Raw genomic sequence first — 66,176 nt, forward strand, 5'->3', positions numbered from 1 at the left:
AAAAAATTGGTAAATAAAATGTTGTACTTCATTCTTTTCCCTCTGCACGGCGGGTACCCGCACCAATTGCATCAGGAGTTGTCTGGAACATCGGTGCGTCGTGCTTGTTCCGCGGGGAATCGTCCTAAATTGTTGTCCCTGTTTGTTTGTGTTGTTGTTGTTTTTTATTCCAATTTCCAACTTTATGTCTCCAGAGGATTAATACAACCGGCACCTACACATTCATCCATCCAGCCAGTTTGGACGCGAGCTCCAAACACGAGCATACCGAAATAGTCCGACTCTCGCGAGGATACCGGCGCGGGACAGTGCATTCGTAAGAATATTTAGCAAGAATCTAGACGAAAAGAGAATTTATTAGAAGAACCAAAGGGAAAAGCTGGTCATGTCGGCTGGAAAAAGTAGGATAAAGCTAAAAAAAACATTCCCACATTTGTGACGTCACGGAAAATTCTCAGCTTTTCTTGGAAGCTGGTGTACTCCGATTCACCCATTGGTTGCTACCGTCGGTGATGATAACCACGCCCATCAGGTGGAATTGGTTCAGGATTTTCCCCTTTTGTGGAAGAAAATTTCTTTCGCAGTTTGAGGTTAGGGTGCAACGCATCCTTGCGCACCCGTACGGTGGCCTACTTTGTTTTCATTCACGGGCACGTGCGGGAGTACGCAGAATGGAAAGAGAAGGCTACGTGCGAGAGTGTGCTACGTTGGGACAGGTATCCGCAGGATGAAAAGAGACAGCCATTGGTATCGTCGTTCGCACACTGTAGCCCGTGTCCTTTCGGGTTGCGTACGTACTGCGTGTGACATGTGTTTCCAGGGAAATAGCGGGGAACTCGGATCACCACCGTTGGAACAATAGGAAAACACACCACCAGCATCAGATGGGCTATCGTGACGGGACAGGCTTTGAGTTCACATTTATTGAATTAAGCTTATCATTTGATTTCGGCAAATGCAAGCAACCGGTCGCACTAGCCGAGCATAGCAGCAGCGTCCTTTCGTTGTCCGAGAGTAAAGTTTGCACCGAGATTTCGTCGTGGTCGATACCAGGCATTCGCACTTGGGTTTAGGTAGGCAACGCTCTTACCAGTGAAGTGTCTAGGCTAGGTGAATTCACTAGCAGAGCGTTTCGTGAAGGATTATATGGTGAATTCCCATCTGTTCCGTTGAGTTGTTAAAAGTGTTAACTAAACAACGAATTAATAACGTTACTGACGTGAAAGATATTCTCGTTCAACTGATTCTAAAGCATCGCATCTTCCTGAAGCCGGAATTTCTAAAATATTTACTCTGTTTAATTTAAAGATTAAAATAAAAGAAAAACATCCAACCTATCGGCAGCGTGGCCACGAATTTATGGCCGAATGGGCAATAACCCATCAGCAGGTGCGGTAAAACATTGCGGTACAGAGTGACGACGTGTAAATCGGCACAATTCACGTTTTCCGTTCGGTGTTGAGGCGAAAATTCATGGATAATAAAAATAAATAACGCAAACAAAAAAAAATCCACAAGCAAATTGCACATCAACAATATTCATCCAAACGGAGGCAGTTTTGTGTATGTGTGTGTGTTTGTGGGTGGAAGGATCGGAAAAATCCCACACACCCCCCCCCTCCTGGCACAAAACCCAACTGACAGACATTTCGACGCGTGAGTCTGAGTGGTTCGCAGTGTACGCAGTGGAAGAAACACACAAAATTGGGTGTAAAACACTGGAAAAAAAAGGCACACAACAACAAAAAAGTACTCACCGGAATGCGAGAAACAACTACACGCGCCAACCAAGTGAAGCGAGGAATTAATATTTAATTTCAACCAAACGATCCCTGGGCAGTGTGTGTTTGTGCGAGTTTGGATACGTTTTTTTGTTGTTGCTATTTCCTACCCATCTGTTAACGGTAGCGAAAAGGTGCGAATTTGGTGGTTTTATTCCCGGTGATTTGGAACTTCGAATCGAAATGCCTGTTTCGCGGTAGAATTGAATCCTTCTTACTCCATGCCAAATTTATTCCGGTAGAGCTGGTTGGAGCCAGTTTAGTGATCAGTGAAAGTATTATTGCAATCAGCATTACCATCATCACCGTAACGGGAAGCAATCGTGTGCGATAAATCGAGTGCGCCCAGAAGGTATGCAATACGGATAATCGGTGAGTGGTTGGCAGCTGGTTTGTTTACATCGGCAATTGACAGTTAGTGAGCGCGTGGAAGGGCTAGTAAAGCTGCAGAACTAACCGCTCTCCACACGGGACGCGTACAGCCGTGTGTTTCTTTTTCTTCGTGGTGAACCGTCGCTATAAAAAGTCGTCAAAATTTATCCCCACGATATGGACTATTCGTACCTCAACCAGGCGGCAGCTAGCTTTGACTCTAGCTGCCTCCAGGGTGGTATGGACCCGACCGGGCTGGGCAATATGCCCTGCTCGTACGGGGATCTAACGTCGTGCAGCCAGATGTCGCAGGCAGCCTATCGCTATACGGCGGCCGCAGCGTCTATGGCACGGTCGTACAATCCCGTCGGCACTGGCGTCGGACCGGGTAATGTGACGATGAGTGCCCTCCACCATGCAGCCGCTGCAGCCGGACCGGGGTCGCAATGTTCGGTTATGGGTGGCCGAACACACCAGGACGTGCACCGGGCCTCCATGTTCCAGACTTCGATGAATTTGCAGTGTAAGTATAGGAGAGTGCAGAGCTAAGATCACTGACGCAACATTACATGCTTGTGCTGCTTTTGCATTAAGTACATGGAGGTGTTTTTATTTGCTGGTTTTGATTATCAAATGCTTACAAACTAGGATGTCTTTATGAGCGAACATTCGTGACGCTTTGCTCGATCATTCGTCGTATTAAATCACACATGTTGTCCTTGAACCCTTGCTGCAGCAAATGCGGCAGCCCAGGTACGACGTTCGACAGGAACAGTGTAGAACTCTCGCATTAACCTACAAAATTAGCACTAGGAACAAACGCCATCACGCGTTCGGGTCCGTTTACGGTTAGCTTAACGTTGTCTTTATCGCCTAAAATATACAGATCACTTGTGTCTTTTGCAGAGTCTCAATGTAATGTAATGTTGCTTGGGTAGAAAATGTTGAGGAACTGTTCTGGGTGCTTCACAGTGGTTTTGTTCATTGGCCTCCCCCTTAAGCTGGGATACTCTTCCGACGACACTCCTGGATCGCTTTGTCCAGCTGCTCAAAGTCGTAGAACACGCGGTACTCGAGATCGGCACCCTCGAACACATTGCCCACCGAGGGTTTCAGGTTCAGGAACAGCAACAGTTGGTTTCGGCTCTTAAAGTCTTTGATGAGCGTATCGATGACCTGGGCGGCGGTGAAGTCGGCACCGTAAATGTGCGTACAGTCGATCACGACCGGTATCTGGCTCTTGAGACCGTGCTTGTTGATCAGGTTGCGGACGTAGTCCACCGAGGGGAAGATTAGGCAGCGATCCGGTGTCAGCATCAGATACTTCACACCGCACGGTGTGACGGCTTGATCCATGTGAATCTTCGGCCGAGCGGCATGGTACAGAATGAACAGGATGTTCAGCCCGATTCCGACCAAAATACCGTACTCCAGCGGGAGAGCCAGACACGCGACGAAGGTTGCGATGCCAGGTATAAGATCAGTTTTCTTGCTTCTCCACATCGGTTTCACGACGCGCACCTCAATCATGAAGATGACGGCTGCAATGATGATTGCGGCCAGTGCAGCCCGAGGTATGTAGAAGAAGTACGGTGTGAAGAAGAGCAGCGCAAGGATGACTAGCAGCCCGGTGTAAAGCCCCCCGAATGGAGTGCGCACTCCACTAGCGTTGTTGACGGCACCACGCGAAAGTGCTCCCGTGCCGGGGTATCCCTGGACGAAGGAGTTCGCAATGTTGGACACACCGATAGCGATAAGCTCCTGCGTGGCATCTACAGGCTTTCCATCGGCTGCAATGAAATGGTGTCGATTAGTGGCAAGGAATTGCTGGAGTTTGACGGAAACTACCTACCGAAAGCCTTGCAGATGGCAATGTTTTCAAGCAGCGCAATCAACGGGATGACGATAAGCATCGATCCTAAGCCTTGCAGCAAATCTCCGAAACTCTCGTACTCTTGTACAATCGTTCCATTGGCATCCTTAATTTCCGGTACGGAAAATGGTGGTGCCTGCACACTCGGTAGTCCGCTAGGTACCTCGCCAATCATGCGGAACGGTTGGCTGCCGTTCTCGTAGAATATCGCCCCGATACCACCACAAACGACCACAATGATGGCGTTTCGTGCCGTGCCGATAAGCCACAGCGATTTGTTGATGATCCTCTGGACGACGGACTGATCACAAGCATCCGGCGGTCCGACCTTCAGGCGGGGTAGTAGCCGCATCAGGAGCAGCACCACGATACAGATGAACCCCATCAGTGCGTCACCAATCTGGGTGTTGTGTATGTCATCGATGATGGACGACCATTGCTCGATGAAGGTGTTTCCTTTGGCGACGATACCCAGCAGATCCTTCACCTGGGAGCTAAGGATGATCAGCGAGACGGCAGAAGTAAACCCGGAGCTTACCGGTCCGGACACAAAGTCAATCAGAAAGCCAAGCCCGAACAGTCCCATCAGCAGCTCGATCAGACCGGTCAGGAAGCACAGCAGTACGGCCCGCTGCCAGACACCATCGCAGGCTTGGAAGGTTAAGAGTGACGCAATTGCCGTTGGTCCCATAGGGACGTCCTTGCACGAACCGAGCAGGATATAGACGAAACAACCCACAAAAGAACCATAAAGACCGTACTGTAAATATACACACGGAGCGAGGGATAGGTAAAGGTTCTTATCTGTTTGCGTACGAAACACTCGTCGGCTCGCACTTACCGCTGCGGGTAAACCGGCAATGCTACTGTAGGCGAGAGCTTGCGGGATCACGGTGAGCCCCACGGTAATGCCAGCCACCAGATCACCGACCGCATCGTCCGTGCTGTACTTTGGCAGCCAGTTTAGCACCGGAACACGCTTGTAGAGGATCTTGCGGCGACAGACGTTCTTGCACTTGCGCCGGAACCAAGGTCCAATGGATTTGATCTGATCCATCGTTGACTGTTTGTCGTCCGTTACTGTGGAGAGGAGCGTTCATGAGGATCGCGTTGGATGAGATGGGTATCTTCTTTGCTTACGGATGAACTCGTTACTACCGCGATAACCAGGGACATCCTTGTGAATCGGTGGTACACTGAGGGAGTGTTGTGAGCCGCTCAAACCGTGTATGTTGTAGACCGAGGCCGACTTGATCTGGACCTTGTCCAGCTGAGTGTCACTGGACGTTCGGCTGTTGGTTTGGGAAGAGCGAAGAAAACACAAAACCTTCTACTGAGTACGATCGTAATAAACTGCTCGTCTTGCCGTTTTCCTGCTAACAGCATGCTTGTCGGTACAGAACGGTGGAAATGTGTGAATTGAGTGACGCATGAGTCATCGTTTGTTAAGCCCTTGCGAGCTTACCGTACTCAGGCCGTCCTCAAGGTCGCCCTTGAGACAAAAAAATAACACTGCGCAACTGATTTTCAAGTGTAGCTTCAGGTGTTGGCAGCATATACAGTTAGCGTAATTTCGATGCTCTAACCTAATAACTTTGATTCAAGTGATATACGGACCGGTTGAGGTTGAGGCACGTTAATATAGCACGATCCGGTTTCTCGAGTGTGGCAATGTACCGTGCTCGAGCTCATCAATGTTTGCCATAACGTGTAGCTTTAAAACAAGGTGCAGGTTAAGCAAAACAGGTAAAAGACGGTAGGAAACAATCATTTTTTCGTTATTGCTTCCCTAACCGGTCACTCGTAAAACGAATGCCTGCACAATCGCGTGTCGAGTACGGAACGCGTGGCGCGACAACGTTCAGCGGTGGTGGCCACCAGTGTGCTAAAATTAACATTTTTGCCAATGCCTTCATTCATCTCCACATTTCACATGTGGCACTGGTTTGATGATGGAGCGTAGCAGCAGTACGAGGTGAGGGTTCTAATCACTAGCATCAAGCTGATGTAACGTGTGGTGCTCGCTGCAGGTTGCCATAAAATCAGAACCTTCAGAAAATTGGAGAAAACAAAAAAAGAAAAACCTTCCCACATGAAGGTGGAGGAGTCATCTGTCGTATGACGATCGAACTCAAGCAAGTCATCAAACTGCGGGCAAATGCTCGTTAGAGTATCGATGGTTTTATATCCTAACACGGTTATGTGTCAACGGGGCGGACGAGTACTAGACCCGTCAAAACGTCACGCTATAATTTATTCACCTGCAACGTCGCATTCTCGCTTCCGTTCTGCCGGATAGGATAGCACGAGAGTGGTCACGTTTGCCGGTTGTACGTAGAATTTGTCAGAATTAGCGAAGCACAGGCGTACGCTTATCGGCCATAAATTCACTAGTGTCTCGCTCGTAAGGATAAACAGAGCGCGTCCGTATGCGCCAGGTGGTAAATCTGTTCTAGTCCACTCGATGGTGTCGCCCGTGGAGCGTGTACGCAGCTCCGGGAATATGGCACGGGGGCACTTGATTATTCGCTCGTCTATAAAACCGAACCGAAGAAGAGGCGCAATACTTCGCTGTCCGGATAATAAGGCACCTGGATGTGTACCAAGTTAGGAAAAAATGGGGGTTGTGCTGTAACATTCCTAACGTTTGATGATGATTAATTGCCGATAGTTGAAAGATTCCTGATGGTGCCAAATCGCACTACCTACTAAACCACGTGCAGTGCAATGAACGGCCATGATTTTGACCATCAAAAACCCCCCCGCTGCTAGACTAAGATTTGGGGTGTTTGCTTTTTTTTTTTGGTGTGTCGTAGTTTGAAAGAGTTTTTTGGCAGCCTGACACCCTTTCGACACCGAACTGTTAGATTGTTTGTCCACGGCGAAACGGGGGGGAAAAAAGAGCGTTCAGTTCCTGCATATGAATCCATCCCTGCCTGTCGGGTTGGGAATATGAACGGAACAGCAGATCTCACGTGACGCGTTGATGAGCTAAAAAAGAAAGAAAATCATCCATATCCTGCTCGATGCGGGGAACGGAAGTTCCCTCGACCAGGCGCAACCTAGCCGAAACACGGGGTAAGGGCATACACAGCGAAAAGCGAACCAGGTTGTCTTGGGTGACCGACATCAGCGCGAAACCGAACGATGCGGTACGTGAAGTTCATGAACGCGAGAACGTAATTTGGGCAAGTCTATTTCGGGAACTCGACATTCGGCTGGCTTGTGTCTTCTTTGCGCTGCTGCTGTACGACGGTGTCAACCGCATCACGGCAAAGCGCGGCTACCGTTGACCGTTTGGGTCTTTTGGGTAACAATGAAACTCAGCTGATAGTGTGAGGCATTGAGAATTCGGGACTTTAAGTCGTTGTAGGACCATTGCGATGTAGCCGCAAAGGTTGTCCAAAAAACGCCCGAAACGAACTCCTGGAATGGTGTCGTCAGACATTGGACATCTTCCTTTTGAAACATAGTTTGCGCTGTGGCTCGTGGCAACTCGATTGACATGTTGCAAGTGCATCGAAGCTTACGACGGGCCGTACAATTCGCGCATCCCTGGCAATGGCAGTGCCAAACGGCAAGGTGTCAATTGTCGCGATAAGGCGCGTTTGATGAGTGCCATAAAAAAAGAAACAGCGACCAAAACCTCGGTTATGATCGTTTATGATGTGCCTGATGCCGGGAGTTCAATCTGACGTGTGTGTATGTCATGTTGACAACGGTCCCGTCGCGTTGTCAGTGCGATATTACTACACGAGACCACCACGATAACAACAGCGGCTGATGCCGGGAGTTGAAGTGCGGTCGTCACCGAGGCAAGCGGTACGACATAACGACAAGCATCATGTGTGTGTGTGTGTTTTACGGAACTCCAACAGATTGTTTTCTGTCCGCACATGTTTGCCAATTGCACCTGTTTGGGGTATTTGCACAGTCTACAAAGTTATCAGTTAATATATGACATTAGACGACGCGAGCACCAGCACCGCGTGTAGATCAAACACACGCAAAAAAAAAACGCAGGAGTTTACAATCAAAACAAGCATAACAATTGGGCAGCATTGGTTTAAGATAAGCGTGATCAAATCTTTGCTTTTCGTCTACAAAACAACGGCTCCGGTTGTTTCGGGCGCTCAGGAATCGTCGTTGCTAATGCTTACGGTTTTATCGTCCGCTTAATTAGTTTACCTCCGTAGGCTTGGTACACTTTTTCGGGCATTATCAGTACACAAGCATTAGTCACACGGTTGTCTGAGCGCATTGCGTCTCGTGCGTTATGATGATCACGAGATTGTTTTTGCTTTCGGCTGCATGGCACGAGCCACGAGCGGGGTTCGTTGCCTTCATTCTTACCGAATACTTATCCGAGGGATGGTGAGACTGAACGTGCTGCTGGTGGCCGGTTCTGGCGAGTCGTTGTTGTTCGCCATATTGGCAGTACCGAGAACTTTCGATAAAACCTTGAAATGCTCGCTCGAATGTCCTGCCCGACCGGGGGCTAGCGATCAACTAAGTGATCTTGGACGTGTTCACGCGGCTCGGGCCCGTGAAAACCCTTTTCGGCGAACCCGAAACGAACATGCATCGGTTTTGCGCTCGGGATGTTTGGTGCATACCAACCCAAAAAGGGCACGTATTTTTACACCGAACGAGGATCGAGCGTTGGACCGCTGACAAGTGGGGCACAACGGCCACATGCCAGCTAGTGTCAATCGAGTACCGAACAATCGTACCGATTGGAAACGATCACTTGCTCGGGAAGGTTGTGCGTCAGATGCCGAAAGTCGTGTTGCGTGCCCGTCAGGCGTTGTTTACGACGCCACATGTTTTACAACGAACAGCGAAAAGGAAATTGATGGATGATGGGGATGATGGACGTCCAAAAATGCTGTTCCACTTTTCAGGATAAAAAATAACTGATATTCCGCTCTGATATACTTTCTTAACACGGCAAATCACGCGGAAAGGATGCAATAGGTGTAGATCAGCTATCGACTCTTGGTATTAAAAAGTACGGCCGGTTAAACGTTTGAACATCCGATAACTGCATTTCGCATGCACCGTCTTATCGTGACGAAGTGATAAAGTCTAGGCGATGCTAATCGTTCAAGTGGTCTCGGGGCACCTCGGTTTAGTGACGTCCAACGGAAGTGATTTATGTGTACGGTCCAGCAGGCAGTAAAACACATGCAATATTGCAAGCGTTATTACATGCATACACCTTCACGAGACGTAAAGACGTTGTTGCCATTATTCGCGTACACGTGCGTGCATCAAGATGGTTACAAGTCACACGATACGTATTGTGTGTGTGTGTACTAATCTACCCACGAAATCGCGTCCATATATCTCGTCGCGACGGAATCGTACAATGCGTTTCATAATTACCAGGATAAGAAGGATCGGGATTTGAATTGCCGCAAACGCAGTGCGACTCTTAAGATAGTAATTGATTTTTATGGCTCGTGCCATACTGTTGTTTGCATGTACCACGGATAATCTCCGTGACGGAATGGTGTGTGATAGTGGTCTAGTGTTTGCGCAGGGGTGACGTTAGACGTTATCACAGGTGATCTTTATCCGATCGTTGAACCAGCGCTCGTTATATTAGCACGTTGGTCTTTCAATATGGTTGTTTAACGATGCAATGAACCGAAAGCACATCTTGAAGGAATGGAAAATGACTAAAACATTTCCACTTGTAACCATTGTTGTAGATGTGCTGTGTGACAAATGAGCAAAGAAAAACAAACTGCAAAAGCCATGCTCAGAAATAGACACTTTTCTATTTTCTCTGACGCGGATGTGGGCCCAGACGTGCATGCGAAAGGTGTAGGCAGTTGTATGCTTTCGTGTTGCTTTTAATTGGTTCGCAGAACTCGAGTGCACATCAGCACAAACCGCCGTGTGTTGCTTCACTTTCATCAAATATCAATCGGTGGTGAATGAAGAAAGTCACTTTCGAGGGCCTTTCCTGTTTGAATATTGGAATTGGAAAGTGGTTCGATATCTCGATATTGCAGGACACTTGTAAGACGCCTCGTACATGGGTACAAGTGTGACAAAATGTGCTCGTTAGTGCTTAGAATGGGCACCTGCGATAAGATGCTGGTACTTTTATTGTTCATCCTGAAGTAGCCACCGTAGGGCACTTTGGACCATCAGCCACCGAGGTGGCGTCAAGTTTGCCTTGGTGTAAATAGTATCTATTAGTTTTTATCTCCCGGCGCAGGCGCATGTGTTTGACAAGTGATAGTGACGAAACAGATGTGCATGCGGAGTTGCTAAACAAATACTTCAGTAGCGCATTAGGTCAGGCATGTGAGGATGTCTGAAACTAGATCTAGGTCCTCGTGTAGTACATGCTGAACCAAGATAGGCTAATGTGTGTTGAAGTATTAAGTGAATAAAATAGTAGTACTTACGACATGGCGGGTTCTTCAACGGTAGCACTGTTACAAGATCGCTTCACTCACTTCACGCAGCACACTACCGAAACTGTTATAAAACCGCACAGAATGCTGAACAACGCCACTGACACCGGGACGGTGCTTGACTTATACAGCTCCTGAAGATGGCTTTATATCTTCTAGCCCCTTTCGACCAAACATGCAGGAATTGTCAGGATGCACCAAGAGGGATCTTCCCACACCGTGTGCTAACGGGTTACTGAGCTGACCCGACCGATGGTGGGGAAATTTTAATCAACTCCGTCCTGCGGCCACCTCCGATAGGTGCTCACCGAACGTCAAGAAGTGTGACCGCGCGTTCCGTCACCCGGGGGAAGCGTTACTATACGTCCGGAGGAAATGAAACAATGGCGAGTTGTTTGAATTGCATCTCTCTTGCTCATACGCTAGTAAGCCTTTGGCGCTCTCTTCTGTTCTAAGCTGTCACGCGAACCGAACAGAGCGGTGTGTACCGTGGACTTGCACAGAGTGCTCTCCGACCAATCTTAACTTACGTGTTTGCTGAGCTGTTCGCGCATCTGGCAAATTTCTCTCTTATCGTAAGCATATCAACAGGGTCATAATCAAGAGAGCCGGAGCACGAAAAACAAACGAGAATCTCTGAGGAAAAGCATTGGGTATTCCCAAAAGTTCTTCAGCAATGGTTGGAATTTTGAATGTCGTTAGAATACTTTCGGGGTAAAAGCTTTATCACTTAGAATCACAATAGCTAATGTCGAATACGTAAAGAACGAAATTTTACATCATTTCTCTCTAGATACAGTAGTAGATCGGTTCATTGAGTTGGTTTTAGAACTCAACTCCGTACCTGTCGGCGTGCATCGCTCTTCTTATCACATCGATCAGTTTGAGTTGTCGCGATCGTAACGCGTCCCCTTGCTTATCTAACCATTCACCCCAAAAAAAAAAAAAAACCGTGTGCGTTGGTGGGTAGCTGTGAAATCAAATTTGCTAATTGACAATTGAAGTTTACCGCTTAAGTGGGTTGTTTCGTGCATTTTCTGCCGCGGTCTCGTGCGCGGGTCGGTCGGGACGGTAAAACGGTTGATAATGACAATTCGCACGCGAGTAAACAACGTCCAATACCCGTGCGTAGATGGTAACGTGTTTCCGCATTGTGGAGAGTTTGTTGGCTCGCAAGTGCAAAAAAAAGCAAGTGACAACCGCCGCCCAAAACGGAGCGAAATATTCATAAAGACATAAATCTTGCACTTGTTTGTGTGGGGGCGGTACGCGGTTGCGGTTTGCGTCATGTTTTCACCTGTGCCGCGCCGTGTGGTGAGGGGGGGTAAATACAAGAGTGCCATCGCTGCCGAGAGGAACCTCACCAAAACATAGGTAAATCAAGGTTGCCATCTGCAAAAAGGTAAACAATATAGATAACTAGCTGGCGGTGTTCCTTCACGACACACAGTACAAACTGCATCCGCTCGGGTTGGGCGTAGAGTTGACCTTTTTTTTTTTGTCTGCGGCTAGTGGATCTGCGGCCACTGTCATCTGTCATCTGGCGCACTGGAGCGTTAGTAGCTGTCACTAGGGCTAGGATGAGTATTATGCACGATAAAAACATGATCATAAACTCATCTACATCCGATAAGACGGTAACGTTAGGTGTCATTACCTGTTTGCTCTTCCCAGACAGCCGTCCATTGTAATCCTCTAGATGTGCAAATCCTAGCGAAAGAACCTTGGAGTAAGACTGGCTAAAATCGAAGCCGTAAATTCGCACAATCGTACAATCGCCCGTGGTTATCGATTATAGATGATTCACTCATTGCAGGGTCGTAAAAAAAGTGACTAAAAATAGAACAACAACAGCGTTTATGAGCTATTCTTTCTGTGTGGCGTGGCTTCGGGTGCGCTAATCATGTCCCAGCAGGAAGCTCGATTGGCTTCAAAATCAAGTCCGTTTTATTGGGACGAATGATTGAGAAAAATCAAGGTGACAAGCCGCATTTTGGGGAGCTCTTTCCCGAGGCGCCCAGCGATAAACGTTGTGCTGAATCGTGCGAAACAATAGTGCCATCATGATAAGGTTACCGGCCGTCCGTAAAGCTTACGCCAATTGGAGGTGCAATATTGAGGTGTTTCGTAGCACGCCATGTTTATGATGTTTGCCGGTAGATGGGGGACGCTTGCCGAGTAGATTGCAAACGGGCGATTAAGTAGCTGTCGCTATCTGCGCTCGGTGTTTATTTTGGAACGTCACTGTATGATGGTGTGTGATGAACATTGCATAACTTTAGGCGCCAAGTGTGTGAATGCTGAACGAACCGTCAAACAAACCAAGAAGAAATATTTGTACAGTCAGATTTAAAGATTGATCTGCTAATATGTATTTTATAATAAAAAAAGGATTAAGTAACATAAAAGTCCTGAATTTGCTCCGTTTTCCCAAGTCCAAAATTAAAAGGAACGGGAAGGAATCGCACTTTGTGCCGTGCGTCGCACAGGCACGCTTCCCCATGGTCATTAAAACCAAAACCCCGAAAAACCCATTATCGTAACTAATTGACCACAAAGCAAAGCGTTACCGTGCCGTTGCCCAATTAAGTCACCATGGCGTATTGGTGTCGAACCGGAAACAGCACACGGTGGTGGGCAAGACAAACCTCACGTATATCGGAAACGGCCCAGTATAACCGGGAGACAAATAGCCTTTCGAATGCAAAGCACATGCCACACAGTGATTTAAAGTTGCATGAAGATGTTCCGAAGTAAATCGGATGCTCTCCCCCCTCAACCACCCCACCGGTATCCCGGGTGCTGGAATCGAAGACCGTAAGCAAGACGATAAATATCAGGCCACTAATTGGCAAATGCCGGACGTTTGCCGGGCTTGAGACATGCAGCTCGGGGCCAGGTATTGTCCAGGTAGGCAATAGAGCATTCTGTATCTTCCCCAGTCGTGCCACGTACGGTATCGCAGCATGGCCACAATTAAACCACATTAGCTCTGTAAAACGATGCTCTAATAGCGTTAATGTTATAGGCACTAAATTTACATTACACGCACGCACCAGCGTCTTTGGCGGTTTCGGTACGGTGCCATGAAAGTTTGGTGTCGGATGCGGGCTTTGGCGAGTTTTAGGTTATGCGTCTCACGACCTCCAGCGAGTTCCCGCGGCTGAGTGCTGTGTGTGTGTTGGGGAATAGTCGCTCATAAATAATTCCTCCATCTTCTGGTGAGCGGTTTTCCACCGGAGAAGGATCTTCTTGCACGAAGGTTTTCCAGTGTCTTAGTGTATGGTATTGTGTGAGTGCAAGCACACACAGAAAGCGGACGTTCGTTCGTTCGATGGTGAAAACTGTTCTAAAGTCAAGAATGGACGGTTTCAAAACCAAACCGGACGACAAAACCGTTTTGTCCTGTTCGGGCTCCCGGTACTAACTGGCACGCACACCAACCCATACGTATCTCAGCACGCAAGCACGAGCATGTGTGTCGTATGTGGTTGAATGTCGGTTTTATCTCCGGTATATCCCCTGAAAACCCACCTCGGGTGGGTCCCCGGTTGACGATGATTATCACTGATGCTGGCGTAATTGGTAGTGTAATAATAAATTAACATTCCCAGACCATAACTCCCCTCACCATAATATTTCGATCCCGCTCGTTCGTTCGTGTGTGTGTGTGTGTGCGAAGGGGGGCTGTTTTTGTTTTCCGGCTTTTTCCCGCTCAGAAGAGGCCCATTCCCGGTGGAAGTTTGCGTACGAATCTGACGTGGGAAATCTTTGGGGATTTACCGAATGAGCTCGAATTGAAAAGTCTAGTTTTAGCACTGTAAAGAAGCGGGAAAACTATCCGTCCGGTTTTGTGTTCCTTTTTTTTCGTATGCTTCCTTTTCTAATGCTTGCAACACACTGAGTGTGTGTGTGTGTGAGGGGGATGTGTTTGTGCCGATAGAGGCATTTATGTTGCGGTTTCGGATCATTCCAAACCGGCGGCACCGGAAAACCCGCGCGCATATAAGGGTCATAATAAATTCAGCAACACTTCAAGCCCCGGATTTTAAGATTCAAATCTCGGCATTTTAATTCGATTGCGAGACCAGCCCAGGATAATTGTTGATAATTGAGAATGATGTTTTGCAAATTGGATTACCGGTGGCAATTAGTAGCCATTTAATCGGATATCATATTTCACGGCATCGGGTGACCGGATGGCCGCGGGTGGCTGGGAAAGTTTTTCCTTCCGGCGTTTTGGTGCATTGTATGTTGTGGTTGTGCTTTTGTGCTGCATTTGTGCTGCGGTTTGCATACCTTTGGGCGCACCGTGCGAAAATCATATTTTCGGTACGTGAAGAGTTATAATCGATCGACAAAATGTAGCCAGTTTTTCTTCCCCCGGGCAGTTGGTTTCGGGCGGTTCATCGACAAATCGTCAGGATGCGGCGTATTAAATCATGCTAATTATGCGTCATTTTGTGGTTGTAGAGGGAAGAAGAGAGAAAAATGTGATTATCGAATCAACAAATTAATGGTTTGGCTGTTCCCATGAAGAAATAAAAAACAAACCTTGTGGTTGTAAGTTTTAAATTAGAAAATAATTAATGTTGATGGCGAGCTGTGCATTATGCTGTTGTTTAAACAATTTATAACATCAGCATTGAATTATTTGCGCTTTAAACTTTCATCGCAATCCATTCATTTGCTCTTAAAAATACATCTCAAGCCCTCAACGTGTCCCACGCTAGTCTATAACAAATTGCATTGGTTCATTTTCCCATCCGCACCGGCAAGGCTCCGGATGAGGGAATCTTCCAACTCGCTAACAACGCGGAACGCGTACGTTCAGCTACGGCAACATCTTGGATTGTGGACCAAATAAATGTTCCGAAACGGATGCCATTTGTGCCGAGATTTCATCACGTACTGTTGATGTGTTTTATGCATTTTGCATGACGGATGTGCCGTGATGGCGTGGTTAGTTCGTGGTTTCACTCGTCGTACAGTGCACATTCTTGAGCATGTTGCTGTCCTACGGTGGGTTGGAATTTTCCACACGTCAGTTGTTGTCTTCCGCTTGAGATCCACCATTTTCTGGCTTGAGAAATACTTCCCGCAACAAATGCATAGCTGGATCAACCATTTTTGCCCTTCATTTTTATCGCTTTCGGGCACATTTGTATTCGAAATGGAGCTTGAAGAAGGGTAAGCGAGAAGAAAGAGAAAGAAAGTAAATAAAAAACTATAAATGACCCAACGCGTTCGTAACTGCTGGACGGTACCGTTAACACTAGCCGATATGTTGCCTTGGCAGTGCTTAGGGTTTTGAAAGATTGCTCCAGTAATTGAACCGGATAGACATGGTACGTCTTCATCTTTCTTTGGCCTGGTAATTCCGATTTTTTTTTGTCTTCTTTTTGTCTTTCTCTCCCCCAAAACAGAATGGCAACAATCTTCCATCGTTCTCGGGCGACGTCCATCTTTTGCCCGATGGCGGATTAATACCGATTGACCATAATCCATAACCCAGCAACGCCCTGTCAGTTGTGTGTGTGTGTGTGCACCGTTGACGTTGGCAAAGAAATGGGGGCCTTTTTCTTGTGTTTTTGTGTTTTTTTGCTTCTCTCCGTTGTGTTCAGCCAGCTGAAAATGGAATGGAATCACTTTGGAAGTCAGAAAGGAGATGGCCTCAATGTAGTTCTGAAATCGTTGGCAATAATCCTTCGCTTTACGAGGTTCCAAAAATATGTTCTACAAAAGGGACATCTGATGATCTGTAGCGGTGTGTTTTATGTTAGTAGAGCCTAGTGAAGAAAACGTTTGTGTAAGAAAAGGGGAAAAACTGCTCATAATAATCGACTACAAGAATTTTCATCCTTGGTGATTCACACGTATTATGCACTGTAGAAAGCCTGGAAAATGGACAGTGTAGTAGGAAAAGCGTCCGTTTTATTTTGTTTAAACTTTCCCAGTACCATTTCTTGTAAACGAAGAAAGGAATTTTGATAGCAAATTGATGATTCTATTTGAATAAATTCCTTATATAATACAGGTAATATTATTCCTTTCATTCAACATTTAACAAATGGGCGTTTTTTTTATCCTTGCAAATGGAAGAAACCAGAAGCGACAGTTCCATATAAGAGAGGATGAATTTCAACTTTGAAACTGCTATAATTTCAAAGACTTCAATTTTGAATGGTACAATAAACGGTGGGGCAAATTTGATTAAGATTCATCTGAATCTGATTGAATCTTTGAATCGAATAAATGAATCTGAATCTTTATTCCAAAGATTCAACAAAGATGAAATTGAAGTCTTTAATCTTTAATAAATAGTCTTTAATAGGAACCACTGCTCTGAGGATTCATGAATCTTTTGAGAATTGATTACTGATATGATATGTCTTGATTTATTCAACTCTAATACAGATGAAAGAAACTTCAACATCTCGTAGCCAAAGTCTCTTAAATTTTTCTTACATTACTTACTTTTAACACTAGTACAATACGCCTAGGTTCAAACAACATTTAGAAAGCCACGGTCTGGTGGTGCGTTGAAACACGGAGAAGTCCCATTTCACTGTGCTGTATATTATAAAAATGTATTATATAATAATAATTTCGCCTAAAAGTAGGCAATTTGCTCGACAAATAGCGATTTTTGACTTTAGCTTCTGCAACCGATTGCAAACGGTACAAACAATGCCCCACAACGCACAAAAATTACATCCGTCAGAGAAGCTGGTACCTTGTGCACTAAACGAACACATCGTACAGAAAGAAAGGTGGTAGAGACAAATATTTACCGAGCGCTTCGTACGTCACCGAGCGACCAGGCTGTCTAAGCGTCTGCTGCCGACGCTCTGCACCACCACGCGACTCGGGTGATCGGACTCGGGTTGCCTCCGTCATAATCAAGCCCGGCTCGTTGCTCATCAAATATACATCGGGCCTTTGGGTTACGCTTGAAGGCAGACCGGCGAACCGGCGGCTTGGTCCGATGGTTCTTCTCTGCTGTGCCGTTCCGCTAGGCCGTGGTCGAAAATTAGCTTGTTTGCATTGAAATTTCCGCCTGCCCGAGCATTGCCAATTGTCAGCTGCCCGTGGTACGGGCCTTGATGAAGAGGGTCGGTACCGTTCGTTCGTTCGTATCGGCTGTTCCGAACGGTCGGGCGAGAAAAGGACCTTCTGAACTGGTGGGATCCTCCTGGGAAGGCATAGTACGGCAAAAGTAAACAAAACACTATACGGTAGGGAAACATGAAGACACTAACGTTAAAAATGAACAATAACAGTGTATGAGGGAGAATGGACTAGAATGGAAAGGGACAGACGGGAAGCGAAAAGAACCAAAACGAAAAAAAAATCAGAACAGCAATTCGTTTGAGCCAATGTGTGTAAATCAACAGTAAGGGTGGCCATCTGCAACAAAAAAATGGCGAACAAAATTCTTGAAGAAAGAGCAACCAAGAATGCGGCACAAAAAGATGCCGCGAGAAGAGAAAAATTTATGTAAAATAGTTAAATATGGGTAAGGACAAAAAATTAATACTAATGATGGAGACGCCTGGTGTTTCTCGTCCACGTGAATTAAACATGCTCCATAATTCTCTCCATTAGTAAAATTAAAGAGAACAATTTTATTACAAAAAAAAAACAAAAGATTTTCTTACGAAGACTTTCTTTCCGAAGAAAAGATGATTATCTTGCACAGAAAAAAAAACGATAATGTATTGATTTTTATAACCAATCTCACCACAATCAAACTGAAATGCACTGACAACAGTGAAAGATTCAATACTTTTATCCATCCTTTGCTCAACACAAAGCGGTTTAGAAACGAGCGACGTGGTTTGAAAAATCGTTGCATTTGCAGGCAAACGGTACGGCAAACAGGGAAGAATAAAAAAAGGCAGCCCAAACGAGTGAAAATCGTAACGAATGCTGATGGGAATACGATTGAATGCTTATTGCTTCGGAAATTGGACGAACGATGGCGAGCGTTTGCAACGGGCACTGCTGTGCAAAGTCTTTCAATCGTGAAGCGTGTACGGAATATCCTTGCTTAAACATTGATCCTTGCCACAAAATCCAAAAAAGGACGACCGGTGTGAATGCCGGCCCGTCTGCTACGCCGGGTGGTTTCTAACCCACCGGTCGTTTCAAGTGAGTGTGTGTTTTCGCTTGGATAATACCAAATGCGAAAGAGAAAAAAAAACCCTCAAAACCGACCGAGCAGACAGAACGCTACAGGACGAGTGCTCAGGCGTGCCAGCACCTAAAACCTGTTGAAAAATCAATACGAAAAGAAAGCAGTTCATCGTACCACGGTGCATTCGGTACCATCGGTCGTATCGCTAATGCAAATATCCTTCCAGTTCCCATTACCGGCGCTGGCACGCTGTGCGGGGCCCATGTTGTGCGCGTCGACATTTAATTTCTGTTCGAGGTGTGCGCCGAAATGTGGAGAACACGACAAACGTTGCGCTCGAATAGTTTCTTCGGTACATTCGAAACACTTCTGTGTCGTCTCGCCACAAAAACCTCGCCCGTGTTCGTTCGTAGGAGGCGTTGGAGTGGTTGGAGTGGGGTGGTTTTTTGGATGAGAGGGTAAGCGTTTTATCAGCAAGTTAAATAGAGCGTCGGTTTCTAAGCGTTCAAAGTGGTTGTGTGCGAGCTCGTACTCTGTGCGCGGTTTTCTCCGAAATGAAGATGGCAAATTTGTTCCTGTGCGCTAGCATTAAACCTCATCTCGTTCTCGTTGTTTTCGTATGCTTGGTTGTGTAGCTTTGTCGATTTTTTTTTACGGCAGAGCAATTTGTGTGGTGAGTTTGTGCTAGTGTTGGTGGGCTGTCATTTTTATTCTGTCAGAGATGACGAGTCATTGGCGCTGGAAAATAAACTGTGTTTAGTAGTGTGTTTTCAACATACTGGTTCTAGTTTAAATAAATTCTGTTGCAAGGATACAAAACACCTCTAACGAGAATCATTAGTTTTAGGTATATAAGAAAAGAATTCCAAATGGAATTAGGTTTAAATTCTTTTTTTCAACAAATATTCATGCAATAGAACCTCTTCAATCCGTACTTTTTTTACTTAAATGTGCCCGAATAAGCAGAATACAGGTACGACTATACAAGGAACAGCAGAATACAGGGGAAAAAGTACAACTATTTTAGTTTATACATAAGTGAAACGAAAATTAACCGTGCTTAGTATTCCACGTTTGCCGGATAACTGTCATTTCTGTCTTTGAAACTGTCATTTACTAACAGCACGGATAATGAGCCACCCGGTTAGACAACACCCGGATAATCGGTGTTTCAGTGTGACAGTCTATCATGTGTAGTACGAACTTAGCTTGTGACTGCACTTGGTAGTTTATTGTTACAAAAGACGTTCCGTAATTTTGGTCTGACCTTGAGCATAGTTTATTATTCTCTGTCGTCGATTTTGGAGTAAATCTGCCAAATTGTTTTTGGAACGGTCATTTTCGACTAGCGTAGATAATACGGCACTCGAATTTAAAGGTTTTCTGACGGAATTCCATCGTATGTGTATCTGTTTGTGTACAGGCAGTCCGCAGTAACATTTTTTTTAAAGGATTACTCCGCGAGAGACCCGAATTTTGTTAAAGAAAACATTTTAAAAAATTTAAAAAAACATTTTACCGAGTTATAATGTATTATCAATATTTTGTTTCATTGTTATGCTATAAACTAATTTATCTGTTGAAATTTTATGGTAGCGGTGGTATATTTAGCGGCAACGGTCTTCACACCACAGGATCGGTTCAAAACCTCATCCTTTAGGCAGGGCTGACTATCCAGCCAATTGTAAATTAAGTTAAATAAGGCCAGAAATGGCAGGCCTATACCTCTTGAGGCTGGTGTGCCGGTGACAAAAAGAAAAAAGTCTCTGAGATACGCCGATTAGCAGACATGCGGATATTAGCAGATATTTATAAATTTCAGTTAGTTTATAACACAAAATTCATGGCAAAAATTAAAAAAAATGCATTAAAAGGCCCAATAATATGATGAAATAAATTTGTCTTAGGCTCGCTGAAAAAGGAAAAGTCGCATAAGCTGTTGAATATATCATGAGCAAAACAGAAGGTTTACTGAATAACTTTTAAATGTAAAGCTACTACACTATGGATAATTTCGATACACGACGTTATCTTGTGAGTAATAGAGGTCCGTTTTAATAATGTATCTCGTCGATTGTCTGTATTTGTTTTATAATGCTTTATAAGTTTACATATTTGACTCTACTTTTCAAAATTTCAATCTTAATATTAAAGGCTCTATTGTGCCTTATCACAATCACATAATAATAGTAGTTCAACAGTTCCACCTTATATTTTTAATTGTTGTTGTCTACAGCTCATCGAAATTAGTAACTAGATCATGCTGTTATTAATGCCTAGTCTTTAAAGCTGGGATCAGTCAAAAATCGATGCCATCTTTAAAGTCTTTTGTTCTCTGCAATTCAACATGATTCTAACCTGCAAAAAGAAAGAGAGAGAGAGAGAGAATGGAGTGTAAAACTAGTAGCAAAACGATAAACAAATAAATAAAACATCAAAATGACGTCGTAACCGATGAGCGAGCGAGCTGTGAACGCGAATGGAGCTATAAAATCTCCCAAAAATCCCTCTTAAAGAAATATAAAAATCGAAGGAGAGAGGGAGAGAGAGCGAGATAGTAAATGCGAGAGAATGTGAACGGTTAAAAATACAACCATAACCGTGGTGCGATAAGAAGAGCAAGAGCAATGAAGAGGTGCGTACTTCCGTCGCGGTTAAATATGAGCCACGAGAGCCACGGATAAGCACGTGCAGACGTCTTTATAGCAGCGCTGAAAGGATGGAACAGGCTCAAGGTGGCCGTTAGCGCGCACCCACCCAATGGCGCTCCTGTACGGTGGAAACCGTGCGAGCAGCGGCGAAGAAATTGATTTGCCTTGTGCGTCCTTCCGTAACGGGGGCCCCCATGGAAGCCATCCCGTTTTGGCCGGCCATTAGTCATTCGTTGTGGAAGATAAATGACGACATGGCGGTTCTCCCTACCACTACTACGATCGGCCGGGTTGGTACGGTGCGCATGAAGACGGATTTTCCTTCGCCATCTTCATATGCTCTTGCTCGCTCACTCGGCAGTTACTTCCCGTTTTAACGATTTTCAACGCTCGCTTTAAATGTAGTGGTGAGGCAACACACACACACACACACATTAACGATGCTTCTTCCCCAATGGTGCCTCCATTTGCAACGAGAACAAAACAAGAAAAAAGGACAACCAACACCAGATTACGGACGTACGGAGTTATAGCGCCATCATTTTGTTTAGTTTTTCTTCCGTCCGTCTTCCTCCGTGCGGCATTGTTCCGAGGGTGCGCGCTGGCCGTCGTTACACGGAAAAAAGGGCAGTAATATTACCGTGCCGACGGTTGCGCATGTGAGTTTCGTCGCGTTTGTTCACCAGCGGTGACTTCTTTAGCAGCGCTTGGGTTGTAAATAATTTTACTACCATGAGATAAAAATCCTCCAACCTAATTTCAATTAATTAACACTAATGAATGGAGTCATCGTTTTTAATTTGATGTCCCTTTCGGTTTCGGTTGTGAGTCGCCGCGGTGCGGTAGGTGGTAATCATAATTGGGTGGTTGTTTGGGCGGCAACAGTTTGTACAGCTTATCCTGCCATATGATGTGTAATGTTATTCATTTTATAATCTTCCATCTTGTTTTATTTTTCCTCTCTCTCTCTCCTTATCCCTCTCTCTTTTCTCCTCGTGAGTACAGCGGGACTTCCGTACAAGGTGTACGCCGGACACGACTCGGTACTGGCGGAAAAGCGCAAACAGCGCCGGATACGAACGACCTTCACCTCGGCCCAGCTGAAAGAACTTGAACGAGCCTTCCAGGAGACGCATTATCCGGACATTTACACGCGCGAAGAGATAGCGATGAAAATCGATCTGACGGAGGCACGCGTACAGGTGAGTTTTGTTTTGCCGGCCAAGAATCAGAATCGTCCAGTACGTACATGGACCACCTGGGCACACAACCGACCAGGGTGCCCCGGGGTTGATTGATTAAATTGTTTTCTTTTTCTTGCCTTTGTTCCGGATTTCCAATACAATGGGAATGCGGGGAAAATGCCCTCGGAAAGGGCGAGAGCGAATAAAAGCCTCACCTTCCAAAAGCCGTACGCAGTCGCTTACGTAGCCAAGAGAGGCGTGCAAATATGGTCCATTATTTATGACACGTGCCTTGCTCAATATTTCATGAGTCTTCTTGAGCCTTCTTGAGGTGGATAAGTGGGAGACGATAAAAGACCCAGCAACCGAAAACGAAGCCATTCGGACCATTCGCTGTGTGTCGGGATCTCAGGGCTTGCTGTAATGTTTCCATGCATTTAAGATGATGCCCTGGCGATGGGCGCTACGACCTGTGCAGGGTGTGAGCGTACGCATATCATAGCCGGGCCGAGATCGCTTGACACATGCCGTACGATTACGAGTGGGCTATAAATTTATCACCTTGCTTCCATCCTTCGCCATTTGGACATTTTGGATGGATTGCCCAACGCTACTTGCCCCAACCCCGAACGGGGACCGGGCGGAACGCACAATCAGACAATCATACTATCCGGGGCAGATATCTTGGGCAGATGATCAAAATATCCTCTCCAAAAGCACAGCTCCCTCAGTTATAAAAAAAGCAGGTCACAGCAAGCAGTGACAGCAGCAAGGAGTGAGGATAAAAAGAATGATGGATTATTGGGTGTCGTTAGAAGCGACCCGTCCCTGACGATGAAGTTCGACCGGGAGTTCATTTTCCTTTTTTGGCTAAACACCCTGAGCTGCAACCAGAAGGAACCGCTCTGGACGTCGTACAGCTATCCGTGAGCAATCGGTGATTAGATTGTCATGGTGTCGGCACACGTCCACGTTTCGTTACACCTCGTCTTCATTCCCTTCGCTACGGGTACAATCACTCTGCAGCATCAAGATTCGGCTTCGATTAGGTACGGTCCTTCACAGTGGAAGCGGAGGGAATAAGTTGTAAAACAAGTGTGCCGAATTGATACACCACGTCAGTTCAGGCAGGGTTACCTAGATCTAGGGGGTTGCTCTATAAGGCGCACTGTGGGCAACACGATAGCATCACGTGTGAAGTGGCACGAAATTGATGTCGCATGCGGATGACTGGTGAGATTACACCCTTAAAAATGATAAGAGGCCCAAAGTGGGCGTAAAAAGGCGTACCAGACATGAGATTGAAGGAGGAACAATAGGTTCCCACCGAGGAAACAGGAATGAGAGACCCAGTCGGTGCTGGTACGATCGAGTTTGTCATGCGAGTTGCATACTTTGAGGCTGTGAACTGTTCCTTTTACTGCTTGCTACTCGATCCGTAATTACTACAACTTCTTCATGGTGGCAGATGGATGACAATAGTGTATTTTCGAAACGGTTCTATAGCTGACACAGTCCGGTCGATCCTGCACAGTGGGCGACGATTTTAAATGGCGTCCCGCTTGTTTTGATTGCGTTACCATCGAATGTTATCTTTAATTACATTAAACCAATATTGTTCACCATTTTGTCGGCACGGTCCGTTCAATGTCAAGTGGATGGTGGAAGGTGTGTCTGTCCTGTTGCCGCCACTGCGCACCATTGCGGATGGGATGCAATAATTTACATGCCGATTATCGGCATGTTGACTACCCGATTTTGTGTCGCAACGGCAGAAGGTCTGGTACGCAAACATTCCATTTCAGTTAAGCAATTTCCGAGCCACGCGTGAGTGCCATTGGATGGATGGAAATGTGATTAGCTGTGTGTGTGTATGTTGGGTTTTATCGCCTTGCTGCATACGTCAAACTTGACAGATGAATAACAATAACGATCTGGTTGGCCGACGAAGGCTGACCGGCACCGGCTGTCCGGGTGAAAGTGTTGATCGATTCAATTATAACGACCTGTACGGTCGTCACGATCACCGGAGACACAGTTTAATTGAAATTTCAATTCAATTATCGTACATTATATGTCGCGGGTAAGTTACCATTGGCGAGCAGCAGTAGTACCGGCGCAAATGTTCCGATGATCGTCATATCGCTGTTGATGCAATCCGTCTGTCAATTTGTTGTGCCAAAATAGCTGTCGCACTGGCCAGAGTTGACGCATTTTCCCCCGAAAGGCTCTTTTAATAATCAATAGAGCATTATTGTGTGTCAACACTCGTGTGTCGTTCGCTGCGGTTCATGAACTCCCGACAGACGAACTCACGCGTCTGGGAGCGCGGAGCCATTGGAAATGCGTTTTTATTGATATTGAAAAAAAATAAAAAGAAGTCCATAGGAGGAAATCGAAATGGAAATGGTAAGAAAAAAAGACTCAAAAAACAATTTTCACTTCAAAATGCGTAAGCAGGGCACCCTTTTAGCACACCCTTTTGTGCTATAAATAAAATTTCCTTTGTGAATGTTTCATTTTCCAGCAGAGTACAAAAGAAAGAGCGTCAAAAAAAAAAGGTTGAAAACAAAGCACAAAAAATGGTGCAAAATGCATTTTGCTAATGAAATTCGCAGGCAATCATTTATGTAGCGTCCATACTCACGGTTTCGCTGATGGAATGCAAATCGCGAAAGGAACGAAAACACAACCGAGGTGAGAGTGTGCTGGCGGGTTTGGTTTGAATTGATATTTTAAGACCGCTCTGCTGCACGGAGGGAGTTGATTGGACTGAAATGTGTTCACGTTCGATTTGTGAACATGCCACCAGTTGCGGTACTCATTAAATGTTGGTGACCGTTTCGATTGTTGAAACTTTTCGCTGGATCGGTATCGGTGCTTGGCAGTACGTCCCAAATGATACAAAGTTGTACAGGTGATTGATGTCAATCCCAGGTTTTGCGTCTAGCCTGGGTGGGATGGTTTGGTTCGGGTGGTTGTCTGCAATCTCCGCTTATAATTAGTGTCAAAAACATTCGCTGACGGTAACGTAACGTTAGGTCGGCGGAGCTGGAGGGACAAGGTTTGACCACGGATATTGGATCCGGTTTGGTGGAATGGGTCTGTCAATTAGCGCGAGATGGTGAAAAACGGGCTGTTTTTGGGGATGATTACTCACTCAGGTGAGTGCACTTTGGTTTAAAATACTACAAATTAAGTAACTGAATATACTATCAAGATTGTTTCTAAAGCGCCTAAATGTATGCAAATGTTATTATTTTTGGCGTTAATACAGTAGGTAATGGATTAACAAAGCCTTGCTCTTAAAATTTTCACGAATGGATGTAAAAAAGATTACAAACACAACGTTTAGGCCTTATTGTTCTGCTTAAAGACTTTAGCGAAACACGCAAACCCTTACCTCTAATCCCGTTCTGCTCCAGTTTTATGGAATCTAATCCGCTCGCTTATCCGTTCCGTAAACAACACAAGAAAACCTGTTCGGTCCATCCACACCATTGTCTAACGGAGGGGAACTTTAACCCTCGCGGCTATTGAAATTGCATCGCTCAAGGGAACAGGGACCCTTCCATCCATGCTGTTCCGGTTTTTCTCCGGAGTTGATTGAATTAAAATTCATCACACATCTGTGGTGTTTGATGGCATAAACACGTCCTGCAGATTGAAACGCTTGCGTGTGATGGTTGAGGGTTATTAAACCTCAATCGTGGCCCGTTACTAGGGTGTCGTAGGTAGTTTTATGCACTATTGGGAGGGAAGGAACAAAGTTTTGCACCGCTTTGCGGGCTTAAAGGAAATCGAATGCATTTGCGGATTTTTATGGCAAAAATCGGTAAAGTACGGTGTGATTTAAATGGTGACCCCGATCTTGAGCATTAAGGTAATTAACCCATATCATTCGCATCCAGTTTGACAATGCCATCGTTGAAACATTAATCTAAATGCAATTAGATTTATTGATCATTATTGACCTCGAAATGTCATTATTTTGTGGAAAAAATGGTTCATGCTTGGTAATAATTAAATAAATCAGTGTTGCTATACGCTTTGCATACTTTTGGGCTTATTAACAGTGAGACAATCTGCTTTGTTATTATGCACTATTACCTTAGCAGTATATTATACACGTGTAATATCAAACAATAGCGTATTTTCAATGTGATGGATTAGATTTGATAAAATACTGCACTAAGATTAATGCTACGACCAACGTCGAAAAGGGACCATCAGAAAAGAAAAATGGACCCAATATTGGACGTCCTCGTTGCAAAGGCCTATATTTTGTATTGCTCGGGCTATTGATGATCGTAAATAAAACTCATTTCACCTCACACAACGCGTTGCGCGATTTCGTCGTGCTGTGATAAAACAAAAAAAAAATCGTTACCAAATGAACCAGTTCATGCCGATCACGGAAAATGGTAAAAATTAAATGAGATAAAAATGGTGCAAAAAAGATATTTTCTTCTTTCACCCACATACATGACGAATAAAAAAGAAGCCTAAGAAGCGTATAAACACACACACTTGCAAAAAGGCGAATACGCAACACCAATGAGCAACAACCAGTGGTGGCACATGCACAAAGACCGTACCCATTCCCGGTCGTGGTGCTGGCGCGTTCGGGATGTCAAAAGTTTGAAACAATTTAATTCATCACAGCCGGCAAGTGCCCATCCACCTGACACCCCCAGATAAAGCATGCGAGGGTGTTTGGGTTCGTGGCGAAGGAAAATGTAACAACATTTTATTCGGCCTGCGCCAGCGTGAGGAAAAGAAAACGGAAAGGTGGGTCGAATGAGACGAGGCTTGGTAAATTTATTCCCGTCGCGAACGCAGGATGCTGTTTCGTCTTGAGATGTGGAGAACTAGGCGGACAAACAAATACGATACGAAACTGTTCATTCACGGTTAGAGAAACAACGTTGCTCTTGTTGTTTTTATCCGCTTTTTGCCTTTCTTTTGGTTGGATTTAAAGCAAGAAAATTAGAGATTAATGTTTTGGCCAGCTTTTGCAGTGGTGATGTTTGAATCAAACGCATGTTATTAGTAAATTTAGTAATAAATTATAAGTTTAGATAATGTACACCTAATAACTCTTTCAGGCTTAATTATAGTTTCAACCGCTATTAATTAAAAAAAAAAAAGATGAAAAACAAAATTTTGTCAAGAATTTGTGTGATAACATTGCGAGATTTTTCTATGATTCTTTAGAGTGCTTAGTATAACTATATGGGCAAGCGTTTTTTATACTACTTGCTTAAAATTTCAAGGAGATAGATAAGAACAATCTTTGAATAACTTGATTGTAATATAAAATAACACGTAGAGTTGTCATATACTTTTTCAAGATTGTTTATTCATTTTTGCATGAGTTATGGAGATAAAACCATTTTCGGCGTTTTTTTTACAGAAAAAAATAAGTTTCGAGCCATAAATTACTCGTGAAAAAATCTTTAACAAACACCAGAGGCTCAACCAAATAAATGTCAATTTAAAGTTGAAATTAATTAATTATTATTGTAACAACTCATGCTAGAATAGTTGGTCATATTTTATTATAACATGACAAGATGTAAAATTGTATTTGTAACAAGTTATTCTAAAATTGCAAATTTTTCTATCTCCTCAGGGTTTTAAGCAAATTGCAAAAAAAAACAGATGTCCATTTAGCTATGTTAAGGACTGTATATGTTGTAATATCAAAACCATGTGTGCACTCAGCCAACATGTAATTCATAGGTGACCACCATGTGGTATAGTTTGTACACAATAACGTAAGGAAAATGAGATTGAAATTTTCCTGTTTTTTACCTTGTTACCTTGTTGCTTGTGTTGTTACCTTGCCTCAACTGTGGTAATTTTTCCCTGGTACGAGAAAATTCAAAGCAAAACATTGTATTTTTTTCACCAATATAGCATTCTTAGTTGAAAAACTGTTTAAAAATTCATAAAAGAACGTTAGGAACAAGTGCTAGAATATTGAAACCAATGAAAATGAGTTAAATTAAAGGAATTTTTAAGTATGTCTGAAGGACTCTTTATATTACCAAATGTCGCAAAAAAATATATATTCCACTGCAAGATAGCATGTTGTTCCTATTTGCCCAACCGAGCAGCGCCATATTTCTCTGAGAACATTTTTCCAATCCAATCGCAATTAGCTTTCCCTCCTGCCCCGCGGTATCTGGATTTTTTCTCCACCGGAAACACTGGTCGATTACACTGGCGAAAAGCTACCCAGCTCCAACCAAACCGTCCCCACATAACAACCATCCCTGGCGAACCGTATGGAAATGGCGCACATATGGTACCCGCACACGAATGGAATTATTTTTCTCGATAAATATAAATCGTCGTCATCGTCGCTTGTGCCGCACCTTTTTGGACATGCACATGGAACCGCACGTGGGTGCGGTCTCATCCGGCACACTCCGTCAGGTGTGGGCGAATGTCTGGACGCTTTGGTTTTGAAGCCTGCCCAGGTCGCGGTACCCACGGAACCGCAAATCATAAAATACTGGAACCGTCCCGAAAAGCCAATCTGCCGCTCGTGGAGGTTTTCCTCGCGAATAGCGTATTTTAATGCGCAACAAACAAAAAACCCCGGCAACCCCCGTGTGCACGTAAAAAACAATGACCTTTTATCATTGGTGGCGTGGAAGTAACAACAATGCCGGCGAAAAAAAGGGCCAACACTTGGAATCAGAACCGTAGTATAGCGAACCCTTTTCACGTGCTCGGCTCAATTTACAAAACCGGACGGGTTCTGGTGGATGAAATTCCACCGCCTAACTCCATCGAAAGTGCTGGTCAAATGACCACGTGCAATACGCTATTAGAAGCAGCTGTAGTATGATTATGAAAATTTATGCTTACGACCGGCAAGCGAAACCACCATGGTGGAAAATTATCTGCACTGTGGTCGTCGAATGATTTGTTCGCATTGTTTTTCGGTATTGGAACGAAATAATAGCATTGTTTGTGGAGTTAGTTTAGTTGTGGTGTCATACTAACATCATTTTTTAAGCATGTCGTTTTACTAAAATTTAATAATGTACTGTGCATTAGAAATAAACATTCAGTTTTGAATTGGAAAAAGGCCTCTGCGGTGGTGCAGTATAGCAATATTGTTTTCACAAACAAGTTTACTCATCCTGTACCTCAGGACTGTTCTCCAAAATGCAATACAATCAATAAAACATCGAAAAAACACGGGCTAAACAGACATGGAAACATTGTCCCAGCACTGCACCAGCTCCGGGCGGTGGTTTTGTCTAATCGAAATTCAAAATTCATGCTCAATTATTTATCACACACAAACACCGGAGGGAATTGTGTGTCCCTGGTACGGACAGGCACCACTGGCCCCCCTTTTCATGACGAGCGCTCGCAGGATCAATCCCGAGGAATTAACACTATTAGCACCGGAATGTGCAGACTGTCACAGCACAAAATCATAGCCCCAAAAACCACAAAACCCATCACCGCAGGCGTGATAGTCCGAAACAATAAATTATCTAAACACCGGACAAACAGACACCGGAACGTTACGATTGGAAAGCCGTTTGGGAAAAATTGAATCGACAAATCGGACAAGCGTTTAGGCAGGGGCTGGGATATGTGGAAAGGTTCATCATATGAAGCTGGCAGTCGAAATTTATTCAAATCACCTCTGTAGACAACCTATCCGATGGGTTTTGCAAATATTAAACTCTATGCGGTACTCTTCGGGGGGAAAGAGGAGATTGCGAAAGCTAATAGGGTAAGGGACCAGGACTTCAATAATGGCTTAAAAACAATTTCAATAATTAGTGTTAGTTTCCCGAAGGGGTGAAACCCAGTGGTTAGCTTTAGTATGGCTTTGTATGTAGCAGATTTAGTACAATAATATTGCTTCTGGTACATACGGTTAGGGAAAAACTATTCTCTAACACAAATATATTTTAAAATAAACGTTTAAACAATGTTTTTCTTACATATGTTAACCATTGTACTGATTGTAATTTTTATTCTAATAGTTCTAAAGCAGAGGTAATCTATCTAATAAGAAAAACAAAGTCTAAGCCAACTATTTCCACGAGGCAACATTTTATCGAATTATCTTAGAGTGTACTTAGGTATTCGACTTTAAAAACTCACGTGGAAAATATTTTTGTTTCGGTAACTATAATTCTTGGAGCAGAAATTCTGAAATGAATTTCAAAATCTAAGATCATCAATTTTTACGATGAGTAGTTTTTATGTACGCAGTACCAATTTTAATTAAAAAATGAACTCTTTCAAAGCAAAATATTAGTTCAATAATTGATAGCTTTACAAAATAGCTATACAATAGCTATAGCGAAAATATTACAGTGTATTACATAATTATATGGTCCCTTTTTGAGTGAATTAATGTAAGATATTGATAAAAATTGTACTCGACAAAGCAATGAATGATGATGAATACAATGTGATAAATGTGATAAAGTGATAATTGAATACAAAAAAAAATCTAAAGAAAACCAGCTAGCCAGTTGCTCCGGCTGATAGGGTCACTACAAAAACTCATCCGGACCGTTCCTACATAGCAAAGACTGAATATCTGGTTACGTGAATAAAAGTCATATATTAATTTAACAAGTTACTACGCGTTAGGATCATGATCAGACATTAAAAAATACATAAATGAATTTACATCATTCCAGGCAGTTTAGAACAGCTCTGCAGCTACCTGTAAGATTAAAAATGGAACTCGAAATTAGAAACTGACATTATTTTTTAGCTCATGATTAGACATTAGCCAGGCTTTAGCCTGACTTTTTAAGCTTTTTAAAGTTTAGTCAGACTAACTATGAAGTTGTTTTTATCAAAGTGAGTAAAATTTTCCATATCGCATACAAATAGTAAGTCACGATAAAGGATATTTATAATTTTTCCAGACGCCCAAAAACCTTGTTTAACTTCTCAATTTTTTTCATGTATTCTAGAAAAATAATTGATCTAATAGTTATATTACGCACTATAGTAAGTTAGAAATGGAATTGATGTAGCTGCATAATGCAGTTGATTACTAGATTTTAAAATCTTTAGTGAAAACTTTCATTAAGGCTGTTTTGTTAAGTTATTTTTCTCTTGTTGTTCTTCTCTCTTCTTGTTTAGTGTTTTTTAGTCGAATATTTTTATTTTATTTAATGAAATTTGAAAGTGTTCCAAAAAAGACATTTTTCTTCATTTTGCTTGACAGAAAAGGCCATAAAAAATGAAATCTTTTGTCCTGTCGATGACCATAACAAATGATATTGTCAGCTGTCATCGAGCTATTGTGATAGTCATTATTACCCAGTGGGGGAAGGTTTAACATTACCAAAAAAATCGCATGTAAACCATGTTCAACGATGTAAACACAATATGTAATGACCAAGAAAAAAAAACACACATCACTTTAATGACCTCATCCTCATACAGCATGAGCCTTTTTGTACAAGATGCACATACAAAAAAACCCAGCCGTAAAAATATGCATCACCGGGCGAGATGAACCAGGGCTGATCCGGCTTCACCGGTGGTGGGGTCGCAAAGTTTGCAAAGTTAATTGAATAAACATCGAGCAACGGGAAGAGCGGAAAAGTGATTGCGACGCTCGTTTTTGGCCGTTACATGCGTAGGGTGGGTGCGATGGTGCAAGAATCAACCCCGGTTGCACCCTTCGCCTTCGGTAAGGATTATTATTCATCGATTAACAAGTGAACGCTCCGGTGCGCCTTGAAAGTGTGCGTGTATGTGTGCGCGCTGTGCATTTTCCGTTTTCCTCTCGCTTGTTACGCGTAACCTCACTTTAATTCTGTTCGTATGGTTGTTTATTGTTCCGCTGTCCAACACACACACACATAAAAAAGAGAGCGGAAAGCTAATCAAACGGTCCCGGTGGCGAAGCAACCCCCGAGGACAATTGACGTTTTACACTTGCCGTTTGGGTAGGGTGGAAATGAGGGTTGGAAAATAGAAGGGGGCTGGAAAAGGGAAGGAAGAGCAGGAATCGGATGCTGGTTCGGTGTCGTCACCGTGATGAAGGGAAAATATTAGCACAAGTGCTTCGTTATCCACTAAGCAGTATAAACAATGCTTACTGTATTTAGTTTATTGCTTTACAGTCACCCTCAGTGCCACCGTCTGGTGCCGGTGACCAGGATAACTAACCGCCACCGTGCGAGCACTGGCGTTTGATTTGCTACCAGTCAAACCCTCTGTTCGGCGCTGTTCCGCTTCATACCACGCTAGGGGATGGTTCGCATGTTCCTGCCCGAATGACTTGTCGCGTGAGCCCTTAAATTGTAGGGGAAGGTACGGTCATGACGCGACCCCTTCACAGTGTGTGATGCACGTGAAAGAATAAATGTCGCGAATGAAGATATCATTGTTGTTCGATTGTTGGGTATTTGTTTAGCGAAAGTATCGCCACATCTGTCGCAATTTAACGAGATGTTGCTTCTTTTGCGCATACGAGCGATGATGTAGCAGAAATAGGGAAAATAGTAAAGCGTGAGGTCATTTCGGAGATTTACAACAAAAAAGTAGAAATGAAAAAGTTCCAAACTTTCTCCAAAACATTTCAATCACAACAGAAACCATTTCGGTTTTGGTTAGTTGTGATTCAATAATGCTACATTACAGGAAAATCTCTTCCGCAAAAACTTGGAAGACTTTCCCCGGTTAACTGCTTTTATAGCCAATTGCGTACGTATCACTTTTTAATGGCATCGCTGCACAAATTTATGACCCGAGTCGGTTGATCGATTGATCGGTTTTAACTGATCCGTAGGAACCGAAACAAGAAGAACCCCAAGGCAGAAAGTTTAAATTTTTAATTTAATCATCTTAGGCGAGGAAAAAAGTCATGGGTGTCTCGTAGAAGAAATCTTCCCTGGTATGTCCCGCGTTGGCCCTCGTGGGATGGATATCGTAAACTATTATCGAATAAAATGGGGGAAATAAAAAAAAAACGGAACCCACATTCGTTGTCCCACAAATCCTTTAACCTTCCGGGGGAATCCGGGGGAAAAAAAACCCGTTTTATGCCGATTTTTATGAGCGTAGCGAACCTTCGGCAGCAAAAGGGTGTCGGAATGTGGCTAAAGATGGTGGAAAAAAAACACACGATTGGGATGAATTTTAATCGTTCGATTCCCCACCGAAAGTGTGTGCTCAAAACTGCTTTCCCGAAAACTTCTGCATCGGAGTGGCCCGGAACGGCGCGAAATTGAATTAAGGCTGTTGCCAAGGACCCAATTTCGCGGTTTCATAGCTTTTTTGGGACGATCTAACCAAATCAAGCGCACTGAGCTTCACCACCGGCACATAAAGGAAAAGGTCAAATCAATTTCACAACAACTGCCCGACCATGAATTAATTATTAACGGCAAGCGAGTACGATATTTGGCGACCAATCGGATGAGGAATGTCTCGCCGCAAGGTGTCGGACGGTTGTGGTCGTAAATAAAATTTCGAAGCGAAAGTTTGATGCTTTTTATGTTTTCGCCCATAAAAAAGGCCCATTGGATTCTAATTTCTCCGGTGGTGCTTGGTAGGCACCAAGGTCCTTCCAAAGGGAAGCATACAGTTGCCGGAATGGAAGGAAAATGGTAATAAATTGAATTTCCCAATGATCCCCAAGACCATTCGGTGGGATGCACAATCTTTATCGAAGATTTGCCATTTTATGAAGGTAGATTGGGCACTCAGAGAGAAAAAGAGAAAGAGAGCGAGAGAGAGAGAAAGCTTTCCAGGCAAAGGAAAATAACCAACCACAGGAACGCACACCATTTTGAAACCACGCAAAAGGATCATTTAATTAGGCCAATTCCCTTTACGGTCAGTGAAGTCAGTGAGGCAGGTATGGTTGACAACTCGGGTGCTGTTAATTTCACAATCAGGATTGATGGAGCAACGCACGAAAAGGTTTGGGATGTCTGAGAAGAACAAAACACCCAATAGTCGAAGCAATAGATTCAAATTCCTCATTATGGATGCCATTTTGTGGATATAATTTAAACAAAAGTCACGTCACCAACCGATTGTGGTCACTCTAGATACATGCTCCTCCAGATCCTTAAGAATCTTGAGTAGGACACTTAAAAACAACACACGACCACTGATGATGGAAAATACAAACAGAACCTCATCAAGACTCAAGACGCTTAGGACGGATGTCCAACGTGATGGGTTGATCTTCAGATTTTTTGTGCTGTGTTCATGTCCGTGTGCAGGGCTCTTGCAGACAACACCACCGTCACATGTTCACGATACAATCCTGCAGGATGATGTGACCAACGATCGGTAAACAACCGGCGAATCTTGGGTGTCCTTGCACTAAGATACAAGGTTGGGAATGGGATATATTTATAAACCCCACACATGGACACCGAGATCTATAAATGAATTGTTTATTTTAATCATTCGTAATCAAATAATAAATTAAGAAAGTTAAACACACAGCACGCGCGTTTCCTTCCGAGCAACGAGCGGTCATCTTCGAGGACGCTTTCGTACAGTGTTCTCTCTCGCTCTCTCTCTCTCTATGTGTGTTTTCATTTTTGTTTTCCCGAGGACAAAGACAATGGAATGAAATGTATGATGTGTCCTGGTCCATTTTTTTCGCCCTTGATGATAGACGATGAAGACGGTTGTCGTTGCATGACATCCGGTCGCAGATTGCTGAAGAAGATATCGCTTCCAGTCCAGGGTCTTCATTAGCCGAGCGTACCCAGTGTCTTCTCAGTTTGATTCGACAAACTTTTGGGAAGAATTCTTACACAAAAAAACCCCTCCTGTGTTTTACCAATAGTTGGGTAGTAGTACCGCTTTAGGAAATAAAAAAAAGTCCTTCAAACTCACACTTGGACCAGCGAGAAAGCAAAGGAATCGGGCATACCGGTCAGAGAGGGAGAGCGTGAGAGAAAAAAGGACAAAGACCACCCAGAAACTAAAGACGAAAGATTTCGCACTAATTGCATTAAAATTCAGCACGATTTGGGTCAAGACGTTTTGGGGCTTGGGCTTGGTGAGCCCTGGTGCTGACCAGAGAGAAGCGGTAAGACAACACAACCAGAAGTTCTACGGACGCATTTTGAATAGCAATCGGTTCGGTGAGCTCGGACAAGTTTACCCAAGAAGTTCTTGAGTACCGGCAGGATTTTTTTTTTTGGCGTTTGAGAAGTGTTTGAAACGAATGAAGCCATCGAAGTCGTAGTAGAATGCTAAAGATTTGTTGGGTGGTTGGAGCAAAAAAGGGAGGAAAAAAACGGCAAATGGCTGTGATTGGAGTTAGAACAAACTATTGCACCCCGGGGGTAGCAGGTATTCGGCGTTTGGTCAAAATTTGTTGATTGAAGTTGTTTTATTTGAGGGTAAATAATGTTTCTGTCATGTTACTAAATGGGATGAAATGGTAATAAAAGACAAAATTGCGAAAGAGTTGCAGTGCATTGGGGAGGAGTCGTGTTTTGACAGATGTTTGACAGTTCTATAGTTATTAGTACATTTGCAATTTGAAGCAGGAGCAATTTGAAGTAAAGACGAAGTACTAATAAGAGGAAAATGGAATCGTTTAGTTCGAAGGTAAACAGTGTTAGTAAGGTAAATGTTAACAACGACACAAACCTTTTGCTGATTGGCTGATAGCAAGGTAACCGTGCACAAAGTTAACAAGCAAGCCGGGGACAGAGAAATGAGTAAGCAACAACCCGTCGATCACAGTAACAAACAAACTGCAGCACAACAATGTCCAGTGCAAATATTGAACCAAACAGTAGTCGCAATTTTATCGGATGAGACCGAATCAAGCGTGATTTTCCACCGCCCAAGGGTAAGGGAGGTCGCAGGTTGGGAGGGAAACGCGACAATCCGAAACAAAGGGAACGATTTGTGACAATCATCGTGCTACAAACATAACAAAAAAAAAAAGAAATACATCGCTTCATTTTACGCAGCACACGTTAAAGCGACAAGGTACTGGCAAAAGGGTGGATGGTAGTCGCCACCGTAGAAGGGTCAAACAAATGGCAAGTAAACATCCCGGATGTTGTGCATGGCGCGAGCAGCGAATTTGCAAAGTTGATTAGATATTTAAACACGACACGCGTGATAAAATGAAGCTTAAAAAATGGTAACCGTTTTGCCACGGTTGCGTTGTGCGGCATTTGGTGAAAGTTTGATTGTTTTTTTTTTCATCCGTTGTTGGTTGCTGTTCACATCATCCCGGCAGAACAAGCAGTTGTTTGCATTATGCTACTCTTTTTTTCCACGGCTTGACAATTTGTTGGAATGTTCATTGTTATTTGCGCAAATGAAGGAATGGATGGAAGAGATTCACCATACCGCACTGATGTTTGCACATTCGACAAAGTTTACGCGGGTCTCTAATGCCACCGCCATCGGTACCGCCTGGTGGATGCGTGGCAAAACCTAACAAAATCGGCTTCCAGTCATTTCATTAATTGGCGCACGTAAATATTAGCTAATTAATTTGAATATTTCATAAACGTCTCTCCTTTGCCCGGAGGTGCGATAGGAATGCACAGCGAAATGATGGCGCTGCGGGGAGCTTCACCATCGCTCGGGCAGCATACATTCAGGCGCAACGCAGAACACTACCAGATGCGTTCGGTTTCACCGATTGACAGTTTGCCAACTCGCTGTTTGTTGCGGTACACAGAACCAAACATCACAAGCATTTTGCTCGAGGCACACAAACACCGTGCCCTGCCTTTTTGGATTAGAAATTCTCACCAATAGTGTATAATTAGTGATGGTTAGTGTGCCATTTTGTGTGTGTGTGTGTGTCGGGTTTGGGGGGGTTTATTAATGTTTGATAAAATCATTGCAATTAGAGGCTGCAAGCGATGAACGTCGGTAGAGCAAATGTATTTTTCATGAACCACCGCAGTGGTGGAGTGTATAATGGTGGTTTTTACTGCTGGGCCAAAGTTTGACAATGACTGATGATGGTGGTGGGATGGCGTATGGGACACAATTGTGGCGAGGCTGAACAGACAGTAGTGAATGTGTATGGCAATTGGTGGTTAACAATATTTATGTCATTTAGCTTGTAGAGGCTGGTTTGAAATATGTAACGACACGTATTTATGTCGGTTATATGACAAGTGGATATTTTTCCACCAGAACTTTAGGTGCCCAGTGACAGGTGACAGGTACAGGTGTAAGCTTTACTGGCAATGGCAATATCTTTAGCATTTCTTCTTGAAAATATGCGTAAAAACTTTGTTTCATTTAATTCAGCTATTAAAATAAACAAAATACCTTATTAATTGTTACTCTGGGCTCTTATCTGGCGTGTTTTATAACTCACTCGTATTTTAGTACAATTTAAGATTGGTCATGTCAACTTGACAGCTGAACCATACATTAAAATACGTGAAATTTTATATAAAAAGCCTCCAATTTACCTGTGAGAACTTTTAATGTTATAACTAACAAGGTTTTAAGCGAAAGTTGTCACATTAGAATAAACTTCGAATGACGTCATAAAGTACTAAGTGTACAGTTTAGTGTACTAAAACTGTTATACCCACTGTTTACTTCGAAACGTCATCAATGTAGGTGTGGTGCGATAAAAAAGACCGCTTCCTTTTACTTAAGAAATCTTGAAAACAAACTCATCTCATCTCATGTACTAAGTAGTACTAAGTGTACTGTTACTAAGTACAAAGTTACATAAGTTACATAAGTTATATAAGCTAAGTAAGTGTTACATAGTACTAAGTGTACTGTTTAGTGTACTAAAACTGTTATACCCACTGTTTACTTCGAAACGTCATCAATGTAGGTGTGGTGCGATAAAAAAGACCGCTTCCTTTTACTTAAGAAATCTTGAAAACAAACTCATCTCATCTCATGTTTACTAAAATCTTGCCCCTCCCCCCCTTCTTGTCCTTCCCAGGTCTGGTTCCAGAACAGACGGGCAAAGTTTCGCAAGCAGGAACGCATCGCCCAGCAGAAGGTGTCCAGCAACAACAGCAGCAGCAGCAGTAGCAGCAACAGCAGCACGAACGGCAGCACGAACAACGGTGGCACCGGTGGCAGCGCTAATCAAGATTCATCGTCCGTGAAGAGCGAACAGAAGTCGTCGGTGAACGGTGGCAGCACGACCCCGAAGGACATCAAACCGCCCGGCTCGCCCTGCCTGTCCGTAACGACCCTGTCTACCACGCCCAACTCGAGCGCCTCCTCCCACCAGTCGAACGGTGATATCAAACCAATTAATGGTAAGTGTTTTCCACCGATTCGTAGCGTCTGCATGCGCCTTCCTGCCTTTCTTGATGTCGGTTTCCCGGTTCCCTTGGCAACGAGCGTCCTCTCATCTGCACAAGCCGTTTGTTCGGGGTTCTGTGTGCGTGTGTGTGTGTGTTTTTTTTTTTTCTAACCGAAGAGTACATGGTTGAGGGTTGTCGGAATTGTCGCACAAATGATTGTCATCCTACTCTCGATTTGCGCCACACAGATGCAGCCACATACACACACATAGTTCCCTTACGGAACGGGGCGCCATTGTGTTATCCACCCACACTGTAATGTCGTCCTTGGGATTGTACGGTTTGCGAAAGTGGTCCCATTTGGTATTGGGATGGTGCTGTCGTAAATTTTTCATTATAAAAGTCACCGGAAGCACAGCTAGCTGACTCGCGGATCGTCTCGTCCAAGACTGGGGCAGATCTTCGCACTGTAGGTTGGAAAAACAAATCAAGAGAAAACACCACCCGGGCGTGTTGCTGTGTTTTTTTTTCTCCTCCTTTTCCTCACCGTCTATTGGGCTTCTTCGACAATGTAAGATCGTCCTAGATTCCTTCACCCCACGGTCGATTCCATCTTCTTGCGCGGGCACCGGAATTATATCCCTGTGTAAAGCTTCCTCTTGGACCGTACCATCTACAGCATTTTCCACGAATCCTTACGCAGGAACTCCTGAGTTTTGGTACAGAGATTCGCTCGCTTGGGCCCGTAAGTCAGGATGTGCTTTGGTACGCTCGACATAGCATTGTTATTACGCTGCACAGAAAGCGGAAAGCTACACCACGCAAGTCATCGTGCGTTACGTTAGCGTAGGGCCCGTTGGATGGGAAACCAGCAGCAGGCGCGACATTTTCGAAATAATCTGACATTAATTCGTATAAATGAACGGTGTAACAAGCAATTTTCTAGATTAAACCAATTTAATACATTTCGCAAGATATCCGCCTCCGGCTTCGCTCTCCTTTGTCCCGTTCGTCCCATCTTCCTGGCCTGCGATCGGAAAACAAAATGAAGCGCGAAGACGTTACCACCGATAGCGAAAAAGCTTTCGAGCTGTGTAACAGGTGGTTTTTCGCCCTAGCAAATTCATGGAAGGGTACATTTTCCGCCGCGGGGAGAGTTTGGGAAAGATTTTTGACTCATTTTTCACATTGCGTGTGTGAGTGTGAGGGAAATGCATTAGCGTTATGAAGCGTGTCAAGGTGGAATCGTATTGATATTTACCGGTCGTTAAAGCACAACCCGAGCTGATGGTTGCAAATGGGAAGGAATTAAATTTAATTACTTTCACGTAATAAGTGGCTTAAAGTTCGGAGGTAAAAGTTGTATAACTTTATTACGGTTCGTCTGTCATGGATAGAAAAGTCTTTGCATTGGAACCTTCAAATGTTCAGGATTAAAATGTGTTCTCTTACTTGCTTATCAGACAATACGATTTCTTTGTACTGGAATGTCCGGATTTCTATCAAGAATCAACTCTGAATTCGACGATGAATTTTAGATATTCGACTCCAAGAAAATTCCGTATTCGAGACTGTTCTGATTACTCTGGATTACTTCGAATTCCACGAACTTTTCCGAATTACCCTGGAATGTTCTGGACCACTCCGAATAATGCTTAAATGTTCAGCTTTAAATTTGTTTACTAATTTACCTATTAGACACTGCAACCGCTTTATAATATCTGGAGTTATTTCAAGAATCAACTCCAGCTTCAACGGATGAATATTTGAATTCAACTCTAAAAAAGCTCCGTAATTGACTTACACATTTCAGCTTGCCCCAATTATTCTGGATTACTTTGGTTACTCTGGACTTCTGCAAACTCCTACGGTTACTTCGGTTTGTTCTAGACTACTTCAGACTGCTGATTAATATTCCATTGATAGAATAATTCATTTTTATAGACATTGGACATTCGTTATCATACTAAAATCAGCCTGTGACTCTTTAATAGTTACCGAGCTACTTCGATTAACGATTTAATCCTGTTGCTTTGGAGATTTGCGTCTTTTCATGGGTTTTTCAACACCTAAAAGGTTTGTCTGCACAACTATACCAACAGAATTTTGATCTTATTTCATTAGTAAAAGAAACATTTTATCTATCAATATAACTTTTTCGTGGTTTTGACCTAGTCTTATGGCTACTAACAGTTAGGTTCCGTCGTCTGTCAATCCTGGAATTTTTAGTGGACGCATCAACCCATCAATTTGAGCTTAATATACCTCCAAAAAGGGTTTACGAGAACACTAGTTCCCAAAGCTCTTGACCTAGACGTTGCATGAAAGTGAGTTCATCGTACAGCTGATAGAGATCGGAGTTAGATTTACAAGTACAATGATAGGAAATGAATCTTTAAAGTCATGTGCCAAAACAGACACATATAAAATAATCCATGACAGGTTAGCAATCATTCGACCATACGGCTCATAACAATATATCCATCCACCAGTGGCTCAATTTCGATTGGACCAGTTTATCATCCTTGGCTGGAACCTACACTGTCACGTTAGTTCGCAAGTTTTGTAAATCTAACCCATCCCAATCTGCCATCCGACGTTCATGGCGCACGGCAAGCTGATGGTGCCGTATTCATTGTGGAATATTCGATCCCCATCCGGCATGTGTCGCTTGTTCGCTTTCGCTTTACACGCTTGTAAGTGATTGTGGGTATTTTTTTTCCAACTCTGTTCGTTCCATTTTTGGAGATGGTCCATCGTACGAAGAAAAAGCTGGTGCAACTTTTACCGAGTTTATGAATTATGGATTATGAAGTTTGCGTTTGCTGCTGCTAGTCGCATCGTTCTCGTTTGGGGAATTGCCATTTGAGAAACTATTCTACATTCGTTTCTGCTGGTAGACTGGTGTAGGACCGGACTGGTGGAGAGGAGTCTGGACAGGGAGTATGTGTGTGTGTGTGTGAGGCCAACGCTGGCATAAGGACGCTTTCGACATCGTTTCGGGAGATCATTCGTAACTGTCGTGGCACGTTTTGTCGCATGTCACCGGCAAACGAGAACACGCGAGCGAGTTCTCAACCCCTTTATCCACGTTTTTGTTTTATTCGTACTGTGTTTTGTTTCTGGTATGTCTGTTTTTTTTTGTTGGTTTCTAATGCCTTTTTTGTCATTTTTTCGTAGGCAAACTGACAGACGACCTGAACGGGGCGAGTCTTCACAGCGGACCCAACCATCATCATCTCGTGGTCAGCAACGGTACGAGCAACAACAACAACAGCCACCATCACCACAACAACAACAACAACAGCATCAGCAACAACAATAACAACAACAACAAGTGGAACCCGTCCTGCAATCCGCTGCTACAGAACCAGAAGGCAGCCAACCATCTCAGCATGAATCATAACCTCCAAAACCATCATCACCATGCGGTGGCCGCGCTGTCCTCACCGTTTTCTTCGCTGCTGGGTGCGGCTGCTGGCGGTGGTGCGGCCGGATATCTGCTAGATCCGCTCGGTGGACTGAACAAGACGACGGCCGCCAATCATCTGTTCTAGAGCGCATTTGGAAAGCCGACCGGGAGCAGCTTAATTTGGGGCGGTTTGGGAAGCGGCAAAACTTTGCATGTCCGATCGACCGTGGATGTCCACCGCAGGTAGTGGAGATGGTGCGGCAAATGCAACAATATTCGGTTCTGATTGGAACACCTCCGTTTTTGCAATTCGTTTTCGCTGCATCGGTACGGCGCGGTATGAGCTGTCACTAAAAATAAGTCCAGAACCAGAGAAGGGCAGGGAAGAGCGAAGAGGGTGGTGGTGTGGGAACAGTAACCGGTGAATTAATTAAGGCAAGAAACAAACCCGTACTGCAGGTTTGCTGTTGGAAGATGGACCTGGAGAGGGAACGGAATGGTGACGAACGAGATCGAGCTGACAGTCGACGTCAGTCTGTCATCGTCGGGCGTAGGTGACATTAATCAAAATGAGATGAAAAAAAAAACAGAACAGAATAAGTAGCATTAAAGGCACTCGTCTTGGTGAAAAGACGGGTGCTCGGAAAGTGTTCCAGAAACGCACAATACGGAATGGACATAAAGCGATACGGTCTTGTATACGGGAGTGCAGAGGAGCATCTAGTACCGATTGACGATAGGCAGCGTTTTGTGGATCGAGATCACACTAACATTAACATTAACTGTGGTGGTGGTGGTAACATTAACTGACTTAAATACTACTATTTGGAGGTTTAGAAACAGTAGCATGGGCGGCAGCTTGTAAATAGATTTCCCCGGGGCAAGGGATGGGTACACAATCGCATACGAACTCCATCAGAATGGGTGCCATCGGTATAGACAACCACACCCTCTCACACACACATACAGTTGCAGTACACCAGAACAATCTTACTAATCCTAACAATCGCATACTAAAGCAACGCACACAGCCAGACACACGAAACCATGCGACATTCACCGCTGGAAACGATCCAATTAGTGTTCCGGAAGTGTGCGGATGAAATAAAGAAAAAAAAAAACCAAACTTTTCCCTGTTTGAGCGTAGCGTAACTGCTCGGGAGGCACTTAAATTGTTGTACAGCTACAGTGTGTAGGAGGGGTAGACTTCATTTGCTTGGTAGAATTCAATAGCGGTTCCCTGTAAATGTACGTTTGGGAGCTAAGGTCGAGAAAAAGGGGGGGAGAGTTACGCGTACACCGTGTGTGTATTTTTTAAAGCATCTGTAGCTGGAATCCGATTCCGATCGAAGATGGCAGTGTTGCCAGCCAAAAAACAATACAGAACCTAAGAAAAAAAAGATAACTATTATAGAAGATAAAAGAAAGCATGAGTGATGCAACGAGTCTAAGATTAGTCCAAATCATGTCCAAATATAAAACCGAACCTGTAGGGAAGTGTAACGAAACAGGCACCCGGCCCATTGTACGATATAGGTTGATGCTAAGAGTAAGTCAAATATACTAAGAATCGGATCAACAACACAGCGCTGTATTGAGTATGCATCACCCAAAGGGGGGGGAGCATATGTTTTGTTTGACGTGACGAGATGTGGAACCCGTCTGTCGAACGTCTGCGCCGGATGAGAACGATGATTCGAGCATGGTGGAATTCGACACGCACTGGACACACAATGTTGGTTAGCTATGGACGCGGGATGAGACGACAGTATATTTTAAGGTGATCGCTACACACGACCGAAACGTGGCCGTACCTTCACCGGTGGTTTATTTTTGTTGCGTACCAGCTCAGGCCGTGACCAGTGCAGGTGATTGGAAAGAAAACGCTTTCGCTCTTTACGGACATGTTGCGGTGTGCGTTGTACATCTCTTGCAATTTCCAAGCAGCAACACGCCGGGAGTTCTCCGGAGGGGTCTCTTTCCCAACCCCGAAGTTCATCGTCCTTCGGGCGTGGGAAATTCGAAAAATGTGGCCATGTGTGGAAAATGATGAAGAAGCGACATTGTAATGGTTGCTGGTGCCTGTTGTCAAGACGCCGTACCTAGAGGCGTCTTCGTCCCACCGCCCAAGCGTATTCATCGCTAAATTTAGTCGCCGGTGAATCGGTTTTGTGGACGCTCCGTCAAGTGTGATGTCCACCAAGCGTAGAATGACAGCGGATGTTGTTTCACGCTGCATTTTATTGGGCCACTTAAAAATGTTCGTCCAAGCAAGCGGGGCATTTTGGTTTTGTTTTAGCTTTCTTCCTATTAAATAGCCAGTTCTTGGAGGTTGTCCCGAAGTCGTTTGATGTTAAGACGCACAACAAATAAACGACATCCAGCATTATCCCGGGATCAACAAACGTGTGGCACGGTGGTCTAAGGACGCACGCCAGAAAACAAACAAAGGAAAGAATCCATTTTAGCCAGCACAAGTGACGCTGGTTTGTGAGCCGCCGTTTGATCGTAACCTTGAGATCGTGCAGGGTCGCTTAATGGTGGCGAGGGACGATTGGCGCGTTGTGTCTAAAATTAAAACCCAAATTCTGAAGAAGGGATGGACCCGCAAGGGTGGTTGAGATTTCCGGCCGATGGTGAAGATGGCGGAACCTGAAATGGAAAATGGAAACAGTCGGTCGTTCCATGAAGTTCACAACGGTGGGAATGTCTTACCGGTGGCAAAGAGTGGTGAGATCCGGTGAGGAAAGGAAAGTTGCTCAACAGGTGAATCATTGAGTCGTACGTTTTGTCTTTGCTGACCATTTCCTGGTGGCCGTTATTAGTCAGCTGCTAAATGTTTTTCGGCAGTAAGGCACGCATCTAGGTGCGACATTCCAACTGGATGAAGGTGCATTCTCATTAAGAACTGGCAGTATGTTTTGCAATTAAATTACCCATATGCAACCGACTAGAACATCCCACTGGCAATTAGTACAGGCGTACAGAAAGAGATGCTTCGGGGGCACATGTACCGGAGCGAGTGTGTACTACTCTGACCGTGAAACGAACTGCTGAAACATTGAAACCGAAACGCACTGTAAACAATCCCCGTTTTGTGTATGATGCATATGTATGTGCGCGTGGTTTGGCAGGCACGTGTTTGAATGCAGTTTGGCGAAAGACACGAATTGCATCATTGATAGTGAATTTCGATCGAATTCATGAAGGTGAGATCTTTAGTACACACCAGGCGTGTTCAATGATTGAGCTGATCGTTAGAGGAAAAACATTAGGAAAACAAACCTTAACGCGTTTGTTTTTCTTCTGCATTCTTCAAGTGCGTGTCATCAATCAGGCTGAAAAACAGACTCGTTCTATTCCGATGACAGTTTAATGTACTCTTTAACGAACGGGAAAGATCAAGTAATCACTGAAACATTGATCTTGTCGAACAGGCATACGGCAACAGTGTTTTTTTTTTTATTTTCTTCTCCTTTTTTTGTTGCTATTTTCCAAATATTTTCTCTCCTTCTCCATTAAGAATATTTTGGCAGCTGAATGTACGCAAAAATTCCCCGCTTCCTGCACATCCACATTCAGGCCCTCTTCCAAAAAAACGACCCAGCGAACGTTAGTGCGTCTGGGAAAATCTGTCATTTGGACGGAAATAAATTACTCACGCTATCCGTCCGTTCGGGCACTGCCGTTCCATCCGAAACGCATGGAGTTATCGCCACGTCCGGGATGCGAACGTTCTCGAAATAATGATGTGTATTTTATTGTAAACACGTCACGCAGGGAAACCAGCGGGTGGGATTGGTCAGTTGGTAAGATGCCCCAGAAACTCCTCACCGCACCCCACCCAAAGGCAAGACGAGCATCGGATGGAAATAATCGACAAACCCAACGGTCCGTTCCCTTTCGTGGATGAGTTGTTGGTGTAGGAATGAGATCTTCGGGAAAGAAGCGAAAGAGCAAATAAGATGATCTAGATGAAACGTGGACGTTAAAGGACGCTTTGCCCCCCACCCATCACCGCGCCCTTCTTCCGCGCCTTGATGTCAGTATTAAATTTCGGAAAAACAAAAGCGATCTTCGATCGTCGTCGTTTGCGAACGAGCCGCAAAATGGTGGCAGTGCGCAAACGCGGGCGCATGTTTTTCCATCACGCGCACAACGGACGGGAAAGCAAGAAGTTTAAAAGCATTCCTACTGCCCGGACCACTCATCAGTATACGGGCGACCGCAGCTTGGCACAGTCGGTGAGCAACGAGAAGGAAGAGTACAAAACGTGACGGTTAGTGCGCAGTAACACAATGGCTTTGGAGCGTCAAGTTCGTGCTAAGGTTTGTAGTGCTGGGTGGTGAAAAGCCGCGTGAATAGTGTTACTATGAGGCAATGACAGGTTACTAATGTGAGGTTGTCTTCCGCTTCTCATCTGCAGATCGCTGGCAAGCGTGACCTGGAGAAGGATAAGGAAGCTCAGTACTGGATCGAGGAGGTGCTCGGTGAGAAGTTCCCGGCCGGTGTCCTGTACGAGGACGCCCTCCGCGATGGGCTGATCCTGTGCAAACTGATCAACAAGCTGGAACCGGGCGCGGTGTCGAAGATCAACACATCGGGCGGACAGTTCAAGATGATGGAGAACATCAACCTGTTCCAGCAGGCGATCAAGAAGTACGGCGTGCCCGATCTGGACGTGTTCCAAACGGTGGACTTGTACGAGAAGAAGGACATCGCGCAGGTTACCAGCACAATCTTCGCCCTGGGACGAGCAGTAAGTTGTGGGGGCTTCTTGGAACAAACGACTTATGTACTAATGAGCTATTCGCCTTGACTTGCAGTGCTACAAGCATCCACAGTTCCAGGGACCATTCCTCGGACCAAAGCCGGCGGACGAGTGCAAGCGCAACTTCACGGACGAGCAGCTGAACGCGGGGCAGGCCATCATCGGGTTGCAGGCGGGCACGAACAAGGGTGCGACCCAGGCTGGTCAGAACATTGGCGCCGGTCGTAAAATTATTCTCGGCAAGTAAGCGTAAGCGAACGTTGGCCCGAGCACCGGTCCGGAAATTGTGTACAAACGCCATCCACCACCACATCTGCACACATACACAGAACCACACACAAACACACAGACACACAAACATTAGCACATGAAGTATCCCGCGACATACATAAAGTGTCCTCTCCTAACTCCTATCCCCCACCAGCTCACTAGCGAGCGATCGTTACAAAAAGCATCCACATTTGCGAGTGTGTAAGATAATAGTTGCAGGGAGTAGATGAGAAGTTTGACGCGAGAGAACAGGTAGTAGACGCGTGCGTGAGGACTCCAGGGGACTGTAGGTGGTCTCCAGAGACCGACTGCTATGAGAACTGGTATTATTGATACGGCGTACGGCATTATACACCTTGAGTTTATATTATTCAACTTCCTACCTTCATGCCTCATCCCGAACTGGTGAGGAAAAGCGGGAATCATCGGTATGTTTTGTAAGAGGGCAAAAATTCGTTGATAATTTATCTGTAATAAAATTAATACTATTTCGTAAAAAAAAAACAAACACCCAGAAAACACCCACGGAAAGCTGTTTGGTTTCGCGATCCCTGTACAATAGGGTGTGAACGTAATCTCCAAAGCGTTGGCCCACTTAGGATTGCATCACCACTGTCCGCGGCCTAGCAGCACGAGCGGTAGTGTCGCGCCCACGATCACGATCTCGGGCAAAGTGTGCTTCTGGCGGGTGCGAGTTCTACATTTTTGACAGCTCATAAACATCGTCCTCGAACAGGCGTGAGCAGGCACGTTTCGCAAGGTGTACCATTTCAACGGCGTGTGGGACCCACGATCTTTCCAGTCCATTTAACCGCGGTGGTAGGGCAAATAGGAAACGGCAAGCAATACGCGGGTGGAAAATTTCTCTCCCGTCCAAACCGCACTTGAAGCACGCCGACAAACACGCTCTCGGCCGCGTGCGTATATCATGCTATGTTGTTCTTCTCTGCCGTTTGTTTGCTTTTCCTTGGATTTTTGCTTTTTTGGAGGCCACTGGTGGTGGACCTTCGACTAATTATACGCTTTCATGGCATGGCGTTTCGAGCGCGCAGGTTGTACAGCTCGTGTAACGCTTTCGACTTTCGATAGTCGGTAGGGGAGGTGAAAGAAAGAAGAAAACCCCGTACGAAACTACTGCTCAGGAATGTCCACCCCGTGCACGGAATAAGAAATAGGTTTGGCCGGTTGGAAATGATTTATTTACATTTGCAACCGGCCCGTACATCGATCACCGTTGCAAACTGGACCCGATCCATGTGGTGTGGTTTTTGCAAATTTGGAAACCGAATCGCACGATTGAACTTTCCTCCCGCGGTTAAAATATTGTTTAGGTTATCGGATATTTGTTTACAGCAAAGGTGGTGTAAGGGCCTATACCGAATCAATCTCGCCGGATCGAGCAGCGAAACATGCCTCCTTTGTCAGAAAGAAATGCGTGGAAAAGTTATTCAAGCAATGGGAAATTGTTTCTATTTTATTCCCGTGGAAAATTCACGACCAATGCTGTTGAAAGGGACCTCTAGTGGGAAATAGAGAAACCTATTTAGTACGGGAAAGGTGAGGTTAATTTTCCACTAGATGGTGCTCACAACGGCGAAGAGAATTGTTTATTTTCCATGGGAAAACAGGAAGCCAAAAATAAAAATCGGTATTTAATACTTTTCAGTTTAAATTGATGATGAGGTATAATTTTGGGGAGGAACATTACATTTCATTAAAAATTTAGAATTCTGTAGAGGTGCAATCCACCCTGCTCATTGCGATAATATAAGCCAGCAACAAGATAGCTTTATCACATGACACTCAACCGTTGCCGTTTTAGTTGAGTTCTATTCGCGATTAATTTACAATGTGGATAAGAAGCTGCAAGCGGATGTAATATACTATGATTTAAAGGCAGCTCTTTACACTATTGGAGCGACAAAGAAGAGCAAATAAGGATGTGGGAAAAATGTGATGGATTGGTTGTAATTATATTTGGTTGAGTGAACTTACGGAATTAACTTTGGACAATACTGATCTTAATCAGTACGTTGAGGAAGTGATTGTATTTCGCAATCAACTCCTGAATATTGCGTAGAATTAAAGGTTATTTTTATAGCTCTAGAAGATGCATCACAAGCATCTAGTAGGCTTCAATATCCGGGACAAGATTTTCATCCTCCAATTCCTTGGTCTCGCGGATGACATCTAAATCACCGGACGTATGTTCTGACTAAAGATTTGATTGATGATAAATGCGATGAAGACGAAATATCTGCTAGTTGGGGGCTTTTGCCGAGGTAGGGCTCGCCTGGGGAGTAGAGTATCAGTTAACTGCGGTGGTCTCGAGGTAGTAGAGGAGTTCTGCTGTAGATGACTTCTACGATTGTAACTTCAGACAATAACTCAAGCAACGAAATTCCAAGACGCTTTGCAGTTGGAAATCGTGCTGAATATGAGACAAATTCCTATGATCCACATGAGCGACGTTGTCCCTGATTGCGATCGACGATTTTGAAATTTGGCAGTTTTGAGGCTTCAACTGCCATTCCAAGAGGTCTTCAATGAGCTCCTTCCAATTAATGATGATTCCGAACTTATTCCATATCAGCCGACCTCGTTAGTTGAAACAAGTATAGCAAAATTTGTCGGAGATTGGATACAACCAGAGGTAGCCTGGAATTTCCTGGAAACCTCAAATCCTCAACTTAGAGCCCTTATAACTACCCTATCCGAGAATATTGATTAGTAAGACTCGCTAAAAAGGCTAACTTCAGTAAGTGTTACTTAAAAAAAAAACATTTGACTATCTTTGAATTACAATTATAACTCTATGTTAGTGATCAAAGCAACCAAATGAAAGTAATTGGTAAAATAAAGCGACAAATAGAAATATCATTCTTTTATTATTTCTACCATTTACGCGAAAAACTCTAGATGAGATTTGATGCACAACCTACAGTGCGTTAAGTCGTACGCTACTGGGCAGAGATCGAAGAATTCCAGATGAGATCGTAGCAATTCATCCCAAGAGATGTAGATGTAGGAAGCAACTATAAATGACTGATAAAGTTTGCTAGTCATTTCGCAATTTATTTCCAGGGTCAATAGGTCCAGTGACTTATTGTGACTCATTGAGACGAGCATCTAGTGCACGTTAGTGGTGTAAGCTTGAATTTAATTGCTTGTCTGTAATAAACTGGCTAGCACATGTTTCTTTCAGCACGAATTCTACATTAATCCACCACACTTTCAATGGTTTGCCGTGCGTTTGCTTCGGGCATGCATTTATACTTATTTTCCTGTTGCTCACTAACACAAGTGTGCGGTTCTATTTCTGTTGCATACTGCATTATTTCACCTGCAGATTTTACGTAATATCAGCATTACTGAAATCATCTCTCCGCGTGTATCTACACGTCAAGGTAATCGTACCGTTGGAATGTACCACAAGTCCACAATTTGTTTGCTTTTGCCATCTCACTCTTTCTCTCTCTCTCTCTCTCTCTTTCTCTCTCTCTGTCTATACGATGCGAATTACTAAAGAGCAGGAGAGGGTGGAAAGAGTCAGCAGAGGCTAAATGGCTAACCGACCGGTAAGATCATTTCGAACGCATACGAACGATTTGTTTGGTGAAGTAAACAAGCACAGCTTTAAACTGAGAAGACCTGATGATGCCTAGTACAATACTATGGGACAGGGCAGAAGCGGACGTTGCGACGACAAGAAAGGGCAAATATAATTTTAGCAGGTGAAAAAGAAGTATTATAAAATGGGAAAACACGGCGCGGTTATTTTGAGCAGCATATCGTCATTTTTCTACATCGGCCGAAAATAGATTTCACTCCACTCCAAGTACAACCTCGGAACCTCGGCCCCAACGGTGTCGTCCTTACCGCTTGCGCTTCCTCCTCCATAGTCCTACGCCGTTTGGGCAATATTGAGGAAAAGTAAAACCCACAAAGTATTGGGAAACATTCTTGGGTGGTCTAAGGATGGTTGCAATTGAAAACGCTTACCGGTGTGTTCGGTTGAAAATGGTAACAAAATCAAATCTTCCAATCCTTTCGAGAGAGCGAAGAAAAGATGGGTAACATATCGCCACCCAAAACTTTCCCTTTTCTCGAACGACTGTGAGCCACACCTCGAGCACAATCAGACTGACTGTCGGTGTGTTTCTCACCTTCCCCTGGTTTCCCCCCTTGCAATCACGTCTCGGTAATCACGGTATCCCCAACGAACTGGTCGATGTCCACCACGCGCCCGGCTGACATTTATTCGTGCCATTTTATTTCACATCGGGTGTCATTTTCATAACGTCGTGAAGAAAATCGCGTCATAGAATGTGCGCACACTGGCACACAAACACACACACAATCGTTGGTCGTTGCTTACAATGGCACGCGTGGGATTGCCTCGTGTGGTACTGGACACAGAAAAAAGAAAGGAAAAGCGAAACAACGGAAAACATTCTACTCTGTCGGTTATGAATCATCCGGCTATGATTATTCACTTGCCAACATACAGTTCATGAGGGAAAGGTGGTTGTTTGGGAGCTAGTGGGCCAACCGAGGGAGGTTTATTTTCGTATGTTTTCTTAGTGCACTTGCGGTAAGGGAATGTTTCAACCCTTCTGTATGAGGTACAGACACAGAGACACCGAAGGTAGATAAACAAACATTTGGGATATTTATGCAAAAGTAAACAGAATAAAACCTAATTGGACTGAAAGTTGAAATTACAAACATAGTAAAAAGATATAAAAGAAATTAAATAAAAATACAATAACACCAAATAATATCAAGGAAGATTAATAATAGACAAATAAAACGAAAAACATGAAAGAAATATAGAAAAAACAAGGCAAATAAATACATGAACAGCAAAAACTATTAGTAAAACTATTATTAAAAAAATTTAAGACAATAAAAGATAGAAAATCTGTCATTTCGTAAAAAGGAAAATCAGAAAGGACAATCAAATCAATAATAAAAACATGAAAATAAAGCAAATGCTAACCAAAACAGAACGATTTCAATAGAAAATAAAGGCTTAATTAAAATGTCACCATTAGTGTTGTGCTTTACGAATCTTTTGAGGAGAGTCATGCAAATCAGGAATCGACTCTTCTAAGCCAAATGAGCCCTCATGGTTCATGATGGTTCATGAATCTGTGAAGTTTCTAGAATCTCTAAAGATTTATGAATCATTGGAAAGAAGATTTAGAATCTTTCGCAGCAACTCAAAGAATCATTCAGATTCATGAGTCGGAATCAGATTTACCCAACATTAGTCATCGTTCAGAGGGTTAACTATTTTCGTTTGACCCTTTACTCATCTTACCCCTTGGTCAACTGTGCGTTATTTGTCAGCTCGAACGTCGGCTGCATCACAATGGGTTGTTTTGTTTTCCAACCGTACCTCGGTTGGTGAATCACACAGCGGTGGAAAAGCGTTTTTCCACGTAAGAAAATCTCGCTCCATTATGAAATGTGAATGATTGGGACGATGATGGGCATATAATTTATGATAATTTTACAAACCAGAACAGAAAGATATCCGTATTCGCTCTTTTTTGAAGAGAGCGAGAGAGATAGAATGAGGAGAAAAAGGAAAAGGAAAGGGAGAGAGAGAAAATGTTGCTCGACAGAAGACGTGTGAACAGGAATGACATACAGCCCGGGAGATAGGTTTAATTGGGAACGCATGGGTGGAAATGTTTATGAACACGATCTGAAAATGAAAATAAGCACTGGAAATTACACTTAAAGCAGACAAAAATATGATCGTTGCATTAACCAAATGTCAAAGGGTCTCAAACGATCATGACGGTGTAAAATGTGGCACAAAATAATGCGGAGGTGAAACGATTGCTTTCCTCACTGGTTTCGGTTTGGTGGTCACCGACGGTCAGAGAACGGCCACTCAGCCGTATCTGGCAAATGTAATGGATAATCATCCTTTCCGGGCAGTTAAATTGTTTAGCTTTTGGCATGTTTGCTCGCGCATTTTCCACCCTGCAAGCACGATCATCACGTTTCGGGCGATCGGGATTGATCAGCGAAATGTGAAAAATACATATTAATGTGAGGTAATTTTTCTTCCACCCCGTTTTCGATGCTGCGTTCCATTAGTTGGGTCACAAGTGGGAGGAAGCTTTGCGAGATGAGTTACTCGCAAGTGACAGGAACCGAGCAAAGAAAGACCGGTACCAGAAGCGCTACGCCGGCGAATTGGTTCGAAACGCTGGCGAGGAATTTTCTCCTGCGGAACTATTTTTGGCAGATGAGACCGGAGATGTATTTTTAGTGGAGCTCCAATTTTTTCGAGAACCCACCGGCGACTCAGCGCGGCCACGACGTTTGCTTCGTACGCGTACGAAACGATCGGTTTGGCGATGGTATGGCACGAAACGCGGGGTTGCAGGGATGCTTTGTAGGGAAGGGAGCTGACGAACAGTTGACCGATGGGTCTGCATTCACCTGTACTCAGTGTGGATGTGGCGTAGGTATAGCTGGATCGGTTCACCGGTATTTTTAATAGCCTAGCTCAAGCTGTTTAGTGTTTAAGCACAAGACTTGTTTAAGATTAAACATCAAATCTTAAATGTAACATTATTTCACTTTTTTCAAATAGTGTATTTTTTTTATGCTAAATGTTCTTTGCTTTTTATGCTAAATGCTAAAAGGAATTTTATTGTTAAAAAAATAAGAAACTATTTTACTGTACTTTTTAAAGTTTAAAAGCTAATTACTGAGATAATGCAACTACTGAATATTTCGAAATATTCTAACAACTGCTTGAAAAGTGCACAAATGCTCAGTTTTGCATACATTTAGGAGGAATGGAACAATTTCCCACAGGCATGTCTTTCTCAAACAAATTTCTTCATCTCGACACACTGTAAACAAGGAAATTCCTTAAATTTGAATTTTAATCACCTTTTATCGATTCTAACGATCGTCTTATTATCTCATCGTCCGAGCCGGTTCGCGATCGAGTTAGGGGCCAGTTGTCCGAGGTCTCTACTCCAAACTGATCTAAAATAGAACATTCTCCAGCAAAAAACGAGTAAAACAAAGCACAGGCTGAATTGCTTACAAGACTCTGCGTTTTTTGGGGGGCAAAGTAGGAAAAAAAAAACCCACCCACTCCCGTTCCGGAGTGATGTTGGGAGCGGGATTTCTTGTTCAAATTAAAGTTGAAGTTTGGAAATGGTACGCTGTGCACCGTTCGCCACAGTGTGGCCACATCTCCGGTTTTAAGCAACCGACAATGTTTACCACGTTTAGAAGCAGTTAAGGTGTTTTGTACCTTTTATTTCTGTTTTCACTTATGCCATTTCTTTCCTTCCGTATGCGTGCTGTTTCGCCTTCTTCGCACCACTCGTGCGACGGCGAAAGTAGTGTGGCCCACACTAAAAATAGCTCTGCACACGAAAAATTTTCGCTCTAAAGGTGTACCAAATTCTTCTATTCCGTGGATTTCCCACCGCGGAGCGGTCGTGCTTCCTTAGAGGTGTTTTTCCACCCACCATCCCACTGCTTTCAGCTTGTACTCGGCTTGATGTAAGGCGCGGTTCACTTACGCCTAGGTGGGCAAGGTGTTTTGAGTGGCAGACAGGAGGATGGCGGAAAACATTCCTCATTTTTATAAGTGTGATTCATGCGACTGTATGGCTATGATGAGTGGTGGTATGGGTCATAATTTTCTCGCTCGGTAAAACACTTTTGCCCATTCAGACGAGGGGGGTATGACAGAGAAACAGGTACTTCAGTATGCTGGGGTTTCAGTTGCAGGATGCAAAGAGGCAACCTTTACAACATTAAATGCACATGGAATGCCCAGTGTAAGGCGAACCGTTCCTCAACACCTACGAACGAGCAACATTTCCTACGCTCGCGTGACATTTGCCACTTTTCTTATCCCTGTTTAAAGAAAGCTGTTTTTTTTCTCCCGATCGCAAAACATCAACGCTGCCACTGTCATCTTTGACCTCGCTCGAAGCCGTCCGCACTGTGCGTGCTGCTTCCGCTGCGATGTCTTGCGCCCCAAACCAACCATCCTTACGAAGATAATTGATGAGGATCGGCGTCGGTTCGCTGGGCAGAAGAGTAATTACTTCACCCGGCCGTTGACAGTGGATGAAGATATCGCGTTGCCAAAAAGGGAACCCTCGATGGAATATCGATTATGTTACTTTGTTGACCGGGCAGATTGGCCACACATATTTGGATGAACAAACAGGAGCAAAAAAAAAGAAAATCACGGAGCGAAAAAGCATCATAATTAACATTCCAACTGATGCGCTTGAGGCAAATGTCAAGTGATGCAGCAGTGGAGGATGTGTTTTTTTTTCTTTGGTTGTATTAACCCGTTTATGCAGCGGTAGTTGTGGGCGTATTTAAGCGAAATTTTCCTTGCATAAAATTATGTTAAATAAATAGAAAATATATTTAACAATAAACCAATTGTAAAAAGTAACTTGTTTTGTTTATATCACCAATTAAGTGACTGTTTTGACAGTTCCAGCGTTAGTAGACGCTTCTAAGTAAACAAATAAGACAGTATTGAAATGCTAATAAAACTGGAAGAATGAACCTGTTTTATGTACAGGGCACCGAAAAGAAGGCAGAAGAGATAATAAATAATGCTCAGTTAATGCACTCTGCTTATCTACTCATCACTACTTGAGTGTGACTATTATATACTATTTATCACAAACCTAAGAGTCCCTCACTCCTGCATCACTACACGCATGATTCATCGTCCAATTGAATTATCGCACAATCCTCACTCTCGAACGATAGGAAGTAGTAAAACATCTTTGCCGTCTGTTTTTCGGCAGAGAAAACACACAAACATCGGCCAATTTCGGTACCGAGGGCCTGTTAAAAATATGTGATTTATGCCGTTCATCACCGGCAGCAGTCGCGAGGGATGAGATCTGGGATGAGATCAAACAGTTGTCATCTTCGTCATCGGCATCTTTGGCCCCAGGGGTTGAGTCATCGCCACGAACTGCGGACTGCTACAGCAACAGGTACCGTAATGGTTGGATGGGTTTGTTCACTAAGGGGGAAAAGGTAGTGGCTTTGGACCTGGAGGAGGTGGTAGAAAAGTGAGATAGAGTGACGTGTGGTTTTTTTTTTCGACGAGACGAGCTGCGAGATGCGAGAAATTTTGTGGGACCATTTTCCATTTCGGTTTTTCCTGTACAGTGAGCTATGCACCGTACGGGAAGCACCGTGGAACTCGACTCCCGGCAATCCGCTTACTTTTCCCGTTCCCGAACATCAACTGGGCTATCTCCCTTCCGTGCGGAAAGCAATCGGTCAGAAAGGGACTGCCATAGCGTGGACCGTACGGTGCACTACCTACCGGTCCACATAGCTGAGCTGTTCGCACGCCGCCGCGTCCGTGGTGTTGGTGCGCCTGGCGAGTTTTGCTACCGAATAAAGCAGTAGCGTGCCGTGTGCATCCTGATACATAGACTACCGAGTGCACGGCACCATAGTCAATCATTCGAATACACGGTTAGTAGTTGGCGAGTACTCTCTCAAGCTCACCAGAGTGTTGTGTTCAGCTGTTCGTTTCCGTTTCGCTTGCGTTTGTCCAGGCTTGCTTGCTGAGAAGCTTAATAAGTCTTTTAAGACACAGACCGAGAGTCTCGAAGATTGGACATTGAATCAATTCCCGCAACAAATCCAGCAAAATTTAGTGTTTAATAAATGATCAAGAGGTTAATAAAATTCAAAAGTCGCCAAGGTTTAGAAACGTTTCAAGGCACAATTATGTGAACTTCCCCAACAGTGATCCACTGGAATAGAAGTGGAATAGTGAACACTCTGTGAAGATACGCTTGATAAGTTGAAAAAGTGCCGAGCCACCGAACTGTTGCGATCAAATTTGGTTTTGTGAACTGTGCATGATCCTTTAACATGTTCGAATTGGGCAAAATAGCCAATTAGCAGTGCAGCCCGAGAAGGAATAAACTGGAGCGAATGCTCGAACAGTGTCGTGTGGAATGGTAGTGATGCAACGATCTCTGTTTTACAATATGCCGTTGCTCTAATTTTTCATCGTCGATCGTAACCCGCCGGCTCCAAATGTTCTCTTCTCTTCCTGTTCCATTTTTCCATCCAAGCGCTATTGCTCGTGGTTGGGGTTTGCTCACCGCGATCGGTGTCCGTGTGTCTATTTATAAACGTGTGAAAAGTTGGAAACATCTACAGGAGCCAGCATCTTCTCTGCTTTTGGGGAGATGTTGTGAAAATTTTGGTGTGAACACATGCTGATGAACATGATTTGTGCGTGATGGCATTGGGTGTTGATGAAGGCATCAGTAAACGCACGAGCTGTTAAGGTCACCCGATGTCATGGGACGGGAGCTCAGACAGCTGTAGTGAAGGGTCTTTTCTATATTGGTGAATTAGAACTCGCTTGCTAGCGAGATCTCCGCTGCGGATAAGCTGGATTGCACCGTAAGTAACCTTCCAACGAAGATGCGTTGACATTTGCAAAGGACAGCAGCGAAGAATCTACTGCATCCAACTGCAATGCGAACCATGCATACGCGTTCCATTGCATGTGCTTCTGGCACTGTGACAACTGCTCTGATCTGTCACTCTCCTTTGTGGACAGCGAATCCACCGGATTCCTCACAATTCCTTGATCACCAGCGTGTTGGTACGGTACGCGATGCCGGTAGGTGCCTTAACATAATTAGAGCACTGTTGAAAATGTCTCCATCCCTCGCGCTAATTCCTTCCCAACCAAGCACCGGTCCAACAAACGCGCAGTGGAATGTTAATTATGACTCTTTCTCCTCCGGACGACGATGGACAGTCATCCCTTTTTGGATGACACTCAATTAAATGTGACACACGACGATCAACGGGAAGGTTTCGCTCGGAGAGCTAGATTATCATTTACTGTCAGCGATCATCAACGCTGATGGAGGTTAGAGTCGGTCAGAAATGTCCACCTATTCATACCGTTTGGGATTTGATTGCATCCGTAGCAATATCGCAACCGCTGCGAGGACTTTGTCGAGTCACTGTTGCCCAAATGTGCTACGCTGTCGACGGCAAGCTTGTGAAGTCAGTCACCCACGCAGAACAGGTTGTTGGAATTTGTTGGTGCAGTGGGCAAAAGTGAGCGCAAGGCGACGGAGCGAAAGGGAGAATTCTAATGGATCTTTGGCATGTCTTGACGAACCGAACATGACAAGATGTGAGGGAGAGGTTTAAGGAACACAGAACACATTCTTCACACCGTACAGTCAGCTCTCCATGCGGGATATTCAGGGAGATGGAGTGCAGTTGTGTTGCGATCGCTGGCCTAGCGCCAGTATTGAAAAGTTCCCTTATGGGGGTAAAAGAATACACCATCCAACTGAACCCCACGCAGAGTTTATTAATACACATACACACACATACTCACACACATTCGCAGGTTGGTTGGAAAAAGTTCAACCGGGCTGAGAGACTCCCCGAGCCAGTGGTATACATCGCAGCAGGTGTTACTTGGATCGTTTGCGGCCGTGTGCAGTTGGTGTGCGACTCGGTCAAGAAGCATTTTCGTTGCGTAGCACCAAACGTTCAAAAGGTTATTTTTTGTTTACCTTTATGTTGTTACCATGCGATTGTGTATGTGTGTGTGTGGCACGTAAAGGGAACGGGGCGCAAAGCAAAAGGGTGTAGGAAAAGAACGCATGATGGTACTCTCGTGATCGTGTCTCTTCTCTCGTGCACGGTAGTATTTTTATCTTGCGGTTTTTTCATCTCATAATGTCGCGTGACGTCTTTCGAGTGACGTACAGGCATGGATTTTCCTGTAGTGTTGTACTTAGACGTCTTAGACATCAGTATCCTCAACATAGTATATGCAAGATTCGATCAATGAAAATCTCCTCATAAATGTGAAATTGGTCGATGTAACTTTAGTGATGTTATTGAAACATTCAAGTAAGATTGACAACTACCAAAAGAGTTCACTTAGATGCCCAACGTTTAGATGCACTCACGCCTCTTGCGCCGTCTAATTACACGATCACACTGCACGACGGTTCCTGCATTATCTAATCCCGAAGTAAGCCGACGCGAATACACTCCCGATCGGTGTTGCGGCTCGCAGTGATCGATCGGTATCGAAACGCGGGCACTAGATTTTCAGTCGTTCAAACGCACGGTGCACTGTCGGTTGCAATGTGAAGAGCGAACACATTTCGAAGCGCAGTCGAAACGGTCGTTGATCCTTTTCTTTCACCCAATTTGGGAGTGTCCTAGAATCGAACACAGGTACCAGAGGCTTCGTAAGGCTATTGAAAGGAAATATATTAAAGTGTAAAAGCAAGAAAGATTGCAGTGCATCCTCTTCTGCATCTCTGTGTGTGTTTGAAAATAATATTTACTCGATCGCTTCTGAAACTACATCCAGTTTGATACGCATCGGTCGGTGGCAAAAAAAAGGACGTTAAACGAACGAGCGCAAGCTACAAGTGCTTCGCTGGCGCAAAAGTGTACTCATATTAGGGCTGCTACTTACGAGGCTGCGGTCTATTATAACGAAAACTAAACCCCTCACGCGAGTGTTACATTGCATCCTTTTACATAAGCAATATTCGTTTCGATTCGTTTCGTGTGCACGTCTAAAGGTCATCGAAGCAGCAACAAGTCGCGCCACGCGCTAGTGCAACAGGTCATCCCGAAACTCGGCTCGGCATACCCGTACCCGCATCTTCGTTTTCGAACGTTTCCAGCGTAAACCACTACCAGAACCATGCCTTTCAAGCCAGCGGAAAACCCCAAGTGCCCCAAGTGCGGCAAATCGGTGTACGCCGCCGAGGAGCGTGTCGCCGGAGGACACAAATTTCACAAGCAGTGCTTCAAGTGCGGTAAGTGTCCACGAATGCACACCGATACACACCGAATACGTACATTGCAATGTTGCAGCAGTCTAAAGGGGGTGGGTTGGGGGCCGGTGTAGGGCCGGGTTCTGAAACGCATCCGCCCTGCGTTCGCTGCCAGTTTTTGTTGACAACATCGGTTGCTGGGCTGCGGGACAGCCCCCGGCAGACGGCCAAGTGTCGTTGACGTGCCGAATGGCGGTTGCAACCAAAATAGAACATCGAGGACATAGATTTGCTGTGCAGCAACGTGGAGCGGGCGGTTGTTTAGGGCAGCCGGTTTAGATATTGTTTTATGTTGTTTTTTCTTGCTTTCATTGCTGCGTAACATTGCGGCGTTCTTCCCAGAAGGGGATGATCTATTTAAGTTTTGTTTTATGTCTAGTAGCAGCGACATAAAACGTTACAACCAACGGTGGAACGTTATGGACAGAAGCTGTTGTTGATGAATTTCAAATGAAAAGTTTCTGAAACTTTTCAAGCGCTTCAGGCATTTCTGAGTACGAAATGTTTGTATGATGTACTAAGTATATTTGACAGGTGAATTATTAACTTCTGAAGAAGAAAAAGAAAGATTAATATAGTTTTTTTTAACTGAGAGACTATGATTATAAACGAGTTCTGAAACAGAGGTGTTTTCTGTTAATGAAAGTTCATTACTTCGTGTTCCATGAAAGGTGGAGCTCAGTAATAAAGTTAGTATTAGCAATACAGATCTTCTATATATATTGCTAATATAACTATATATATATATATAACTTCTTTTAATTAATGGCAAAACAAATTTCCATAGATAAAGGATCGAATTATTAAACAATTAAAAATCTTGAGGGTTTTGTTCACTTGAACCTAACCCCTAAATAGTCAAAGGTAACAACTTGTAGTCAGTTCTCTTGGGTATTGCAGAAACTATAAACCAATCATCGAGATTCGTCATCCTTTTTACAACTTCGATATACTAATTAAAGACCCTGCTATAACAGTTGATATAGTCGTTATCCCGTTCTCCAGTTAATTTTAAACCGATGTATTCCATTATTCCGTGAAGATCGTGCTTTGGCTGTAACGTTTTTGCTGTAACAGTCTTCACATTACCCACGGTTCATTATACGGCCAACATTTGGCAGAATGCCCGTCACGACCATTGCCCCGACCGCTGGGCGTAGCTGCATCGCAATGTGTTTCGCAGCGTAAGGGTAGATGTCGGTATTTCTGCCAAACCCTCTACCCTCATCTGGGCACCTGCAGCTAGATTGCCGCGAAGCAGTTGGATGTGACCCCATTCGTGGCCGAAAACTATTCGATGTGTTTTGCACGTAGTGTAAAGCGTTTTTGCACCTTCTTCTTTGTCCGACCTGTGGTTCCACTGTCGGGTCGGGTGGGTGTCGGCGACTGCCCGACTATGCGCTTAGTGGCGATGTCAATCAATAAATTTTTTACTGGCGCAATTGCAATGTCGTCGATGTGTCGAAGGGTTTATTTTTAACAGTCACTCACTTTATACAGTATTCGGGCGGTATAACAAGTACGCGTGTTTTTTTTCTGCTTGTTTCTCTTTCTTTATTTTCACCGATCCACAACCGGTCAATCGCAAACAGGAATGTGCGGCAAGATGCTCGACTCCACAAATTGTGCAGAGCACGAAAGCGAGCTTTACTGCAAGAACTGCCACGGTCGCAAGTACGGACCGAAGGGTTACGGTTTCGGCGGAGGCGCCGGCTGCCTCTCGATGGACACTGGCGCCCAGTTTCAGGGCGAGAGGTAAGTTTCGCTATGATAGAACGACCATGTTAAACACTATGCTATGTACAGAAAGGAACAGAAAAAAAACCAAACGGAGGAGGAAAATTGTAGCCGATTGATCCATGCAGTACGCAATTAGCCTACCGTAGGCTTACTCCGATTCTCTCGCGGACATTTTAGCTTTCACCCTTGTTGTGCGCTAGGACACTGTTTGTATGATATAATTGTCGGAGTGTATTTTATCGTAATCCTACCACCATCAGTTACCTGATTCAATTCGCTTCGTTTAGCTCTCGTTGGGCCTTTCCTTAGACCTGTAGCAGTAGGAGAAGATTTCTTACTAAAGTTCCGAGTATGCTGATACTCTTCTATCTTATGTGGAAGTATACCAGCTCCCTAAATAGCAATGTATAGCAGTAAACCAATTTCTTATACCGGAAGATAGATTTCGATCCCCTTAGTTGACGACAGAGGCGCTAATGAACAGAAGATCCCTCAGACACAATTATGTATATTAATACTACATGTATTAAATGTCAATTATTGCATCATGAATTTGTTGCGAAACTAATGTCCCATCAGTGCAGCATGACTGAAACATACGACGTTCTGTTCTGTAAAATATTGAACTTTGTTATACTACTGCCAACTAGCGCCATCTAGTGTCAATCTTAAGTGTTTTGTCATCCATCTCTCATCTCTCCGTCCCTATGAGTTACTTGCAAACATTATATATTTTAAATATATATCCATACATAATAAGCAAAACAAAACCACCTGCGACGAATGAGAAGAACATGCATGCTGATTTCCACTTTTTTCTGTTATTTTTTTCTTACATTTTCATGCCACAAAAAAAAACCAAAATATCTGAACACACCAACAACAACTACCACTACTATATTACTACTACCACCACCGCTACTACCTTCACCATATCCACCAAACTGCATTGTCTTGTCACGATTGTCACCACGATTATGTTGTCCAATTTTCTGCCGTACGATGCAGCAAGTAAATGTTGCACCGTGTACTAGAACACTAAAAGCAAAACATACACAAAAAAAATATCCCGTTCGTTTAAGTAAGTGACCCGGAAGGTAGCGCAGGAGCTTGAAACAGCCAAGCACACCAAGAACCAGAAACACCTCCGCTTTTGTTTTTGAAAATGACTCCAGGTTCCGGTTTGCGGGAGAGGGAACCAGTATATTGGAAGGTGCGACACTTTGAAAATCTTTCTTGTCACCACCAGAAACCAACCAACACCACCATATAAGTATTTGAGTAAATGATGATAATGTCAGGAAAGTATTGTTAGGGCAGGTAGAAGATTACACAAAGTAAGAGTAAAAGAAAAAAAAGAACACCCAAATCAAAAACACAAGACAACCAATTCAGAAAGATCAGTTAAAAGAACAACACAATAACCCTGATTACTATTGGATACTACCGCAAATGACAGGTGTACAAGGTCCCGCTCTGAAACACTATTTTGTATTTGTCCGGTTTTGTTGTGTTAGATTAATACGAGACGCTCGTTTCAGTCAAAAACTATACGAGCAATGCGTACCGTTTCATTGTGTCTGCGAAGGTTCGCTACCGTCAGAACTCGAACGGCGAACCTTCCTGACGTGTTGATCCGACGTGTTGATGTGTTCCCGATTGTATTTTTGTTCTTCTTATTGTTACCGAACGCAAAAGTGAAATGAAAATGGCTTTGTGATTTTTAAGCAAACTAAGGCGATGTGTGTGCTTTACTTTCGTTACCCTACGTTATCCTTCGATTTGTGTTCGATAGTTTGCTAAAGTGGGAGTAAAGATAGCACAGGCGCAGTTCACCCGTAAGCTTTAGGTAGATCAGGTTTCACCCTCACGCTGGTCAGTCGTTAGTATCCCTGGGCTGTTCCCAAACCAGCTCCCTGCACGTAGGTTCGCGCCCAGGTGCGGTCGAGCTGGCGAGTTTGCCGTTTCGATCGGTCAGGTTTTGTTTTGTATCGGAATCATTTATTGGATGAGATATTTGGCAAATAAATCGTACATTATCTGTGACTAATTGAGAGCTGTTTCACACAGTTCCTTGTGACCCCCACTGCAAGATGACACTGTCTCGTACGTTTTTTTTTGGGTAGTGGTGTTCGCAAAAAAAAAACAAACCGTCAAGAATGTGCATGAGGACTGCATCATAAATATCACCACCGCCATTATTCGCCCTATTGTGCCTACCTGGCTGTGACGTTGCATCCCATCCCCACCAAAAAAAAAAACAAAGAAAACGCTTCGAATTACTGTGACAGCTGTGTGAGAGGCCGAGACACTGAGCCCCTTCATGCATAAACACATGCACACCCGTATACACACACACACCTGCACACAATAACACACAAAAGGATGAGCACTACAAACTGACAGCTGTACGTTCGGCTAAGTAACTTACGAGCTGCTACGCTATTGACACTACGCAGCGTGACAAATACAGCACACACACACACAGTAGCGTTACGTTTGCTGTCACGCAATGATGACTGCGAGAGCGAGAGCACGCCCCAGGAACAGGAACAAAGGAGCCACTGAATGATCACTCCCCAGATAGCAATGTTTGTCTTTTCTCACGTCTCACGTCTCACGTTCTCTATATCTCGTCGATGTACAAAACAATGATCTCCCCCTCCAATCCCTTTTGTGGCGTCTTGTCGTCCGTCTGTGTCCGTCTGTGTGCGCGTGTGCGTGTGTGCAAATTTATGTATGCGTGTTCTGGGATGAACTACTGGTACGGCGCGTATGTGTGTGTGTGTGTGTAACTTCATCCGAAGCAGTCCGACCGACAACGAAACCACTAGCGAACGCGCGGCAAACGAGCCACAGGAAACGAGCTCCACGTGACAGCTCTCGGTGTCGGTGGTAATCTTCACATCACACACTCAACCACAATTCACACACACACACACCACCCTGGTGCCTGGAGGTCGATGTGTTTCATCAATTGTAAAACCAATCATGAGCAAATATGGCACGCGTGTGTGTGTGTTCCCCTTACTTCGACGTGTTACTGTCATAAATGTTCCCGGTGTGTCCAATTGATCTGGCCCATGATCGGTGAGATATTCATGTTCTTGTTGTTTGACGTTTGTTGTTGATGTTTTCTTTCTTGTTTTTTTTTTTGTTATCTGTTGTTGTTATTTGGTGTTGTTTTGTTGTTGGTTGTTGTTTCTTTTGTTGTTGTATATTCTTACCTTTGTTTTGTGTCTATATCTTGTCTCTATTCCCCACTATCTCCACTGTTTTGTGTTTTACTCCTTATGGATTTCTTTTTCTTCCAAATGTTTGTTTTGTTTTGTGACTGTAGTTGTCACTGTTTGCTATCACTTGTGATAACACCTTTTATTCACACCCTGTTTTTTTTTGTTTTTTACTTTGGTATGTGCGGCGCTCCCACAGCTAGACTTAACCACGTACGCTTCATGACTACGCAGTGCTACGCTCGCTGTACGACGCCTTCATTACCTCACACTCATCACTTATATGTGTACTAAATCTATCCTTGGATGAAAGTAGCTGCTTTTCATAATGTTTCCTCCTGTACTTTCTCAACCAAACAACAAAAAAAAAACCCTTTTCACCTCCCCCCCCCCCACTCTAATGTCTAACACTGTGTTAATGGGATAAGGAAAGTGCCCTGGAGCAAAAACGAATGCATAAAAAAGCGATATAGAAGACATAGTACGCATACACTGGTGCAAAGTGTTGTACAAATTTGACAACTGAAAGCGAAAAGAGATTCATTGAAGTATGGTGCGAGCAAATAAAAAATCAAACCCTTAGTAACTGTCACAGGGGACTTTGCCTTGTCCCAGGGTAGTTGAATGTCGGCCAAGGAACTCCGTCTAGCAAGATCACATTGTGTTAACCTTTCTAAATTAACAGTACCATCCTGATATGGGCAGGAACAGTGTGGAGTTGTGAGACTTATTATTGTTGAGTATAAAGCATGGTCTTGTCTATTCGTTGAGTTCCCACATAGATATACACAGCGACTTAAAGTCCAGAGTCCAGAGGATATGAAAATTCTTATCAGAGTTCTTCAGTTGCTGGATCGATGCTTTAAACTCCTTAATAGACACATTGAATGATTTATATGTTTTCTCTTACATGATCTCTCTATCTTCTTTCTTCTTTCTCTTTTCTCTTTCTCTCTTTTTCATACATCATCCCTGTCCCGTGCATTTGGTCCCCTTTTTGCACATCTATCGATGTACCACTACTTATTATATGACCCTGCGCTCGCGCGTGTGTGTTTTTGTATGTGTATGCCGTTGGTTCCATCAAATGCTTACATGATTTGGGGATTGTTAATGTACACACAAAAAAAAACACTTTTCTGCGCCATACAAACACACAT

The 66,176-nt window shown here is 44.0% G+C and overlaps 4 protein-coding genes across 6 annotated transcripts in view; 3 read left to right on the top strand and 1 right to left on the bottom strand.

Annotated features, from left to right (window-relative positions):
* Window positions 1–2,330: 2,330 nt before the first annotated feature.
* On the top strand, window positions 2,331–42,248 carry LOC128709696 (paired mesoderm homeobox protein 2A-like). The gene is made up of 4 exons (XM_053804706.1): window positions 2,331–2,676; window positions 22,257–22,453; window positions 38,379–38,703; window positions 41,872–42,248. The coding sequence occupies exons 1-4, from the start codon at window positions 2,331–2,333 to the stop codon at window positions 42,246–42,248; spliced, it is 1,245 nt and encodes a 414-aa protein (XP_053660681.1).
* LOC128709695 (sodium-independent sulfate anion transporter-like) lies at window positions 3,150–8,456 on the bottom strand. The gene is made up of 5 exons (XM_053804705.1): window positions 8,380–8,456; window positions 5,167–5,318; window positions 4,868–5,106; window positions 4,006–4,786; window positions 3,150–3,943 (listed from the first exon to the last, which is right to left on the bottom strand). The coding sequence occupies exons 1-5, from the start codon at window positions 8,454–8,456 to the stop codon at window positions 3,150–3,152; spliced, it is 2,043 nt and encodes a 680-aa protein (XP_053660680.1).
* Window positions 42,249–46,389: 4,141 nt separating the features above from the next.
* LOC128709519 (muscle-specific protein 20-like) lies at window positions 46,390–47,121 on the top strand. Its single transcript, XM_053804523.1, has 3 exons — window positions 46,390–46,431; window positions 46,530–46,862; window positions 46,930–47,121. Exons 1-3 carry the CDS (start codon window positions 46,402–46,404, stop codon window positions 47,119–47,121), a joined length of 555 nt encoding a protein of 184 aa, XP_053660498.1. The 5' UTR covers window positions 46,390–46,401.
* A 12,789-nt stretch (window positions 47,122–59,910) lies between these two features.
* The window catches only part of LOC128709332 (muscle LIM protein Mlp84B-like), a 9,046-nt gene continuing 2,780 nt past the window's right edge, over window positions 59,911–66,176 (top strand). For 2 of the 3 annotated variants that reach the window (XM_053804320.1, XM_053804321.1), the window contains exons 1-2: window positions 59,911–60,025; window positions 61,636–61,798. In XM_053804320.1, coding sequence (XP_053660295.1) covers window positions 59,911–60,025; window positions 61,636–61,798 — 278 coding nt within the window. The remainder of the gene's footprint in view (window positions 60,026–61,635; window positions 61,799–66,176) is intronic. The other variant, XM_053804323.1, reaches the window with a different exon arrangement.

The sequence above is a fragment of the Anopheles marshallii genome, chromosome 2 (assembly GCF_943734725.1).
Source record: "Anopheles marshallii chromosome 2, idAnoMarsDA_429_01, whole genome shotgun sequence".
NCBI classification, from domain to species: Eukaryota; Metazoa; Arthropoda; class Insecta; order Diptera; family Culicidae; genus Anopheles; species Anopheles marshallii.

Bases quoted from the DNA above. Each gene is read 5' to 3' on its own strand.
- LOC128709696 (XM_053804706.1), top strand. From the start codon at position 2,331: ATGGACTATTCGTACCTCAACCAGGCGGCAGCTAGCTTTGACTCTAGC. The intron at 22,454-38,378 runs GTGAGTTTTGTT...TGTCCTTCCCAG, and splicing joins TGACGGAGGCACGCGTACAG to GTCTGGTTCCAGAACAGACG. The intron at 38,704-41,871 runs GTAAGTGTTTTC...ATTTTTTCGTAG, and splicing joins TGATATCAAACCAATTAATG to GCAAACTGACAGACGACCTG.
- LOC128709695 (XM_053804705.1), bottom strand. From the start codon at position 8,456: ATGGCGAACAACAACGACTCGCCAGAACCGGCCACCAGCAGCACGTTC. The intron at 4,787-4,867 runs GTAAGTGCGAGC...GTATATTTACAG, and splicing joins TTGCCGGTTTACCCGCAGCG to TACGGTCTTTATGGTTCTTT. The intron at 3,944-4,005 runs GTAGGTAGTTTC...ATTTCATTGCAG, and splicing joins TGCCATCTGCAAGGCTTTCG to CCGATGGAAAGCCTGTAGAT.
- LOC128709519 (XM_053804523.1), top strand. From the start codon at position 46,402: ATGGCTTTGGAGCGTCAAGTTCGTGCTAAG. The intron at 46,432-46,529 runs GTTTGTAGTGCT...TCTCATCTGCAG, and splicing joins AGCGTCAAGTTCGTGCTAAG to ATCGCTGGCAAGCGTGACCT. The intron at 46,863-46,929 runs GTAAGTTGTGGG...CTTGACTTGCAG, and splicing joins TCTTCGCCCTGGGACGAGCA to TGCTACAAGCATCCACAGTT.